We start from the raw sequence: 71,742 nt of genomic DNA on the forward strand, positions 1-71,742 counted from the left end.
TATACAGATGAAATGTATTTCCATTTTTGTTACGACAAAATCACATTGCATCCAAATATATATTATTACATACGCGGGTCCCACTTCGTAGCCAACCAAACAACCAAAAGTCCAATAATTTATCATCACTAAATATTCTCCATGAACATGGATGCTTATGGTTTTGTATTCTCTGAATCCACAAAATCTGGTTGCAGAGAATTAAAAGAACACCATGATTGTCAATTTGTACATCTGTATAAATTCATAAATTAAAAACCTATCTGAAACATTGAAAAGCTACTTATTTATGGCACAGCTTGTCATGGTCACAAAATAGTGCCAAGAAGCCATAGGTGCAATACAAGCCAATAAGCTATAAGCCCTAACCGTGCCCTTGGTCGGCGCATCAAGGCTTGACCACCCGAGACCCTGTTCACAAGCAATAAGTAGAACCGTTAAGAACTCAGATTTGAGGTGTCAATTTCGACCTAGTTACTTATAAATGGTTTTTTTGGGCCGTGTTTTATCTCAAACGAGTCTAATAAGAAAAATAGCTAAAATGGCAATCGGCTGAAAGTTTCCCTCCCAACTTGTTTTATTCGATGATTCAGATTATTAGCGTAATAATATTGTTTTTGTAAATGTAACAGGCTAAAGTGTTTGTGGGTTGACCCATCACCCAAGGGGTGTGCATAAAACCGTCAAAACCGTCCAAAATAACCAACCCAAACAAAAACCGACGGTTTAGTTTTATTTTTCCGTAACAGAACTTTCGGTCTCAGTTATGCATGTAATAAAAACCGAACCGAATATATGGATTTTCATTTTTAATTTAGTGTTAAGCAATTTAATAGAATTTAATAAATAGTGTAATCTAAGTATTTTAGCCCAGACGTATTTTAACCATTTAATTATTAACTAACATTTATACTTAAGTCCAAATTCATTATTTTTGGCCATTTTTTTCTGCTCAAAATTTTCAAGCCCAAATGGTAAAACTGCACCCAGCCCAAACTGTAAACAGAATGTTTTTAAAAACTCAAAAACCGACTTCATTTTTTTATTCAATTTTAGCCCAAAACGGACCCATGCACGCCACCACCTCTAGGAACTAACCCAATAATGAACAATCCAGCTGGTAAAACATTGTTTCATTCCAATTTTCATCTGACAAAAAGGTGTATAAATTAAACTCAGTTAAAGCACTTACCATATTCCATCAATTCGATCTGCAATCATCTTCCCTTGAACTGGTACAAGACCCGTTGTATGAAGTGACTTGAATATATGACCTAAAAACATAAAATTTAAATAATTGTTCCCAGATAATGCAGTTTAATATAGAGTAAATGATTTGTTAAAAAAAACTCTTTTAAAGCAAAACCTTTATCTTCAACGGTTTCAGCTTTGTTAAGCAAACGGTCAGACTCCGAGTCATTGGTAATTGCAAGCTGCTCATTTGATCCCTTTCTTAAAGACCTCATTTGAGCAGCAGGGGGCACCAAAGGCAAACCTGCTTTCCCAACTGTAACCTGTAAGAAAAACATTATATAATAATTTTAGTTACAAGTATGATTACGGATTCTATATTATTTTAATAGTGATCTAGCTTCTTGAATAAGATGATTAAGAAGCTCAATGTCTAAAAACACACTTTGGGAACCTTTCGACCCATTTGGGCCATTTCTAGGCTTGTAAACGAACAGAACAAATCATGTTTATGTTTTCTCATTTAACTTTGAGCAAACGATCGAACATGAACAATTAAGTTTTCTTGTTCTTATTCGTGTACTTTAAGAAAATGAACATGTTCATGTTTGTTCGTTAATAACGAAAATTTAAAAAAAAAACGAACATAGCTGAACATAGAAGAACGAGCATAACTACGCAAACACCAATTAAAAGTAAAAGTAAACCGAACATCAACCTATTGAAACTAAAAATTAATAAAACTTTACTAAATTGTAATGGGTGATATCTTAAATTCATAAACTAGACTTAGTTATAATGGACCTAAGAAACTAAGTGAATGTATAAACGAACGTAAATGAACGTTCATGAACATAAATGAACGATTGATATATGTGTTCATATTCATTAATTTAACAAAATGAAGAACAAACTTTGTTCATGCTCAGTTCTTTTACATGCCTACCCATTTCCTTTAGCTAACACTTGATGTCTTTACAGTCTGAACTGTTACAGATCAAACATAACCCAAATCAACCCATTTGTAAGTAAATGGGTCAAAAATCCACCTCTAACTTAAAGCCATGTCAGCAGAGCAAGAAAACAATGAAATTGGGTATAAAGAATTCTAAATACAAGAATGATACATGCCTGATCATCAATCTCTGATATTTCTGACCCGGGAGAAAAGGAAGGTGATCCTACGACACCTCTTTCCTGTATCATGTCAGGCCCACTCGTCCGATTTTGAATAAAATCTTCCATTAATTTAACCTTGTTTGATAATTCTTCTGCTGTTTTCTGGGTCTCCACCAATTTGGATCTTGAACTTTGACCATCCAGAATTATGCCGTGAACAAGCCTTTCTAGCACTAAAAGCAGTCCCGCCGCATCAGCAGGCTTCTTGACTCCAATAGATTCATCACCTCCTAACTTTTGAATAATATTCTGCAACACATCTCTAAACTCCCCCTTCAAATGGTCAACTTCAAGGGTTTGTTTAGAAAGAGTTGACTGCAGGTCTTCTTTGGTGTGAGTCAACAAGGTCAACTGATCTAGCAATTCATTTACACTATCAATTACATAAAAGAGTTTTTCAACAGGGATTAAATCTTGGGCCTGTTTGTCTCCAACTGCAAGGCTTGGGAAAGGAATTGTGATGTCATCAATTTTTTCGAACAGGGTTTTTATTTGTGAAACTGATAAAAGAGCTTTTTCAGCATCGTCCTCTGCAAAAAAATGAAATATTTGATTAAAGAGATATGAATCAGAACAAATTCAATGGTATAAGTGGAATAGTAACAAAAGTTTACCATGATCTTTAACAGATGAAATACTTTGAACTGACAACTCGCGTTCTCTTTCATTCCACTTGTCCTCTTTTGCCCGATAATCTTCTAATCTGGAGCTCATTTCATTACAACTTTCTCTAGATGCTTCTAGTTCAGTCTCCAGTTTGAAAACTCTTTTTTGGAATGCATCGTTTTCGTCTTTGATTTTTTCATACATTGATTCGATTTTCTCCAATTCACCCTGTAATTCTTCGATTACTCCTTTTGACTTATCATGCATCGAACTGGTTTTCTCTAATTTAACCTGTAGTTCTTCGATTACTCCGTTTGACTTATACATCGAACTGGTTTTCTCCAATTCACCCTGTAATTCTTGAATTACTCCTTGTGACTTATCATACATTGAACTGGTTTTCTCTAATTCACCTTGTAATTCTTCAATAACTTCTTTTGATTTGTGATACATTGAATTCATTTTCTTTAATTCATTCTGTAAAGATTCAATTGTGCTGGACATGTTCTCCTTTACACTAACAAGTTGTTCCATTACAGTTTGAACGTTTCTAGCAGCAGATAAGAGCTCATCAGCAGCAACCTTAGCATCTGTTGCTGCCACATCATCAACTACTGACAACCCAGGAGACGATTTTTCCAGCCCAATGGTGGGGTCCGCTTGCAGCATATTCAAATCTTTGGTGACATCAGTACATGCGGACAATAGAACTTTAATGGCATTTTCCAGTGTTACCACTTTATTATCTTGCATTTCTTTGTCCGTCTGCATATTTCCACTTTTTGTTGCAAGGATGTCGCTTGTTGAACCACAAATGGAATAGTATTCCTTATTGCTTCTAGTTTTTTCAACAAAGACGCAATTATGTCATCGGTGAGTGCTGAGAAATTGCCAAATTGATTAGCAAGAATTTGGTTTTTAGTATTTAAGTTATCAAACGTTTTGCCAACATATGCACCAATACCCTCAGTATCTTCTGCAATAAAGTCATCATCAACCATCCCAGCGGTCCAATCATAGTTTAAGTCATCAGGGAAGAAAGTTGGTGATTGAAATTTTTCCTGTAAATTATAAGTTAGGTAAGGAGGAAAATATGAAATTAAATTCAATATATCATAAAAAATGAAAAGGGGGTTATGCTTTATTTTACCTCAATAGCAGGATGATATTGCAGCTGCTCTTTATCAAAACTATCCTTCATGTCTTTTAAAAGATGATCTATTTCTTTTAAGTTTTCGATTTTTGTCTCAAAACTTTGCTTGAACAATGAGAATAAAGATTCATCTTTCAACAACACCTGAAACTTTCCAAGGAAACCCAAGAGCTGTGGGCCCCATTTATCATTCACGACTGCCAATTCATGCCTACATGTACTCAGCTCTGTTTTTAGGGTTGAAATCTCATGTTCGGCTTCTTCTTTGAGTTTCTTCATCTCACTCTCTAATACAGTTCTGTTATCTACAGCCTTCTCATTTTCCTGTGAAAACTGAGATACATTTGTATTTAACTGAAAGATTGCATCTTCAAGGGACTTTATAGTCTTTTTAGCATCACCAAGATCACTAGCATGAAAAGAAACTTCCTCCTTAACCTTCTGTACCTCCATTTGAGCTGCTTCCTTTTCAGCTGTGAGCATAGAAATGTTATTTTCTGCATTTGACAATGCCTCCTGAAACTTGCTAGTTTCAGAAGTAATTTCATCCCTTGCTTTATGTAATTCCTCTTCAACATGACACTTGGCACTCTCTAATTCACTCTTCTCTTCAGTTAGTAAACTGATAGTTTTCTCTGAACTGGCAAGTTTATCTTCTAGTGATTTCAAGGTTTTTAGGGTTTCCACCAATTTGTTATTCAATGTATCGATTTCCATTTTCAGAGTTTCCACTTCTTGTTCTGCTTGAACCTTTGAATCTTCTAGTTCTCTTTTCGTTTCAGATAATTGATGTACATTTTTCTCTGAAACAGATAACGCATCTTCAAGGGATTTCATGTTGACCAGAACTTCAGTCAACTTGCTGGCGAGTTGGCTGGCTTCATCTTTTACATCTCCTAGCTCATGCTCTGCTTGAGCCTTGGCAAGTTGGCATTCACTTAAATATGTTGCAAGCCACTTCAACTTCTCAACTGGTTCTTTCAATTCCAAAGGAAAAGTAATATCAATGCCATTGATTATCTCAACTATATTCTGTAGCATCATATTGCTTTGAGCCAAAAACTGCCCAATTTGATTCCTTTCAGAGTCCAACTTAGCAACTTGATCCTTGTACTCACTCAATGCTGACTCTTGTTTCTGAAAATCAACCGTTAATGCCTCGATCTGAGTATTCTTTTCAGCCATTTGTTGTTTCATGTTCTCACGTTCTTGAACAAGACCCTTTCCTTTCTTGACTGCCATTGACAACTTCTCCCTCAATAAAGTTGATTTCTCCTCGGATCGTTGAAGATTTATCTGCAAAGAGTTCAGCTCATCTTTTGATGCATGAAGTTCTTCAGAAACCTTCACTAACTCATGCTCATATATCTTGGATTCCAGATTACTTACATATAACAAACTTTGAATCTTTTCAAATACTTCAATGTCCATTGGTGATAACTCAGGAGTAGCAGCCATCTGCTTCTTTTCCTCAACAATTTCTTCATACTTGCTTGCAATTTCTTGACGCCCTGCTTGCGGTGCGCGCATATAATGTATATATGTGTGAACCCACGGGTGGGCAAAAGTGAAATTGCACTAATTTTTGACGTTATTTTACTAATCTCGTGAAAATAACGTTAAAAGTGACGGAAGGTTAATCAGGCATCATGTGGTGGCGTTGATAGCCGAAAGACAAGGGTACCTGCACCAATCAGCCGGTGTCCCGATGATTGAGTGTTATGTGCCTTATATCCAAGGCTTGATGCAAAACTACTATCGAGCCGGGGGTCTCACCGGAAGCAGCCTCTCTATCCCTATGGGGTAGAGGTAAGGCTGTCTACATCTTACCCTCCTCAGACCCTACCATAGCTTTGTTATTGGCGGGATATACTGAGTACGATGATGATGATGATGATGATGATGATGATGATTGCTTGCAATTTCTTCTAACTGCTCTTTAAGATTGTATTTCTCTTGTGTTTCTGCTAACAATGATGCAGTTAAATGATCAATTTGTGCACTAGCAGCCTCTTTCATCGCATTAATTTCTTCATGTAGCTTAATAGACTGATCTTTTGCAAGATTATATGATTCCAATAGCCAGTTAAGTTGATATTCCAAGTTGGGAAATTGTGCAACTTCTGGTAACCCTTGAGAAAGAAGTTGTGAACATTTTTCAAGGACCACATCCCGTTGTGTAAGAGCTTCTTGCAGCGAGTTACTCAAAATTTCAGTTTGAGTCAACTCGCCTATCCTCAACTCAGCAGCCTCTAGAGCAGTTGACTTTTCTTGTAATTCAACTAAACATCTTTCTAATTCACTGGTTTTCTCGGCAACCAACTGCTTCAGTGAGTCACGCTGTTGGACCAATGCTTTCCCTTTTGTTACAGCCATGCTAAGCTTTTCTTTTGTATTACTATACCTTGTTCTCCTGTTCAACTTCACCTTTAAGTTTCTCGATATCTGCGTTTAGCAACTCGATTATTTCTCTGTTTTTGTCAAGTTGTTCCATTAACTGTCCATGTTTATATTCTAAAGCGGTATTCTTTTCATTAAACTCAAGTTCCTTCCTTTTTAGCTCAACCAACTCTTCCCTTACAGTAGGAAAAACCGTCTGCATGTAATTCTCCATCTGGAAATCTGGCTTAACATGTACCAAACATTGGGCAAGCATTTGAACTTCACAAAGAAAAAAATTGTAGTTCTTGAGTAAATAATCTGTGTTTTCTTCAAGATAAGATAATTTCCCACTAACAGATGTATCAGGCAATTCTGTACCACCAAAAGCAATTACAATAGAAGATAAAATTCTATCTACAACGACCTCAAAAGATGATAAATCTTGCAACTTTGACTGGTCATTGGCCCTAATCATAAGATCCTCAATCTCTTTATCCTTCATATTCAAGGTTGCATAGAGTTCTCTGATCGCGCCCTCAGACTGTAACCGCTCGTTTGCAGAAAACTCTACAAACTTGGAGCACTCATTTACCATCTCGCGCAAGGGCATACTGGACTTTTCACCATCCTCTGCTGTTCCTAATGTAGAATCACCAGCATTGTTTCCATCAACCAATGACTGTTGATTGCTTAGAGCCTTAAGTTGATGATGAAGATTGCTAACCTCTTTCATCAACACCCTTCTTTCTTCCTGCAAGAAAAGCTTAATTAGCATAACTGCAGCATATTAATGGTACAGAAAATGTGACAACCGACAACCCACCTCATAGTCAAGTGGAATAATTTCCTTTTCATTATCAAACACTTTATTTATAATATCTACTGAGTCATTCCTAAATGGTTGTTGGTGGGGCATAATTGCAGAACCAGGGGACCTTGCTTCATTAGAAACCAAGTCATCTGGACAATCTACAAACTCATCATGACCTGCATCTTCATGTGTTCTTACATCATGTGGCTCATCTTGTACAGCATCTACTCCTGTTATCACTACCCCCGTCATCCTGCTCAAGATGCTCAACCTGAAAACAGCTTGCTAATATTAACTTATCATCACAAATAGTAAAAGTGCATTACAGATATAAGTAAAGGATCCAATACAAAGTCTCCTTATCATACAAAGTGTAAGAACAATTTTGCACCCTTAGTTTAAGAAATCAATGGAAGAGATAAATGAAGAATGCCACAACACCATTTTTCAAACGTGAAAAGGCCTGGAGGGCAAAATTGGTATAGCCAACCATTGTTAACTTTTTTCAAGTCACCCCAATTTTTTTAAACATCTATAACTTTTCTATATGGCATTAGCATAAAAATTTTAAAAAAGATGATAACAATAAAAAAAACTACACCTTAAATCAAGCATTTTATTCTCTTCAACTTGAGTACCGTCTTACAACTCTTTTTTTTAATCTAATGTATTTAAAAACTCATATTTGATGCGCGTATGACATGCATGATTATGCACATCCGTTATTATGAAAAAAGGTTGCTTAATTATCATGTAAGTTGTGTAACTATATATATACAAGTCGCACAATTATGCATGCACACGTGTAATTTTCATACAGATTACAAAGCGGACGAAACTACCCTTGCCTCCTGACAACTCACAGATACAATAACCTAACAAATTTCACCCTAATTTCACTTTGCAACTAATTCAACCATTTACCTACCCTAATTTAACTTCCTAAACTAATCTAAAACTATGAATTAATTATTAATACAACTAATTGCTAATTAAAACCCTAGGTAAACACTAAACTACTACCTGATTTTTACAATAGTTTTTTAGCTTTGCGCATAACTATAAAGCGTAAAAAGTTAAGTTACCCCTTGCCCAGGGACACGTGTCGCCTCCTAACAACTCCGCTATGCACACTATATACACCATAACCAAACAACATTTACCCTAATTCCACTTCGCAACCAATTCAACAAACAAACTTTCAATCATCTACCATAATTCAGCTTCCTAAATTAATCATCACCACTATACAACCTAAACTTATCAATTAACACAACTAACAGCTAATTAGATGAGTAACTACCTGATGAATGGAAGTAGCATCATCGGTTGGAGCAGAATCAACTGACTCCACATGAACAAACTCGTTCTCTCCAGCTGTCGGACTACCCGTCACCTGCTCCATATCGTTATCCTCTTCCATTTCTGTGAAATCAAATCAATATCATATTATAATATATTAACTATCAGATCTGCAAATTGTTAACCTAATGCGTTGAATTAGACGAAGCTGAAGCAATTAGGTTAAGAGGTTACCTGATGAAGCATACGATTATTATTAGGATCTAAAAATGGTGTGAGATTTGGGGGTTTGTTGTTGGTGATCTGTTTAAAGAATGAGACGGTGACGTTTTGTAGTGTGCGTGTAACGCTTAGTTTGTTTGTTTACCTGCAAGTGATGATAACTTGATTGACACGACGTCGTTCCGACTTTATTATTATGTTATGGAAATGGGGAAATCGTTGTTAACTATTTGTTATTTAATCAAGTCTAAAAGCATTTAATGAACTCAGTATCAAAGTCAAATGTGGAAGCATGTGTAGTGGTTGGAAGCTAATGTGAGTAAGTAAATCGGTTAATTGAACCGACTCGAAAATCGAATTAAAACCGGTTTGTAATTTTCTTCATTAAAATCGGTTTATGTAACCGATTATCTGACCAATCATACATAGCATTTTTTACTTTGTCAGAAAAAATTCTCTTAGGACCCATTTTAACAAATAAATTAATTAAATCCAAATTTTGAAAAGATGAATAAACAGGTTTATATAAAAATAATGCTAGAAATATTTTGAAAGAGACTATACTGACTGAAAAACACTGCATATTTACAAAATTCGTATCAATCTATTGGCACATTGGGACGAAAAGCGGGGGATACTATCAACTTGTTCCGACCTGAGATAATAAGTTTATGAGCTTTGTCTTACTTCATTGTCGAGAAACGAAAGAAGACTTTCATCTACAAGTTTAACTCAGACGTAGCTACATTCTTTTTTTGGTGTGAAGCAGTGTCAAACCAAAATACCCAATAGGCCAATAAGCATTAGCTCTCCCTGAAAAAGAGGTGATCCAGCCACACCTTCCAGTACGGTTACCGGTTAAAACTGAAAATGACACAATATCTAAACCTAAATGGCTAAATTACAACCTTTTTTTTATAATCAAGAGATTATAGCTCTTATCATTTGAAAAGTTTTGAAACTAAGACTCATACTAGTCCTACCAATGTCTAGGTTACGATATTATTTCATCCTCTAAGGCTATGGGGTATACTCTAGCCCTCTTAACTCTACATAAGCATCACATCACTCATTTTTCTCTCTTTCACTTCATCTCACCCAAAGAAAATGGTTTAATCTTTTTAACTCCATCTCACTCATATTAATTGTTAATTTAATTTATCGTTTTTTGCCTTTTAACTCGTGAAAAGCATAATTCATTGCCTCTTTTTAACAAATATAACACAAGTGATGAGTAGTTTAATCCATTGTAAAAGTGTCATGTTATTTTAATTTATGTCGAGGTTAGAGTACATCCGATGGTCTAAGAACAAAAAAGATTTTGGTCAAAATGGTATTTTTGTGATTTATCTTTTTTATTCATTTTATGCATGTATTTGTTATTTATTTTTTTCATTCAATTTAGATAAATTGAATTTAATTAGTTAGTGCTAGGAGCATTCCTAACTCATTCCTTATTTCTATTATCATTCGTTCATTCACAGGTCTTCATTTTGTTCGTCTCCACCATGTCGATCGGTGACTTCAATAAGAGTCTTCAAGGTACCTTCTAACAACAATCGTTCGGGTCTTATTTGTATCTATGTTATTTTATAATTCATATAAACCCTAAACCTATTTTACTCTTCTCTACTAATGAAACCCCTGTGTATGCAAAAATTAAGTATTCTTCGTCAGTGCAGGCGGTGGCTTTGTTGATGGAATTGATAAGATCAGGAGGTTTCCTGCAAAAAATACTTACTCCAAGTTTTAAAGGTAATTCGTTTTACCCTAATAAATTTTGTAACTATGTTTATTTAAAGCTTCATTTTTTTTCTTTTATTGAAAACACTAAATAGTTTTTTAGTTACTTTTTCTTGATTCGATGATTTCATATTAGACTTTGGTTTGTTTATATGATGTATCTGATTCATTAAATTGCTTATCATATTGCAGCTTAGTATATATAAAAAAAATATTTAAACAATTTACTTAATATCATCAACTCAGGCTTCTAATTGTTTTTGCATCTGCATTTTGAATTTATAATTGGATTACATTTTAACTAACAAACATATCATATATCATAATACATAAACCTCTAAAAAAATGTGTAGAAGGGCATAAAAACTGCACAATTCGGTAGCTGCAAAGAGGATTGAGCTCAGTCAGTTGAGATTGATGTTAAAGGTTTACTCGGATTTAAACCAACAAGTAAGACATTTTATTTTAACTTATTTTTGTTCTTTCAGTTAAAATATTTAATTGTGACTTATTTGGTTCATATAGGCTATCTTAATGAATGGGCTAAAGTTGAATTTTGGTTAATTTTCAGGTGGATAATCAATCTGTGAAGTCGTCACTTCGATCAGCACTCTTAAGTAATGCAAATGACGGGGTCCACTATTGTCACACCCCGAATTAGGGTCTGGATGCGACGCCCGTTAGTTGGTATCTGTTTTGAAAATATATCAGAGTTGCGGGTTATTAGCGGAAGTCTTTGATTATAATAAAATATTAATTTATTTTGAAAATCTCTTGGATATAAATATCCAAGTATTTGGTTTACAAATCTTTGTTTATTCTTATTTACCATATTTTATTTATTTAAAACTGAGCCATCTCTACCTGCGAGCATCTAATTTCAAGAGTGACTCCTATGCCCTTGCTACCTATGCTATTCTTGTTTTCCTGTAATGAGGGGGGAAATACGTCAGCGATATGATGGTGAATCGTTGGCTCTGAAAACGTTTAACTGAAAAGATAGTTTTGGAACAAACTCAGCAGAAACGTCTCTTATTTCTGGGAACTTGTGCCACTGCCATAGACACAATTATGGTTCTCCAAGAACTTGACGTAGGCTGTCGCGGTCTACTAAAAAACAATTAATTTTAAAACTTAAATACCTATAATAAGTACGGGTAAGTAAGGTCGTCTCCTCAGGGACTCAAGGAAAGTGCAAGTTTATTTAATTTATAACTAATTATTTAATCTAAGCGGACAGACGATGTCAAACGGTTTTTAGAAAAAGATTTAATTAAAACTAATGATTACTTAAAAAGATTTGTAAACAATATTAATAAAAGCATTCATTCTAGGTTTGGTTAATGTGACATTCAACTTAATCCCAGATTCGATCATATTGATTACGCAGTAATTACTAAACCTAGTAGTTGGATTGTGATGTCAAACGATACCCTAACCGAATTGATGACACAATGAAACTCGATTTACCTAATCACCAACGTATGTTTGTTAAAACCAATTAAGAGATAATATTTGATGATAACTAATCAATGACACAAGAGCTTAAACCCTAAATGTTGATGAACACAACCAAATAAATAATGCATTAATTAATAATCCCAAACACAAATTGTTTAAATAATCAATCATAAATTAAGCAAGACTAAGGCAATAACTCAATCAAGCTCATAAACATTAAGCATACGAATCTGGTCAGAAGTTAAAATACACAAAAACCTACCCTAGAATGAACAAGAAACTTAGCCAAGCATCGACATATCGATTATATCACTAATCTTGATGAACATGCAATCCCGAGATGAACCGGAAGCCTTGGAATGATGGAAGATCGTCCTAAGCAGCCTCTTTTGCCTCTGGAAGTCGTAATTAACCGAATGGGGAGGTTAAGGGGTTTATATAAGGCAAACCCTAAATTTTGGCCGACTTAAGCATCTTCGTGTATCGCTAAGATGTAAGGGATGCTTCTTCGCGTATCGCGAAGGACAAAATAGTCGCGGCCTGATTTCTGCAACTTCGCGTATCGCGAAGTTGCCCTTCTTTGCATCTTCGCGTATCGCGAAGATGTAAAACTTCATATTTTTTATTGGCACGTACTCTATATAGTGTGACAGGGCTTACACCGTCAGAGCTTCGGGGCTTGGCACGTACTACAAGATTGGCACGCTTCTCGAGATCGGCACGCAAAACGATGCAAACGTGTGAAAAGTGAAGTGGTTGGTGTGAGTTGAAATGTGCCGAACACCCCTCTATTTATAGCCGTAATTCTGCAACTTCGCGTATCGCGGAGTTGCTTCGCATATCGCGAAGATGCATTAGCTTCGCTGAGTCAGCAGTAAGGTTTCCACGTGTCACCAGGTGCTGCCACGTGTCTCCACGTGTCACGCATGCAGAAGTGCAGCTTTGTGTATCGCGAAGATGTAAAATTAATTTCAGATTTTCATTTTAGTCCTTGCACTATCCAAAAATACTAAAGCGGCCCTTATGCGGCTCGCGGGCGAAGTGCCAAGTGCGCCATCAAAACGATGCAAACGTTTTGATTGGTCGGGCGGCACTTCTACTCTATATAGTGTGACAGGGCTTACACCGTCAGAACTTCGGGGCTTGGCACGTACTACAAGATTGGCACGCTTCTCGAGATCGGCACGCAAAACGATGCAAACGTGTGAAAAGTGAAGTGGTTGGTATGAGTTGAAATGTGCCGAACACCCCTCTATTTATAGCCGTAATTCTGCAACTTCGCGTATCACGAAGTTGCTTCGCATATATGCGTTAGCTTCGCTGAGTCAGCAGTAAGGTTTCCACGTGTCACCAGGTGCTGCCACGTGTCTCCACGTGTCACGCATGCAGAAGTGCAGCTTCGCGTATCGCGAAGATGTAAAATTAATTTCAGATTTTCATTTTAGTCCTTGCACTATCCAAAAATACTAAAGCGGCCCTTATGCGGCTCACGGGCGAAGTGCCAAGTGCGCCATCAAAACGATGCAAACGTTATGATTGGTCGGGCGGCACTTCTACTCTATATAGTGTGACAGGGCTTACCGTTAGAGCTTTGGGGCTTGGCACGTACTACAAGATTGGCATGCTTCTCGAGATCGGCACGGAAAACGATGCAAACGTGTGAAAAGTGAAGTGGTTGGTGTGAGTTGAAATGTGCCGAACACCCCTCTATTTATAGCCGTAATTCTGCAACTTCACGTATCGCGAAGTTGCTTCGCATATCGTGAAAATGCATTAGCTTCGCTGAGTCAGCAGTAAGGTTGCCACGTGTCACCAGGTGCTGCCACGTGTCTCCACGTGTCATGCATGCAGAAGTGCAGCTTCGCATATCGCGAAGATGTAAAATTAATTTCAGATTTTCATTTTAGTCCTTGCACTATCCAAAAATACTAAAGCGGCCCTTATGCGGCTCGCGGGGCGAAGTGCCAAGTGCGCCATCAAAACGATGCAAACGTTTTGATTGGTCGGGCGGTACTTCTACTCTATATAGTTTGACAAGGCTTACACCGTCAGAGCTTCGGGGATTGGCACGTACTACAAGATTGGCACGCTTCTCGAGATCGGCACGCAAAACGATGCAAACGTGTGAAAAGTGAAGTGGTTGGTGTGAGTTGAAATGTGCCGAACACCCCTCTATTTATAGCCGTAATTCTGCAACTTCGCGTATCGTGAAGTTGCTTCGCATATCGCGAAGATGCATTAGCTTCGCTGAGTCAACAGTAAGGTTTCCACGTGTCACCAGGTGCTGCCACGTGTCTCCACGTGTCACGCATGCAAAAGTGCAGCTTCGCGTATCGCGAAGATGTAAAATTAATTTCAGATTTTCATTTTAGTCCTTGCACTATTCAAAAATACTAAAGCGGCCCTTATGCGGCTCGCGGGCGAAGTGCCAAGTGCGCCATCAAAACGATGCAAACGTTTTGATTGGTCGGGGCGGCACTTCTACTCTATATAGTGTGACAGGGCTTATACCGTCAGAGCTTCGGGGCTTGGCACGTACTACAAGATTGGCACACTTCTCGAGATCGGCACGCAAAACGATGCAAAACATGTGAAAAGTGAAGTGGTTGGTGTGAGTTGAAATGTGCCGAACACCCCTCTATTTATAGCCGTAATTCTGCAACTTCACGTATCGCGAAGTTGCTTCGCATATCGTGAAGACGCATTAGCTTCGCTGAGTCAGCAGTAAGGTTGCCACGTGTCACCAGGTGCTGCCACGTGTCTCCAAGTGTCATGCATGCAGAAGTGCAGCTTCGCATATTGCGAAGATGTAAAATTAATTTCAGATTTTCATTTTAGTCCTTGTACTATCCAAAAATACTAAAGTGGCCCTTTTGCGGCTCGCGGGCGAAGTGCCAAGTGCGCCATCAAAACGCCCGTGTCCGTGCGCGTCGGGTGCTTCGCACCCCCCGCTAGGACTATAGAGAGTGATTAGCCACATTAAAACATTTATAGGGAAACTTGCTTCCTTATAAAGAGCTTTCATTTCTTTTTTGTTTCCATGTGGGATGAAAATTATCTTCGTTATTTATATCATGTAGAATCCTTCCATTTTCTTTCATCTTTCAATGTGGGATGGAATTTCCTTATTTTCTTAACATGAGATAACTTGATTTTTTTTCTTATCACATTTTTCCGTTACTTGACGTGTGAATATTTTTAATCTTTCAACTTTCAAGGTTGACATTTTAAGTTCAAAATAATTATGGAATTTTATAGGATGTTACAACTACGTAGTACTCTATCAAGGGTATACAAGTTTGTATGTGAATTTTGTTAACTGGTAGTGTAAAATAATATCAGTTAATAATTCTTCAGATCTGTGTTTTGTGTGTAACAGTTGAGTCACTCAAATTAGGGCTTCTTATCATCCGATCTTCACGACACCGACTCGATCCTGTCAATGCTAGGTACGCGTTCAATTCCTAGTTCTTTTGGTCGTCGTTTGGTCGGTTGTGGTTTAATATATATGTGGAATTTTTTCATTTACATGTTTAGTTTATGGTATAAATGATGGGGTTTTCTTGAATGTGATGAAAATTCGGTTAGTTTCAGAGTTATAATTTTCAATTCAGGCTAACAAGAAATGAAATTTACTGATTATTTGCATGATTTAAACATTAAAAAGTTAGAACAAAAAAGAAGTAGGTACATTTTTTGTGTTGTGTTCATATTAAAGGGTTTTGTTTTCATAGGTTTTCTTCCTTAAAAGTACAAAAAACAGAGAAACACATCAAGGAAGTTCACCTAGAGTTTTGTCATTAAAACAGACTAAACAATTAATATTTAATTAACATTTATGATAATTCTTGATTAGTACATTCTATTGTTGTTATTTCTTTATTTAGTGATTCACAAGTATTATTTCATCATTCAATAGTGTGATCTTGTATTCTAGAACAAATGGAAGTTATACTAATTCTTTATTTTATTGAATATATTCAATAAAATTGCATCTTTTGTTAAAAGAGAAAAACATATTAGAATACTCCTGCTGCAAATAATATTTGTTCATTTTTCATCCCATCTACAGTTATAAACTCAAACTGGTGAGATTTCATTTTGATCCTAATATGTTCGGTCCTCACCTCACAATTCTTTCACTCTTTATTGTTGTAGCTTGTTATTTTATTTGATGGTGTTTTTCTTTTTTGAAAGTGTAACTGATTGATTATATGTGTTTTGGGGATTTAGATGTTAAATATAGATGGTCTGGTGACTATTTTAATCATTTGCGGTACTTGGATGGGTCTGGCGGGTTTGCTATGGTGAGTCGTGTTTGGGTTAAAAAAAAATAATTTTTTGTACCAATCAAAACAAATTGGTGAGATCTGGACCGCCACCAAGTCGAATGAACCAATTCTGGAGTGTAATTCAAGCTTTAAATAGTAGGGGTAATCACAGTCCGGCTTTGATGGGTTTTAGGTCAAGCCATGAGACAAACCGTTAGTAACGGTTTTTGATACCGAAAACCGAAACCAAACCGTTGAAAATTAAAACCGATTTGAGCTTTATAAAATATACATGCTTTTGTATGTATATGTATCTGCCTGTTTGTGCACCTATGCATTATAAATTCTGAAATTAATTAAGCATGCGGTCAAAATATAAGTTTGTTATAATACTTTTAGATTATAAATGCTTAGACCTAATAATACACACTTCTATATTACTTAAAAGGAAAATCGTGTTGTATAGACGCAAGATGGTATGAATTAAAAAGCCAAATCGTGTATCACACTTGATTAATAAATAATAAGAACTGAAATCTGATCGAGAAGGTAAGTACACTAAATTTGTTTCAATAAAAAATAGGCCTGTTCAAAGGGTAAGACCCTACCCTTTTATCTAATACCTTACCCGGACCGTTTACCCTTTTATGAAGAAATGTGTACCCGAGACCCTACCCTGTAAACAATAAAAGGGTCGGGTATTAATAAGGGTTTCAAGGGTCCAACCCTTTACCCTTTAAAGCAGTAATCGCAGCTCATCTTCTGCATTTACTAGCTGCATATATCATATATGACTTTAATATATAAATCCTAGAACAATTATACTTTCATTTAATAACACAGTAAACTCTAACTTCAAAAGTTTATCAACCATTTAAACCGATGCAAATAATATTCACATTCACAAATTTCATGTAGAGAACAATTCAGTGATTTTCGGATATATATTATATGTTTCCAATTAGTAGTATGGCCTTTTATTTTTATTTTTATTTTTCTTAGTAGTTGGAAAATTTATGACGAATCATATATAAAATACAAACCTCTCATACATTTTAGATTAATCACGAAGCTGATGTATATCTAGAAACTAGTAAACGGGTAAAGGGTCTGAAAAAGGGTCGGACCCTTGAAATCCTTTTACCCTTTAAGGAGAAATTTAAATACCCTTTACCCGACCCTTACTATATATTCGGGTCTAATTAAGGGTTTTACAAGTCGGATAAAAGGGTTTCAAGGGTCTGACCCTTATCTTGCTCACCCCTAATAAAAAGAGAGTGACCTTCAAGCATGGATTCAACGAACATAGAAATATTCAAATATTAATTTATAATAAAATCTTATGGTCCCTTCCGGTTTTATACGGACGGTTTCTTGGTTTGAACAGTGAATTCACGGTTGGGGTTTGAGTCATAACCGACCGATTTAAAGCATGTAAATTTTGTTTGGGTTAAAATGAGTTTAACTAAGTAATAGTTTGTGCATGCTTCTGCTTTTATACTTGTAGATGAGGTTGATGCTATTGTTGGATAACAATGACAAGGCGATTAATATTTGATGCATTAATAGCCATGCCATACTTGATGCATTCTTATTTAGTCCAGCACATGGTCAATTTATCTTGTATTATCAAGAGTTACAAGACGAGATTACCCTAAAGTTGTTATTTTAGATAGTGATGGTAATCTTTTAAATACAACAAAATAAGTATTTAGAAATTTGTAATAAATTTTTAGTTATTTTTATCATCTTTTACTTAATATTTAAGTTACTTGGTTACAAATTTATTTGATTTTCAAAATTTCATAATTGTATTTATTAATACGTTTTAAGAATTATCTTTTCAACCCGTGTGTCACACAGACATATAGGCTAGTTATCTTATATAATAATTACCAAGCTTGGTGTTGCTAAGTCATAATTGGACAACTTGGAGGCATCTTATTGGTCATTGACATTTTTTTTAATTTTGGTACCGTAACTAACATAACAAAAACCGACCGAATTCGCGTGGACTCACAACCTCAACGCCTGATTTTACCCCATTGGTTCACCTTAATTTTTAGTATTTTTCAGTTTTCTTAGCTCCGATACCATAGCGAAAGTAACAAAAACCGAACAAACTCGTATGAGTTACCGTCTCAATGCCAGAAACCGACAACGCTTGGATTTTACCAATGTTCGGGCTTTACCTACTTGCTCTGACGCAATGCACCGGATGAAACTCTCGTTTTTAATAAACAATAAAATGTATACTTAACATTTTAGATAATTTTAAAATAGACAACAAACTATATATCCTTCCCTAATTACCTTAATAAAGAAAACTAAGTTGTAATATCAATAAACAACCAAGTTGAATTATTAATAAACCTCACAATTTCTACTCAAAATAGTGAGAATCACCCATTTTCATAAACAATAATCTAGGATTTTAGATTACCATATAATTGCACACCACCATTTTACACAAAAGCTTCATAATCAACCAATTTTGACCTTTTGTTGTTCCTATAATCAAGAAACTAAGTACTATAAAAAGGAATTGACTGTTAAAAAAATATACCAAAGATTTAGGTTCAATTTACACAAACTCAACAATGACGAGATTCAAATGTAGCTGTCTCCCTCTCATGGTTGTACTTTTGTTGTTAATCATATATCCCGCATTTTCACATCCACGTGAACCGAGAAAAGACTGTCCCCCACCAACACCAAAGGTCCCGAGAAAAGAATGTAAAGATTGTCGCCCACCAACACCAAAGGTCCCGAAAAAAGAATGTAAAGACTGTCGCCCACCAACACCAAAGGTCCCTAGAAAAGAATTATCACCACCGAAACAAGACCCACCGCCTCCAGAGGAACCGAAACAAGACCCTCCGCCACCAGAGGAGCCGAAACAAGACCCCCCTCCGCCAGAGGAACCGAAACAAGACCCTCCTCCGCCACAAGAGGAACCGAAGAAAGACCCTCCGCCACCAGAGGAACCGAAGAAAGACCCTCCGCCACCGAAAACGCCAAAACCGGAAATAGACCTACCACCAGAAGAACCACAAAAACCGACCCCATTCCATAACCGTTTCGAAGGCCATTTCTCCGCCGTCATAGCTTTCGGAGATTCATATACCGACACCGGAAACGCTCAAGAGTTAGGCAGTCTCACTTTAACATTTAAGGATACTCCGGAGTCGCCATACACCAACAGGTTAAGCAACGGGCGTCTAGTTATCGACTTCATAACCGACTCCCTAGGGTTACCGAACATACCACCCTACCAATCAACCAAGGCTAACTTCACCACCGGTGTAAACTTAGCCATAGCCGGAGCCACGACTGTAGCCAACGACATCTTTTCGAAGCTGGCTCGAGTCTTTCTATGGAAAGGCACGCCGTTAGGCATCATGACCGAGATGGATTGGTACAAAAAGTATCAAATAGAACACTTATGCAAAGGGCTGGATAAAAAGCAGTGTGAAGAGAAAATAAAAACCGTGTTATTTTGGGTCGGTGAGATCGGTCTCAATGACTTCACGCGTGCGGTCGGATCCAAGATTCCGCTTCAAACAATCGCAAGGTCATCGGTTACATACACATCCGAACTCATTCGGGTACGTATGTAATGCAATTGCAAATAACATTACATTCATATAATATGCTATTAGTCTGTTACCAACATAATATTATTATACAGACATTAATACGAAACGGTGCAAAGAACATAGTAGTTCAAGGTTTACCGCCCCTCGGTTGTCTTCCAATGGACATCTCGTTAACCCCGATAAGCCTACGGGACCGGTCGGGCTGTTCGCTGATTATAAACTCAGCAGTAATAATCCACAACCAAATCCTGCAAGCTAAACTAGAACTATACAGAAAACTGTACCCGGACGTTACAATCATATACGCGGATTCTTGGAAAGCGTACTACGAGATTGTCAACAACCCGCAAAAATACAAGATTCAAGAAGTACGTAAAACCTGTTGCGGGTCATCCATGAAACCGGAAGACATGAACTTTAATATGCAATCGTTCTGCGGGTCGTCGGGTGCTACCGTTTGCAGTGACCCGAGCCAGTATGTCAGTTGGGACGGGATTCATCCAACCGAAACTATGAACTATCACATGACCGAGCAATACATAGATCACGGGTGTTGTCAACCACCTTTTGATGAGCTCATGAAGAAGAAACCCGGACAGAAATCTGCTCCGAAACCCGATCAGAAACCTGCTCAGAAACCCGCTCCTAAGTGACCGACCCGGTCAACCGTATAGCTTAAAATAAAAACTGACAAGAATTGTACAGTTTACAAAGATATAGATTAAGATAGAAATAAACAAGTTTGTATTTTTTTCATGTTAACAAATTGAAGAAAGAATATTTATGGTTACAGATTACGATTACAAACAACCGACCGCTATTTACATTTCACGGGTCGGCTTTTTTGTTCGCTATACAACAGATTCTCTAGATTCTTGATATTATTATAAATTATAAAATTATTATATTAGATACTCATAAAACATGAAGAAAATGGCATCTGGAGAATCTTTAGGGAGATTATTGATGTATAAATAAAAACGAACCAAATCTTCTTGTGAAACGAGATCCGCGTCGATAACTTCGTCGTCGCAAGTGAGGACCCACAAATCACGTGACTGTACTCGCTTTATATTGCCCCGACAAAACGGGCATGATGCGGATCTTGAGTTCCTGTAAATTTGAAAACATACAAGATTAATGTCTAGATCATAAACAAATGTGTAATAATCAGTTAATCATTAACTAATAAAAAATTGAACCGAAATTTTAAGCCCGTATTCATTTTTGACCGAAAAACCAAAACCGAACTAAACACATTGTGAAAATTAAAAATTTTCAAAAACTTGAGCCAAAATTCGGTTTTTGATTCGGGTTGAGCCCAAAACCGACACATGCATGTAACTCATTGATGGATAATGTTATGTATATTACCAATCGCGGTAACAGTTGATGCACATTGCATGACAGCAATTAGGCAAGACTATCTTGGTGCAAGGTTCCAAGCAGATCCCACATTCGTCTCCTCGTTCCAAATCGATATTAGTAAGCTTTTTGTCCTTTTCTAGCTTCTTCGGGCCCGATATCTCCAAATCCGGGCTTTGTTCATTAGGGCGGTTACCGCACTCCACCAAGTCGTAATGTAGCCTTCTAAGAGATGGCAGTATGATGGCTGCATAGATTGGCATTAACCAATAAAGGATCAAAATACACTTTTAGCTACTTTTGGCCCAGTCAACCAATTCGACCCGCTTACCTTTAAGCTAATATTAATTACTTGATCTATTTGATTTTGTTAATAAATAAAGCACAACCAAAATAGACCCATTTTTGTAAGTCAACTGGTCAAAATCAGGTTTCCTGTTGACCTGTTCAACCATTTTCCTTTTATAGCTGATATTAATTACTTGATGACTTGATCCATTTGACTTGTCAGACGAAAACCATAACCCAAATTGACCCATATTTTTTTAAGCAAAACGGGTCAAAATCAGGGTTCCTTTTGACTTCGATCCGTTTTTTATAGCTAATGTTAGTCACTTGATCCATTTGACTCGTTAGAGAAAACTCACAACCCAAATTCACCGATTTTTGGAAGTAAACAAATCAAGATCAGGTTTCCTTTTGACCTGTTCAACCCATTTGACCCGTTCCCCTTTATCGCTATTTTCTATTAATTGATCCCTTTGACTGGTTAAAGAAACCACAACCCAAATACACCCATTTTTGTAAGTCAGCAGGCCAAACTCAGGTTCCCTTTTGACCCATTTGACCCGTCCCCTTTTATAGCTAACTTTAATCACACATTTGACTCATTATAGAAAACCCACAACCCAAATTGATCCATTTTGTTAAACGGGCCAAAACTTCAACATCTAACGCGTTAAAGAAAGCATGGCTAACCATAAAAGTCACTAACAGTTGCCTTCCTTCCATGTCTAGAAATCTTTGGTCTCCCATCAGTATAATTATAAACCTATAACAAAAAAAATTATTATTATAAACCCGTGACATATTATTTTTAATTTTTACTTTGTAGATACTATATTATTTTATTATCTATACGTGCGTATAATGAGCAAAATCAAAGAACTAAGTCAACTAACCTTATAGATGGTAATGTGAAAAAGATTCAAGTATCGAGGCAAGAGGCATGTGCAAGAAGAATCTATCCATTGTAACAAGAACATAATGAGAGGTGTTAATTGATCGTGCACTAATTTCATTTGAAATCGCGCTCCATCTTTGGCTCGAGGAATTGCAGCAGCCCTGCAAATTCAATGATTAAAATTTTTAAAAAAATCAGAATATGAAAAAAAAAAAAAAACTTGAACTATTGATTAGTCAACCCATCATATTAACCATTGTTCTCCAAGAAATGCAAAAAAAGAACGCTATACTTTGCAAAAAGAAAAAAAAGACTTTATGCTATATTTAGCAAACAGTAGTTTTTGACTGTTTTTAACTTCTTTCTGGATTTGCAGTCATTTTATAAAAATCCAAAAGTAAAAAGGAACAACATAAAGAATTTTACTGTTTGAATTCAAATCTAACTCTTTATAAAAAAAAACAAATATTTTCAGCAAGCAAAAATTCCCATCTTTAAATGTTTAAAACCAGGTTGATAAACCAGTCTTTAATAACCTAAAAGGCTAAAACACACCAAAAACCCTAAAAATCAAATTGCTTGCCTTTGATCATCTTATTCAGCAAGATTCATCAAAGACTCCACCATTAAGAAATAAATGTTACAACCCATGAAAGAATTGGTGCTTAAATTCAACTAAAACCTTCAAACCATCAATATTCTACATCTTTAATTGTTTAAAACCAAGTTGATAAACCAGCCTTTTAATAATCTAAAACACACCAAAAACCCCTAAAAATCAAATTACTTGATTTTGATCAGCCTTTCAAAAAGAATTTGATTTTGATCATCTTATTCAGCAAGATCCGTCAAAGACTCCACCTTTAAGAACAAAATGTTACAACCCATGAAAGATTGGTGCTTTTTAATCCCACTAAACCTTCAAACTATCAAAATTTCCAATCTTTAAATGTTTGAAACCAAATTGATAAACCAGCTTTTAATAACCTAAAACACACCCAAAAACCCTAAAAATCAAATTACTTGATTTTGATCATCTTATACATCCAGATTCATCAAAGACTTCACCTTTAAGAACAAAATGTTACAACCCATGAAAGATTGGTGCTTTTTAATCCCGCTAAACCTTCAAACCATCAAACCACTCTTCAATAACTTAAAAGTCATAGAAATCAAATTACATGATGTTGATCATCTTATTCATCAAAGACTCCACCTTTAATAACTACAAGTTAGAACCCATTAAACAATTGATACTTTAACTCAACAAAACCTTCAAACTACCAAAATTCTCCATCTTTAAATGCTTAATAACTTAAACCACACGCAAAAACCCTAAAACCAGAAAAAAAAAAAACAAATACCCATATGAAAAAAACAAGAAAATTAACTTACAAAGCATTAGCATGTTGTATATCAGCCTCAATAACCTTCAAAGAGTCTTCATAAGAAGAGCTTCCAAATGGGTAATACACCATATCCATTCTCTTTAATTTCTTTAAAATAAAAATCAAAACTTGGAATAATAATAATAATAATATGAAGAAGAAGAAGAAGAAGAAGAGAAATGAAGTTTGTGTTCTTGGTTTGATTGTTGAAAGATTGAAGAAATGAAGGGTGTGTGTGTCTGTGGATTATTGAGCATTTTATAATAAGATGCCTTTATGGAAAAAAGCTTGGAGGAAAAGGCAAAGAAGGGGTCTTATTCGTTAGGGGTGTTTGGTTGAGGGAATTGAGAGGTGAGAAATGGAATTGGAAAGAATTCTCATGTTTGTTTATGAAAGAAAGAGGTGAGAAATGGAAATAAACCATTTTCATTTCTCTGATTTTGTTTCTCTACAAAAAGTGGAGAATTGGATTTCTCTGATTTCATTTCTCAGCCTCACTCTCTCACGCATCTTCCTCACTCTCTCCAACGATCCTATTATTGTTCGGCTTTGTTGTTTTGTTCATCAATACATAACGTGATCAAACATCCTCCTCTATAAAGGTCCAAACAGATTATCGATTGCTATCCAAACCCTAGCTCAATCGAACCAGAGCTCACAGTCAATTGACCGATGGCGATGCGTGATTTAGTCACCGGCGGTGCGGCGTGTGCCGTACCTGGCTCTTCTTCGTCGTCAAATCCGCTCGGTGCTCTTGCGAACGTGCTAATTGGCTCTTCGTCTCAAAAGGTACGGCTTATTTGCCGTTAGTTTTGACCTAATTGGAGTTAATTATGTTGAATTGAATCGTGATGTTAGATAGAAATCATAGCAGATAGTTATTAGTTATTTACTTATTCAAGTTGTTGTAGTCAGGTAGTTGTTATTACTTATTATTGTTATTATTGGAATTGGATTATGTTTATGATGTTTAACTTGACTATACATGAGCTTGGCGAATTTTGACCTAATTGTGCTTAATTTGTTGATTTCAATCGTGAAGTTAGAAATGGTTAGGTAGATAGTTATTTACTTATTCAAACTTTTGTAATTAGGTTATTTAATTATTATTGTTGTTGTCAGAATTGAATTATATTAGTGATGTTTAACTTGATTGTACTCGAGCTTGAAGATGATTGCTGAAGCAGAATTGAGTTGTATTTATTGAGTTCTGTACTCGTCCAAAAGCTTATCGTTAGATTGTTTTATTATTTTGACCTGAGTGTACTTAATTATGTTGATTTTAATCATGAAGTTATTTAGTTGTTCTAGCTGTTATAGTTAGGTTATTCTAATATTATTAGAATTGAGTTATCTTTATGATGTTTAATTTGACTGTACATGAGCTTGGAGATCATTGATTAAGCAGAATTGAATTGTATTCGTTGATATTGTACTCATCCAAAAGCTTATCGTTAGGTTGTTCTATCTATTATTATTGTTTTATTATCGGATTTGAATTATGTTTATGATGCTTAATTTGATTGTACATGAGCTTGGAGATCATTTCTAAAGCAGAATTCAATTGTACTGTACATAATTTGTGGTTCTATTGCTGTTAATTTTGACCTAATTATACTTAATTATGTTGATTTCAATCGTGAAGTTAGAAATCGTAGGTAGATAGTTGTTTAGTATTCGAGCTGCTTTGAATAGTTAGTTTATTTGACACCAGAAAATCATAAACAAACGTAGGTTGCCCAAATACTCGAAACTGATTATTGCAACTTGTAGTTGAAGTAATCAGATAATTACTTCCATTCAAACACCTAGTATAAACTGTTGTTGATCTGGGCTTTATGTGTTTTAGCTTTCTTGATATGAAAGAAGGTCGCTACAATCCTAGGATGTCTTCTGTTATACCAATGGGGAAATGGCGAAAAGCCTCACAGGTTGAACCATATTTTTATCACATTTTGTCTTATGCAATTTTGCCTTAATTTGGCTCCTTTTAATTGAACTTTTCAGTGGATTGCTTTAATTAGAAGCCATGCAAAAGTTGTAGCATATGACGGCATCGTATTTCCAGTTTTTAAGAAGTTATGTAAGGTTTGTATTTCCATTTTTGTTATAACATCAGAAAAGGATAACATATGAACATATTGGTTTTTATTTGTTACTAACTTTATTTATTTAATGTTTTTCAGAGACGTCCACCCTTAGATTATAGTAAAGGAAAATAGAATTATGTAAGTTATTACATTTTCTTGAAATCATTTTAAGGTCAGCCTAAAACTCAATTGTGATTTTTTTTTTCAAAATATGCAGAAACTTCAGAAGCAGCGTAATTGCATTCCTGATGAGCATTATGTGCAGACATTACTTGCAGTAAGAAACATTTTTTAATTTCTTATGAAATCTTATTTCCCTTTATAATAAGGTTTAAATTGTGTGTCCTAAGATGAATGATCTCGAGGGAGAGCTTGAAAGGCGAACTGTGACATACACTTCATGGATCCAGTCCGCCACAAACATGGAAACGAGAAGCTGGCATCCTGTAACCTATAACTATGCAAGTGCCAACCCTCAACAAATCCAAAGAATCAAGGTTATATATTGTATGTTTTTCTATCATTATTCATTTTGCTTAAAATGGCGAAACCACTTATATATATTGCAATTGCAGGATATAAACCATGTGTATTATGAGACTGAACACCGAACAGAATGGTGTAAGACTAATGGAATATTGGTCCCCCGTTTTCTGTTTGCTCGTAAGTTCTCTAGAGACGGGGCCATGCGGCTTCTGGCTGAAGGGAATTTTGATGCATCTGCTCTGCAACATACGACTCCATGACTGGTAGGAAATATCTAGATTGAATAGCAATTTGTCATCATAGATACAGTGTATACACAGTAACTGTCTAAAAATAGATGTCATTAAAATGACTGGTTCTCCCATCTTCAGGCATGTTTCTTTGAAAACGAACACGTTGTTGTAAAATGAATAATAAGTGACTAAGCCCAAAAAAACGGGCTGGTGTTGCCATTGTGCAAAACCAACTAAGTTTTGTAAGTGGATGGTATCTTATGAAGTGTTTGTATTATTTCTTTCTTTTTACTGGATTCGGTTGGTAATCACCTCATCCGTGCATAGCGTTAACTGTTATAATTCTCAGTTTATTTCCTATGTACCAAACAAGAGAAATGATTCTCAGCTATATTTCTCTACTGAAATCTCTGTACTACCAAACAGAACAGTCAATTCTCATTCTCCAGACCAATTCCCTTTCTCTGTAATTCCATTTCTCTACAATTCCATTCTCTGTACCAAACACCCCCTTATTTTCTAGATAATGCAAATATTTGGGAGTCAAGACATTAATGACTGCAAATTGAGGTTAAGTTAGGATGGTGTTGTTGGCTACATGGGTTATCTTTAAGAAGATAAAGATGGTTTGGTGCTTCTTAATCTTTGCATTTTAGTTAAGTTAGAAACATCTTTAATATGGGTCCAATGTTGTAACTTTTGGTGGAAATGGAAAAGAGACGAGTGTTGAGGACGTAACATGTGAAATCAAGTAAAAAATTTATCGTTATAGATAAGAATGTGAGTACGGGTGGTCTAAATATAGGCGTTATTTATTTGAGACTATTTAACATATAGCCGGTTCAAATATAGAATGGTAAAAGCATATGATAAATATAGTTTTTTAGTGCTGAAAGAAGAATAAGGTAGAAAATATATGGTCTTCGTATTTCTTTAGATAAAATTAATTGTGTATTGATTAGTAAAAAAATGATGTGTTCAACAAGATTATATAATACAAAACTAAAACTTTTTGTAAATAAATTAATTTTACAATAAAATTATATAATAGAAATGAAAGAAAAATACTTCATTAAACTTAGGTGATTTTTAGGCTTAACTCAAATAATGTGATTAAATTAAGCTAGTGATTTTTACACTTTAACTTAGATTTGATTGAATATGTTATGGCACTTTTTGTGTTGTATTTAAAAAGTTAATATATAATAACCAATATACGTTTTTAATTTCTAGTAAATAAATCTTTCAGCTCAATTTTAATAATTTGTAATTGTATTGCCTAAAACGTATGTATGATGATGAAATCTTTACCAATCTATTGACCGGTTTAACAAATAACAATTTATTGTTTAAAAAAAAAGCCAAAAGGATATTATTTTAGACAAACATTAAAATTTTTATATATAAAAATTAGTTTTGATGACCCTATGGTGTACTTTTTACAAGTTGACAGATTTTGATATATTAAGATCAAGTTGGTTTACATATTAGTGAAAAGAGCAAATTATGTTGATTTTTATGATACTAATCCTATTTAAAATTTCTAAGTTTATAAATATAAGGTACTATTGATAAAGTTATATAAATAGTTAATCAGTTTTTTTATGTTATTCAAGAAAAATAGTAGTGCTTTAATAAACTTCAGGTGATTTTGAAACTTTAGATCTACTAGGCAAGTTTTTTTTATAGTTTATTTATTTAATATTTATACCACTCGTGTACTTCAACTTGGTGAGAAATACAACTTATTGACTTTAGAAATTATTATTTTTATTACGTTGATTACATTATTCTAATCCAACATTAATTAGACCAACTATTACAATAATAATGAAAGAAATCACAACATGAGATGTTAAAATCGCTATCTATTTATGTTATATAAAGAATGTAATTAATGTAGATTAATTCTTTTCATAGATATAACTATTTATATGAACTTTTACTATGGCATTTTTATCTACTCTACGTACGCAAATATACAATTTGTGTAATTTACTTTAATGTTTATACACTTATAAGTTGTAACTATTTGATTTAGTTAATTGATTAAGTAATCTTATCAGCATAATAACAAATCTTTTTAATAAAGAAATAGTTGTAAATAAAAATCACTTATTTTATTATTAAATTTTTTTTTTACATTTTAATAATATGTTTAATCATTCAACTTTAAATGTACAGGTCACCATATTATCCGAACGACCAAACTTCAAATAATGCAACCACATTTGGCATGCCATGAGCACAAATGGGACTATGAATGACAAATCTTTCTGGATTTCAATTATTTTATATATAATAAATTAGGGTTCATTTTTTACATTAAATGATTGGCACTAGTTTAGAAACATGCTGAAACATAAACCTCTGTTTGTTTTCTGAATCTATATATTTTTATTAGCGTGGCACGCCTTATACATAACTAATTTTACACAAGAGAATTGTACAAGCCGGGTGTGTGTATATATATATATATTTAATGCATAAAATAATTATATGTAAGATAATTACATATAATTAAGAACTATAAACTTCTAACTATTTTTCAAATCTTTACAAGTACATGATTAAATGGGATTATAAACATTAAAAAGGTTTAACTCAGGCCTGGCCATGGCATATGGCAGTGTGGCCGACAGCCATAGGCCCGACTACCTGTTACGCCCGAAATTTTTTTTAGAAAAAAATTATATGTATTTTTATGAAAAACTATATGTATACTTAATATTTAAACTCAATTACATAACAACTAATTTGGTCTAGTGGTAAAAGGTTAATGACTCCCAACCAAATGGTTTTGGGCTCTAATCTCATTTGAAACATGTTTAAGCTTGTTTTTATACATTAGTTTTTTACACAACCAAATCATAACCAAAGAAGCCAATTTAAATTAAATTGTTTAAATCCAACAAAATATTTTTTTACTTAAGGCCCAAAATATTTTTCGCCTTCGGCCCAAAATTTTTTTTCAATTCTCGGAGCCGGCCCTGGTTTAACTTGGTGGATATTTATCTTTGGATTTAAGATAGATATTTACCTCCTAATGAAGAATAACTACCCTTGAGGGATACGAAATTAACAATTGTGGTTATCCACTCTTCTTAATATTAGGTGTTGTTTGTTTTTTTTAGAGGTAAGATGTCTGAAGTCTGTGGACCACATCTGTAGCAGAAGAGGTGGACCAAACCTCTGCACTCTGTAAGAAGAAGACTGTTTGTTTTTTAACGTCTGCAGGCTGCTAAAACTTTCAATATAAGCTCTATATCAAAAACACAAATTAGCCAGTAACAATTAAAAATATATAAATCCAAATTTTATACCTCTGAACTAGCAAATTATAAAACTCACATTAACAATTTTCCACGTGAATGTTTTTTCCTCAAAAAGTTTCTTCAATTATTTTCGAAAGTAGATAGTTCATACATAATGAATGAAACGAACCAAAACTCGAGCTTAAAACAACTCACAAGCCGATGACATAAACCTAAACTTTCTACAAACCTTTTTCAACTAAAAACTTTCTATAGACTTTTTATAATCCGTAACTTTCTACAAATTTTTTTCAACTAAAAACTAATAATACTTAAAAATTATGCAAAAAAAAACAACAACTAATCAATTAACAACTCAATTGAACAATTCAATTAACAAAAACTTAATAACTTAATTGATATATGATGGAAATAATGAGTTTAGAAGAGGTTGGAAGACTATGGTCCAAGTCTACACCAAGAAGAGGGCGCGCGGACGTTTTTTAATGAAATGTCTTCAAAAAACAAACAATTTGCAGAGAGCAATGTCTGCGCGCTGCAGACAAAAGAGACCAGAAGATCTTCTGTAAAAAAACAAACACCACCTAAGTGTATTACTTCTTTATTCTCAACCATTAAAACAGAAACAAGGCCTTTTATAATTTATACTCGTTCGCTTTTTCTTTTTTGCGCTTTTTTATTCGTTAATACGTTTTCAAGTTGGGTACCCAACCGATCCATCCCGCAACTATAAATACTCAATTGTGAGTCAAAAACCAGTTCCAACTGTCCAAAAAATAAAGAAAATAGCTACGTAGCCAGTACTAACGGCTATAAATCGGTTTTGGGAATTCAAACGGTAATAACCGGTGTCTTATCATCGGGTTGGGTCCGGAACCGGTATGCATATAATATGCAAAACTGATGGAAAATAGCATAGCAAGAAAAGCCAGAAACTTGATGAAGATTGCATTTTCTTTAGCTAGTTTATGATACTAAATTTACAATAAATTTGTTATTTTTCCAAACAAGAAAACCTAAAGCTTGAATCTTTAAACACCTTCTGAACAAACCCGGGTCTTAATTCACAAGAACAGCTTCATTACTTGAAGCTTTATCTGCACCGATTTCTTCTAAATGTTTCCACGTGGACTCGCGTCTCGCTTGGATCTTTTCTTCCTTCGCCTCTTCTTCTTGAAAATTGAGTAGACATTCGTTGAAGAGTTCAGGGTCAAGGTCAAAGAAGAGTTTCCGAACATTTAGAGTCAAACTATGCACGGCTTGATTCCAATGGTATCTTCCGTTTCTTTCAAGTGCAGGAAAGATTATTGGTAATATTACTTTGCGGTTTTGTCTGATCAAACTCTCGATGTGATTGTTGTTCCAAAAGAAAAGAGCTCTTTCGGCCACCTGGAGAATTACAAGAAAAATGAAGCAATGACTAATTTTGCTTTTTTTTTTGTGGGGTGGATTCAAGAAATCTTAAATGAGTTATTTGTATAAGAATTTGCTAAAGAATTATGCATGATGATGAGGAAATACCTAAATTACCTAGGGGTGCAAACGGGCCCGAGCTACTAGAGCTCAGAAATGAGCCTTGCCTTTTGAGCTCGAGCAGAGCCCAAGCCTTAAATAAAGCTCGTTTAGTTATCAAGCCAAAGCTCGAGCCTTGTATAAGAAGCCCATTTAGGCCCATCGACTCTTAACGAGCCTTGTGTATTTTTAAGTTTGGCCTCTTTTGGACTTTGATGTATTAATTTTAGACTGCGCAACCGAGCTCGAGCCGGGCTTAGGTTCGTTTAAGGTTTTCTCAAAGTATATAAAACTAATTAAAAGACTAAAAACCTACATAGCTTAATACATAAATAATAAACGAGCCAAGCTCGAGCCGAGCCCGAGCTTAGAAAAACAATTCGCGAGCCAAGTTTGAGCTTTAAAAAAAAGGGCTCGAAACAAGCAGAGCTCGAGCTCTAATAAGTCAAAGTCAAAACGAGCCGAGCTAGAGCCTAGTCGAGCACTCGGGCTCAACTCGACTCGTTTACACCCCCCTCAAATAAAATTTCACACCTTCTAATTCCTAGTGCAATATAACTACAACTTTTATTATAATTAGCACAAGGAATATAGCAATCGTTTATAAGAATGAGAACCAAATATTGGATCTTAGCAATTAGACGTCGGTTTTAATAATGCAGAAAAATACTATTTCATCTCTGAAAATTCTTGTATGGATCTCTGTTATAGAAGGAACCAACTTTAAGATCTCTTGAAATCTTGAATATGCCAATGGAAACAAGTATTCACAAAAGAACTTAAAGGTGATGAAAATATCAAATCTAGATTTTAATTTCAACACAAAACAAAAGACTTGATCATCTTTTCCAAAAGAGAAGCTTAAACGGTTCGTTAAAAGTTAAAACCCCCGTAAGAGCCGAGGCGAGCTCAAGCCCGACTAAACTCAAGCTCGGCTCGTTTCGAGCTCTATGACTGAAGCTTGAGCACAGATTAGGCTCGTTTATTATTTGAACCAAATTTATATATATATATATATATGTATGTATGTATGTATGTATGTATGTATGTATGTATGTATGTATATATGTATGTATATAAGTACTTTTTTTATATATGTTTACAATTGAAATTATACATATAGTTAAATATGCAACTAACTTTTTTATTATAAATTTGTAATTATGTATACTAATATATATATATATATATATAATGTAATGATTAATTATACTATACTGATATTATTATGTACTTAAATAAGAGCTTAAATAAGTAATAGTCATGTTTAGTAAAAAAGAGCTTATATTGAGACCTGAACTCAGCTCGACATAAAAAATTTAAGCTCGGCTCAATACGAGCTTTTAGCCGGCCGGTTCTCAAGTAGCTCATAAGCAGCTCGACTTTTACAAACGTAATTTTCCATGTTTGTGTAACAGAACATAATTTAAAGCAAGGCATATTACTATATTAGCCTATTAGGTTTTAACTATATCCGCTCACGTTTGTTTTGGTCATTCAACATCTCATTTGCTAGGCCCGGTTTCCTTGACATGCAAAAAAGTTAATAATGGAACCCACAAAATGGGTTAGTAACTCGGTATAAATCCTACTTATGTGCTAATAAAGTGAATGTTGTAACTAGAATGAAGTGCGAACCCTCAATATCTACACGAAAGAAGCTAGAAACCCTAGAGAAACCTATCTTAGATTCTTAGGCATATGGACCATATACTCATAAACCCTAATGATAACACATTAATAACTATACCTAACACTTTGCATCATCAACTACCACGCATACAAAAAATAAGATAAAAGTTAAAAAACATGACAAGGTACCTGAAAGTGCAAACTGTTTAAGCAACGAGCAATTTGCTTAAATAAAGGCACCATACACCGATGAAACTGTGGTTGTTGCGTTGCCTCTAGAACTTCCTCCAACTCACCTAAAAACATAAGTTCTTTTGAACTATTTGTAACGGGCCAATACTTCAACAAACCTCTTATTACCATATCAGCCAATTTGCAATCTTTTTCAACATACTGTGTAATACAATATGATAATTGTTGATGATACATCGCCAAACATTTCGGTTTATGCAATGGGATTAAAGCCCTTGAAAGAAACAACTTGTGTTCTTCCTTCAAAGGCAAAGCAAACCCGTTAACTATACTTCCTAAAATCTCCAAAAGTTCAGCAATCCCGTTATGTTTTTCGGTCTCTAAAACAAATCTGTAAAAGATATTGTTTATAGATTTTCTAATAAAAGGACGATGAACCATGAATTTACCATAAACACGATGAAGAATCGTCTTTAAGTACTCGCGTTCTCTAGGATCTTCAGAGTCGAACAAATCTAATAACCTGAGAACAAAGTAAGGATCGATAAACTTTTTTGCAATCTTCGCATCGGCTTCGGGTGATGCAATAAACCTAAGTAAAAGTTCATAAACTATTTGCAAATGGGGCCATGATGGATCCATTGATGGTTCTTCTTCTTCTACATCATAAGAGTCCAAGATTTTGCAGTCGCGCGGTTGAGGCTTGAGCTCTCTGAACAAATTTGCAGATACCATTTTCACAAACTCTTTCATAACAGATTCTGTGAACTTAACATTACTAGAAGCAATATAATCGACTAAGTCTAATAACATCTGGCGCTTCATTTCTTTTTCTTTGAGGTGGTTTGTTGAGTCAGTGAAATCGAAAACTACAGAACACATAATTACTTTCTTTATGAACAACATCTGTTTTTCACTGCTTGGGACGTCTCTAAAACTCGGTAAAGATTCATAAGAAACACTTACACGCCCACCATTACGGGAATTTGTGTCGTTTGGATTACATCTGGGATTTAAAGGGGCTGAAATGTCGGAACTTGAGAGCTTTCTTGAATTCCCACTTACTAAATTATGGTTTTGGGTACCTAAAGATTCTTGATTTTTTGAATGTTTGGACTGTTTCCTGGAAACTTTACTGAGAATTTGCTTGATCATATCTTAGATTTCAAAGAACCAAATAAGAAAATGCGGAAACCCTAAATTCCCAACTCCAATTCTAATCCAAATCATCAATATCCTACAAACCCATAAAGAAAGCAAATGCCTTTACAATCCTATAATTAAAAAGAACACCTAAAGATTCTTGATTTTTTGAAAATTTGAACTTTTTCTTGAAAACTTTAGACGAAACTGTAGAATCCCAAAATCCCAACTCCAATTCTAATCAAAATCATCAAGATCCTACAAGCCCATCAAGAAAGCAAAAGCCTTTACTAAAGATTCTTGATTTTTCATAAATTTGGACTGTTTCTTGAAAACTTTACAAGAATCTTCGGAAACCCTAAAATCCCAACTCCAATTCTAGTCCAAAACATCAAGATCCTACAAACCCATCAAGAAAGCAAAAGCCTTTACCAAAGATTCTTGATTTTTTTTTTTTTTTTTGTAAATTTGGACTGTTTCTTGAAAACTTTACAAGAAACTGTGAAACCCTAAAATCTCACTTCCACTTCTAACAAAAATCATCAAGATCCTACAAATCCATCAACAAAGCAAAAACCTTTACAATCCTATGACAAAATAAACACCTAAAGATTCTTGATTTCTTAAAAATTTGGACTGTTTCCTGAAAACCTTCAACTCAAATTCTAATCAAGAAAGCAAGAGCCTTTACAACCCTATGATAAAACACACCAAATACACAAAAACAAAGCTGAACTATGCATCAAAAACCCACCAATCTGAATCAAGCCCAAACAAACTCCCCCAAATATTATCAATACCCCTTTTTTCAAAACCCCCACATCAATTTTCTTTAGATCAAAACCCTAAAAAGAAGCCAAGATTCTGATTCTTGATTTGAACCCAAAAAACCACTTGGGGTTGAACAATCTTGGGACTTGAAAGTGAAGATAAAGAACAAATCTTGAAAAAAGATGGGTTTTCTTTATGATAAAGGAAAGAGCTTTTTTGTGTGATGGATAAAAAAGTATGGTGCTTTACTTTTGTTCACACTTTGTTGTTGTAGTGAAGCCTTGAAAGGTGATAGTGAAGAACAAAAATGAGAAGAGAACAAATAGGGAATCTGAAACCAACCTAACAAGAAAGACCAAGCAAACCTTCAGATCATTCTTTGTTTATGTCATGTGTGTGGTGATACTGATGACTCCAATTTTTTTTATTTTTTTTATATATTTTTTTTAGTTTTGGAATTTATTGGGGATTTTTTTATATATATAATAAGTAGATTTTTTAGAACGATGATTTTTTTTTTAGATCATCGCACTCCCTAAATTGGAAAATCTTGTTGTTTTAATTTGGTCAGACTATGTTGTCTTAATTAGACCCACGTTGGCTTCAAAGTTTGGCATGGACGTTCCTCCGGAAAACTATAACGCCGGCTGTCACTTAACAGTCATTTTTCCGCCACAAGAGCGGAACTTCAAGTTGGGCTGCTTTAGTTTACCCGTATTGACTTTGGTTTACGGTTTTAACTACTTCGTGTTTATAGGTTTATGGATGCAACCTAGTTAAAATTTAAACACAAGTCACGTATAAGATGTCAAATCATGTCCGTGACTCCTTTTAACATAAACTTTATTATATTTACTACTTTAATATTAATAATAAAGGTATTAATTTATAATGATAATTATGTTTTAGCTTTAAAAGAAGACCGTAAACCGTTGCTCTGCTACGTTGTATTCCCTTAGGCTCTCTCCAAGACTCCAATGTACACCTGTGTGACCACCCTTGGATGCCTGACGTGCAGCGTTGTTGGCTATTCGCCCTTGATGCTTCATTCTTAGGCACGTACGCCATCCGTAGCTTTTCTTTTTTCTTTTTGCCTCACGGATTAATAAATTATATATTAAAAAGTAGGTTGTATGTAGGAATGATAGATTGTTGACTAGTCCTGCATGTATAGATAGCATTTTCTTTGAAGCACATTTTTTTATGTCATTTTCTTTGCTCATCAATGTTGCTGAGAAATCTTTTAAAAATTTTTAAAGTCTATATTTTGTTTCATTTAGTCACAACATTAGTTAAGTTAGAAACAAAGTGCGATTTTTATTTATACAAAGGCTACTTGAAAATTGCTAATTCAAAATTACTTATCTTTGATATTTTACATCTTTTAAAGACTTGAAATTTGAAAAGATAAAAATAGTGAGAAATGCATTTGATTGGGCATCACATTTTATATTCTAAAGTGTCATCAAGGACAAGGTACAAGTTCACTTGGCTGCATTGCATGCATGTATACAACTATTTAAGATCCAATAATCCCAACATGAATATATGCATTGCCTTTTAAGCTAAAGATACAACCCTTTAAAGACAAAAGGATATGCAAATCTCACCATTCACCAACATGCAATTATGCAAAGCATCTTATCTTCACAAGGTTAAAAATGTAATCATTATTAAAAAAAACTTCAATTTAATCTTGATAAACAAAAAAAATGCTAAATCCTTCTAACAGTGTAGAGCGGGCGAAAATCATATCTTCCTATATTTGGGATTAAATTTGAAAATATTTATTGGCTTATTGGCTACTTTTTGAAAAAGCCAGGATTTGGAAATTTTAAAAAACTGTTTTTTAATCCTTTCAAAAAACTAAAATAAAAAAAAATTTGTGATTGCCAAACACATTTTAACTTATTGGCATTTTGAAAACACCAATAAGCCAATAAGTGTTTAATGATATGATTTTCGCCTGCTCTAACTCCCGCACCAAGATTTTCTATTTATAATTTAACTCATTTCACACAAAATGCAACCAAAATCTACACAATATCAAGAAAACACGTCAATCAAACCGCCTCTAAACCAAACCCGCATTTCTCACCCACTACTATGCCAGCCTGCCCCCACGTAGAGATCCTAACGTATCCAAGATCCTTTTGTGCAAGTTGAATGAAGATGGCCCACAAAACAAATAATTGGCAAATCTTCAAGCAAAAACCAGAAAAAACTGGTGGAAGACACCATCATGACCAACCATGGGCAAAATCTACTCTGCTATAGGTCATAATCTTTTGTAACAACCTTACCATACATATACATATACATATACATATATAATAATTATTTTGTACTTATATATCAACTATATGAAATAATTATTACATTAGTATAATAAATAAACTCATTTAGGTACACAAATTCTAGTCAAGTTTGGCATGTTAAGCTGAGACTCATGTGTCTCACAAGAAGCTCAGCTCATTTACATCCCTAACGAAAAACAAGTGAAAAAAACTATATTACGAAGCATTGTGTTCACAGAAACATTTAACTAAAAATCTGTTGGTTGGAACTAAATTTGTCAGACCTGACAAGAGAAGAAGCCTGCACGTGACTAGCATGTGACGTTTTCATCTGAAAGATGAATTATCAAACGTTTGAGCTTTGCAGTCAACAAAAGCTTGGATTGAGGGTTCTCTTCCAAGGAAATCTGATAGGAGTTCGATAGGTTCCTTTGACCCTCCGGGTGCCAATACCTGTTGACCAATGCTCCATTTTTAATGAAGTCAACAGTTTTTTCTTAATAAAGATTAGGGGCTGTTTGGGGTTTTGCTTATCCAAGCAGTTCACATGATTATTCAAGAGTGAAATAAGTTGTTCCCCAAACACCCCCTTAGAAGTTCTATAGAGGCAAATGAGCCGAGCCATTAGCGAGCTACTCGAGATCGGCTTGTTAAAAAGCTCGAGCGGGCCGAGCTTAATCAAGCCAGAGCTCGAGCCTAAAACTAAGCTCGTTTAATAAACGAGTCTAAGACCAAGCTTCACTTATCGAGCTCGAGCCTAAATAAACCTGCCATTTATATAATTTTTTTTAATATATTTAATAACTATTAGTTAATATATTTAATGTTATGATAATATAAAATAAATAAAATAACTAAATAATATATATTATTTTATACATAAAATTATAATTGAAAATATATATATATATAAAAATATAATTATATACAAAATAATTAATAAATAGTAAACGAGCCGAGCTCGTGCTACGTGTAAGTTAACGAACCGAGCTCGAGCCTAGTCAAGCTCGGGATCGGCTCGTCTCGTTGGCACCCCAGAGGTGCATATGGTTAATGCTGCGGGAACAGTTTTCCCCAACCGCCCCTCATGGCCACTAGAACTGTAAAGTTTAACAGAATACTTTTACATCAACTTGCAAAGAATGTATTCTGAAATATTAAAGGACCATGAAGGCATAAATAAGTTATATTTATCTCATTGCATTTCTATTTTTTCTTTTAGTTTTTAATTAGGGAGTATAATCTGATTACCTTATTCCTGAACTGCATGCCTGCATGCTGGTTGAAAATATTATCACGAAACTTTGATGCATATATATCAGCTGCAAAAACCTGTAACAATATACTTTTATGTTACAAATGTTATAAATATAAAATGCCAGCATACTTGCAGCCTAGATTTTTTATTACACATAACCCATCACGTTTTAAGACATTAACCAAGTCAAAGCAACAGTAAAGCGTAACTGGTCACATAGTTGTATGCATTCAAACCAAAAAATAGACTTTCATGCCACAAAAAATAATATTATTAATTGCTAAATAAAATCATAAAATTAGTTAAATACCTGACTCCAAATATGACTATAGCAAGCAGCTTCACAGCCAATTGCACTACTTGGAAAAGAAGAAGCTGGATTAGTTCCTTCCAACATTGGTAAACCTAACATTACCTGAAAAGAAGAGAAAAGTTGAAAAAACGCGTGTTTACTCCAAATGTTATGATAACGCTTTTACCCTTTTAAACCACTAAAGTTCTCATATTTACCCATTCATAGTCGATACAAATAAAATCAGTTAACATGTTGGCTAGATCTCTAAAGAATTGCCTACTAAATAAATCACACTATTACCTTTGGATGAAGATGTTTAAATAAACCAACGATGTCAACGTTTTCAGTCGAATGAATAATCTGATCAAAAAGACCTGAAAGATAACTCTTATTAGTCTTTTTGGAATAGAAGATATTATTATTGTAAAAATTGTAATAAAGGTGAATCTATGCATCAGACAACACATGATCACATAAACTAAATAGCACCTAACATGATGATTCCCAAGAAGCATTGTTTACTTCTTCTATATTTACCTTATGTTAGACGAATAGAATCTTATGAAATTAAATAATTTATAGAAAAAAACTCTTAGCAAAATTAACTTACAGTATAAAATTTCTTGCTTCAATTTAAGCGCTGAAAAGGAACACCGCCATCTCTTAAGTGACTTGCACACATCATCACCTAGAGGCTTTGTGATGTCCTACAAGAAATTGAGTGATCTTAAGTTTAAATGATAGAAGTAAAACTTGACTTAAATAGTTAGTTGCTAATTAATAGTACACATGGCTATAATACAGAAATAGGTCACCTGATGAAAACCAGATATCAGCTTCATGGAAAGCGCTTCGTAACACCTATGAAAATGAATTAAATTTACTAAATGCATAGTTCACAGGTAAAACAATTTAGAGATAATATATGTAAAGGGCATTCAGTTATTCAACTTTCTTGGACCCTGAAGTAATTATCCACTTTCACTTATACCAAATCCAGCTAAAAATATTCAAGAATATTGTAACTTGAAAAAACACATTAGTCCTTTTTTAACATAGAATCGCTGTTTATTGATAGCTCGATACTATGGCATTATTGTCTTTCCAAAATAATAAAAGCATCTTCACCATTAGTCGTGTTTTTTGCCGGATTTGGTATAAAATAAGTAGAACACACGGGTGGCATCCACATACATTACCCCCCAAGAATTTATAAACACAAACATACCAATTCTCTAGAACCTGGGCAGGGATCTCCACAAAATCGGGATCAAGACGTAATCCACTAAATTTTGCATATGATGCACGATTGCACATGTAGTGGACCTAAACCATCATTAAGAAATGAAAAGGTTTATGCAGTGGAATAAAAATAGGACAAAAAAATCCATCAAAAGAAGGATATCAATTGTGATCAATTATGTATTCTCTGAAACCATTGCTCAAACTTCAAAGTTCAATAATCAATACCATGTAACGAATTATGTATTTTCTAAAATCATTGGTCAAAGTTCAAGAATGAAAGTTCACATACCACATGGCCAAACTCGTGAAAAAGTTTAAGGACTTCAGAGAACCGTAATAACACAGGAGCATCACCAACTTCCTTTTTAATTTGAGTTACCAGCAAGGCTACAGGAATCTGAAACAGAAATTACAGGTGGAATCTCATTAAGCATGCATTATCATATAAAATGGAAGTGGCTCAGCTATCCTGCTCAGCCAAGCCAGCATAATGTGACTCATCAATTAGCCCACTATGAGTTCACTTTAATGCATGTGCGTGCCACACACACATATGTAGGTAGATACAAATACATTCATATATATTCTCGTACTCCTTCCATCTCAAAATAGTTGTCCCCAAACAAAAAATACCAAAACTTCAAAATATATACAATTAATGTAGATTTTAGACTTTTACATAGCAAAATGTCAAATTTATCCTTAAATGCTTTTGTTTTTTGGGTAACAGTGAAAATCTCACCAGAGCCAACTATGTTGACCCGGGAGAATATAACAAATTGACTTGGAAATCTTGTTAATAATGATAAGGGTGATATAAGGGTAAAATTGGGATATTTGTATATTATGTTGTCGAGGAAACTTGAGAAATCAAAAATACTATGTTGTTATATGCTGATTATAGATTTAAAGTTTAAGCACATAACAATATATAGGCATGGAAACCCTATCCTAATTGGGGTCTAATCCCTGTTTTATTCTAAACTAACAATGTAATACTTAGTATTATCAACTAATACTAAGTATTACCTAAAAGACAAGATAATGATACACTCAAAACACTTGAAACCTAAAACTTAACAGTTACATATACCTGTATTGAACCATTGGTCAATGAACCGTTTTGAATAGGGACTACACAAGTGTGACCATACTTTCCTTCCCTGTCAAAGAAAAGAAACAGCCAATTAATATATTACGTGTCAGGTGCCATTTTATCTTATGTTAGCATTTGACTAATAAAATGATAAACAAGTATAACAGAAAAGTATTTGAAATATAAACCTGGTATACATATCAAGGTAGAAGTGACCAATTAAATCAGTAGAGTTCAAGTCAAAAACTGAATAAAGCTCAACATCAGTGTGCCAGACCTCAGCGTCAGAAACTTTTTCAAATCTTAAGCCTGCAGTAATTAAAGGTGCAAGTTGTTTATTATCTTGATCATTCAGACAAATAGAACAATTTACAGGTGGCACTTTTAGCCCATTTACTTCTGAATAGGGCATATGGGTTAATAAAGTTGTCCAAAGTGTAGGTTTTTTGGATAAAACCTCCAAAATCATATTATTCAAACAAATTAGACTATAATCGATATTATATAGCTTGTGTAATCATATTTGACTCATTTGACACATTAATTATCTAGAAAAACAAAAGTTAAGAGCAAAAGGTGCTTCATCAATATTGTTAATAGTATTTTTAGTTAGTAGTCCTTGCATGTAAACTAGTATTTACATGCAGGTCCTTGCATGTAAACTAGGCACCTACCTATGTAATTACAGTAGAAACTCGATAAATTAATACTCGATTATTTAATAAACTCTCTAAGATAATATTTTTTGCCGGTCCCGACTCGGGGATAGGGTGCGAAATTAATAATTCGCTAAAATTATAAGATAATACATTTTTGATAATTTCTTTAGACCCCATATAAAATATTAATTAATAATTCCTTATATATAGCATATTACATGAATGATTTATGAAGGTTTCTTGAAAAATGACTCAATTGTATTTTGTTTTTTGTTGAAATCAATTTCCCCTTGAATCTCGTCTCTAATTTTCCTTAGCATGGTAAGAACTTCTTGTGTTGTTTTCTCATAGCTCAACAAGAAATTGTTCAATGTGATTGCCGCTTTAATAGCTTCGTTTCGCGAAGGGGGCTCCATTGTAGAACTTTCATCATCTTCTTCATCGATATCATCTTTATTAATTCCAATAACGCTTTCAATAATTTCTTCATCAGTAAACAACTAACTGTGCAACTACATTTTCTTCTGGGTGAGTCAGAACATTCTACTATAAATTAATAAAATATTAATTAATATATAAATTAATAATTATTAATTTATCGATTAATTAATAACTGTTTTAATTAATAAATTTTGGTGGTCCCAAGTGTATTATTTTATAGAGTTTCTACTGTATTATTTATCAAAAGCCCCCTCTCCACCATTATAAATAGAGTGGATCTCTTCTTATATATTGATCAAGTTATCAATAACATACCAGTCACTTTTACATGGTATCAGAGCTAAGGCTCTCGGTACAAACCTGATTTCCAGCTACAAACTCACAATACCAGATCTGTTCCGAGTCCTGTTCTGGTGACTGTCAGAGCTCCGTTTTGCTGTTCAATAAATCTTTTTTCTGAAGACTTTTACAACTCACCACCACCACCATCGTGCTCGCCGGCCTCCGAATAGGTGGTCCTGCAAAAACACTGTCAAACCGCCGCCGCCTGACGCGCCACCACGCGCCGCCTTTTCTCCGCCGTCGGACTTCCACTCGCCGGCGCGTGAGAGCACGTCCGACCACTGCCGGTTGCCGGATTTCTTTTGGAACTATTGGAAAGTCATTCCGATTGATCTCTTGCTCTGCAGCTACCTTCCGACAGCCACCTGCCACCGTCTGCCACCGCCGAAATCGATTTCCGGCCACCATCTGTGTTAAGTGCTGTTCATTAAACATCTGAGGTATTGTCAAGTTCACCATCACTTGTGTTTGTTCCCAATTTCATCTTTTATAATGGAAGACCAACACACGTATACATTTACCAAAGAAGAGTATTGTTTGATTCAACGGTTTCTTGCCTCACAATTTTCTCATGCTCAAACCAACTCGGCACATTCAGGTAAGTTTTCATGCCTCGACTTTTCGTGGGTAATCGATTCTGGAGCCACACATCACATGACTAGGAATCGAGGTATTTTATCTAGCTTGCATCATGTTTCTCATGCACCGGTTCGTCTTGCCGATGGATCTTCAAGCCCCGTACATGGCACAGGATCCATCAGTAACTCGAAAAACTTAAACATGTCTTCTATCCTTTTCGTTCCTACATTTCCTACAAGCCTTTGTTCCGTTAGTCAAATTACCAAACAAAACAATTGTCCTATAACCTTTTACCCAACTCACTGTGTCTTTCGGGAACTAGGAACAAACCGGATAATTGGTACCGGTTTTGAATCAGGAGGCCTCTACTGTATGTCACCACTATCATACCCTACAGCAAACTTATGTGATTCCGCTATTAGGGAGACTCACTGTCGGTTAGGCCATCCTTCTGTAACAGTTCTAAGGCAAATGAGACCAGATATTTCTATTCCTAATGATTTTCATTGTGAGTCGTGTCAACTTGGTAAACACGCCAGGCGTCCCTATCCCCCTAGAGTGTCTAATCAAGTCAGTTGTTTTGAACTTTTGCATTCTGATGTATGGGGTCCTTGCCCTACTAAATCTACATTGGGTTTTGAATATTTTGTTACATTTATTGATGACTATTCTCGTGCTACTTGGGTTTATTTATTGAAATCTCGTAGTGAGGTGTTTTCCACCTTTCGTGAATTTCATGCTTATGTTCAAAACCAGTTTAACACATCAATTAAGACTCTACGATCTGATAATGCAAAAGAATATTTTTCCGCCAAATTCTCTTCATACTTAAATGCCCATGGCATTATTCATGAATCCTCGTGTGCGTATACATCCCAACAAAATGGTGTCTCTGAACGCAAGAATCGTCACCTATTGGATGTTGCTCGCACAATTATGATCCAATCTCGTGTTCCACATCGCTTCTGGGGGGACGCCGTTCTTACTGCCACATATCTGATAAACCGCATGCCCACACCCGTTCTTCATGGTAAAACACCATTCTCTATCCTTTTTCCTACAAGCACTCCATTTCCTCTCGCTCCTAAAGTCTTTGGTTGTGTGGCCTATGTTCATGATCATCGTCCGAAGACCACTAAACTTGACCCCCGAGCTATCCGTTGTGTCTTTCTTGGTTACGGGTTCAAAAGGGGTATCGGTGCTATAGCCCATCCCTTCACCGGTACTTTGCTAGTGCCGATGTCACCTTTCATGAGTCATGTCCCTACTTTCTTGAGCCTTCCACTCCTGACCCTTTCCTAGACCTTGATTTACCCACCTCCACCTTCATCCCCACCTTTCCCATGCCCAGTGTACCAGATCCCCCGGTCTTCACTGCTTCTGATCCTGCTACCACGGGTCCACCGACACAACCTCCACCCTTACTTTTCACATATAGTCGTCAACATCGTAATCACTCGTCACAGCCTGCTAATTCCCATCCGGATCATGATATGTCGTCACATAACCTCGAAGTTGCACCCGTTACCCGATTCAGGATTATGTTGCCTATTCTCACCTGTCCCCTGAATCTCATGCCTACACCACAACCCTTGATTCCTACCCGATTCCCAGGAATGTGATGACAGCTCTTGCTCATCCAGGATGGAGGCAGGCTATGGAGGACGTAATTGGGGCTCGTAGATCCAATCATACATGGGATCTTGAAACGCTTCCTGTTGGGAAGCGTGTTGGTTGTCGTTGGGTATTCACAATCAAACTACACCCGGATGGCTCGTTACATCGCTTAAAGGCGCGGTTGGTCGCCAAAGGTTATTCTCAGGCATATGGCATTGATTATGATGAAAGGTTGCTAAAATGCCATCTATCCGTATTTGCATTGCCCTTGCTGCCATTAATCATTGACCACTCCACCAGCTTGATGTCAAGAACGCCTTAATGGTGTTCTTGAGGAGGAGGTATATATGGAGCAGCCACCCGAGTTTATTGTTGAGGAGAAGGCCTCGAAAGTTTGCAGACTACGTCGTTCTCTCTATGGTCTTAAACAGTCTCCCAGGGCATGGTTTGGTCGATTCTCTAGTGTTATGGGACAGTTTGGGATGACTCGTAGTGCATACGATCATTCTGTCTTCTTTAGACATCAAAAAGGGAAAAGAATTATTGTAGTTGTTTATGTGGATGACATCATAATCACAGGCGATGATAAGACCGGGATCACCGAACTCAAACAGTTTCTTCAGTCTCAGTTTCAGGTAAGCGACTTAGGTAGGTTGAGGTACTTCCTTGGCATAGAGGTATCTCGCTCTCCACAAGGAATACTTCTCTCTCAACGAAAGTATGTCCTTGATATGTTAACTGAATGTGGCTTGCTAGGTTGCAAGCCAGTTGATACCCCAATGCTTCCTACAAAGAAGCTCCTCCCGAAAGAAGGGGATCCGATGAAGGATCCTGAGCGATACAGACGATTGGTTGGTAAACTTAATTATTTAACTGTCACGCGACCGGATATTTCTTTTACTGTCAGTGTTCCGAGCCAATTCATGGTTGAACCATACACCAGTCACTGGGATGCTGCTCTTCGTGTCTTAAGATATCTCAAGGCCGCACCAGGCCTTGGCATCCTATCTTCTGATCAGGGTCATTGTCAAGTAGGAGCTTTCTCAGAAGAAGATGGTCGGATATCGGGTTTCTCAGACGCAGATTGGGCAGGTTGTCCGATTTCACGACGTTCTACTACCGGGTATTGTGTGTTCGTCGGAGGAAATCTTGTATCATGGAAAAGTAAGAAACAACACACGGTATCTAGATCGAGTGCTGAAGCGGAATATAGAGCCATGGCAGATGTAACATCGGAAATGACATGGATTTGTCTTCTCATGGAACTCGGGGTTGTTTCTAAAGACTTGATGCGGCTATACTGTGACAACCAATCAGCTATACATATAGCAAAGAATCAAGTCTTTCATGAAAGAACAAAGCATATTGAGGTAGATTGTCACCTCATCAGAGATCAGATAACTGGCACAAAAAAGGATCCTCCATCCATTCAGCTTATTCATATTAAGACAGAATTCCAGCTTGCAGATATCCTTACCAAACCGCTCCGGAAAGCCCAGATTGAGTTCATTTGTAACAAGTTGGGCATGATAAACATCTATGCTTCAACTTGAGGAGGAGTGTTAATACTATTTTTAGTTAGTAGTCCTTGCATGTAAACTAGTATTTACATGCAGGTCCTTGCATGTAAACTAGGCACCTACCTATGTAATTATTATTTATCAAGAGCCCCCTCTCCACCATTATAAATAGAGTGGCTCTCTTCTTGTATATTGATCAAGTTATCAATAACATACCAGTCACTTTTACAAATATAAACTTGAGGTGATTACCAAAAAGATCTTGGCATACTTTGAAAATCCCTGACTGAACTAAACTAACAGGAAAGTACTGCTTCACAGCTTCAAAGTCCAGATCAAACTGTTCTTCCTCAACTTTCTTTATATAATACGGTAGATCTTCAATCCCAAAAGAAATTTCTCCTTCCTTTTTCTTCTGAATGACAAAAAGCATCAGCAACAGTAAGTCTGACCATTTTAATTAAAAAAAATGATGATAGCATGTAAATCTATGAATAATATAACTTGCAAATAACCTTCTTTTCTTTTAGTAGGGTAAGCTCTCTAGTAGCCAAATCGTTCAAACCGGCAGAGATTTCCTCTAGAAACTCAAATACCTAAGAAGTTAGTTGTTGTCATCAATAACAATTAAAAAAAATAGATAAAACATAATGATATTAATATAAGCCTATGCAAACCTTTGAGGATGACATTGCCATTCTACGATCAGTAACAAAATCTGCATAGTTAGTATAGCCAAGTAATCTAGCAGATTTATGACGCAACTGAACCTAAAAAAGAACAAGGAGACGATCAATGCAATCAATTCAACAGAAAAACATAAATATTATTTAACCTCAGAAGAATTTTCACATAGCATTCAGTATTACCAGTTTCTCTAATATAGGAAGATTGGCTTCACATCTTCTTCCATAAGCGCCTGCGACAACCCTTCTGGTTGGCCCCACCTTCAACAGATTGGAACGGATTAAGTGAAACAAGTGCTGAAACTTACAGATAAAGAACATGGCAAAAAGATAAAAATAGAAAACCTAAAACTGAAAATGAAAAAAAGAAAGCTGATGAAGTGAAACAAAAGCCTGGAGGTATATCAATAGATTTACCAAGCAAAAAGAAGAGTACATGATCGTGATCATCTTACAATTTCAAAAAAAAAAAATACCTTGCATAGGTCAAGAAGTGCTGAAACATGATGGCTTCTCAAACTGATCTTGTATTTGCTATTCTCAGACTTGTCTAAGGTCTAAGGAAGAATAAACAATAAGTTAGTACAGTAAAACATAGTGTCGGCAAATAAACTCCTTGTTTAAACATTAATCACCATAATAACTAATGAAGATCAAATTGCTACTCAAAAGGTGAGAGCAAAACATCAGTTTTTTAAACCTCATTAGCACATTAAACCATGATTGATTTAGTATTTATTACAGGAGAAATATATGCCTAACCTTAAGGAACTCTAGTGGCAGACCAAGCAACTCTGAGTGATCAAACAGAAGAAATGAGCTATCATCATTCAAATTCTGGATATATCGCCTACTTAGGTCATCAATTTGAGCCCTCAACCGCTGTAATTCCTCTCTTTTTGTCAATGTAAGATTCATTCCATTACGCTCAAAGTCTTTAACCTGTCACTGAATATATGGCAATAAGTATTTGACTAAGGAAATTGAAAACATAAAAATAAAAAAGATCTCCAATTCATACCATGAATTGTGCATAATGTTTTAATTCCATGTTTGTCCATTCCCCCTTTGCTGCAAAGGCTTTAATGACAAGATACACGTCTTCACGTTGACTGAACAGTTTAAATTATAATAGTGTTAGAAAGGATACAATATGATATATCAAATGTAAAAACGTCTCAATTTCTTATCTAAATATAGAAAAGAAATGTACAATTTGTATGCACTACAAGTACATGGTAATTCTTGTCTAAGAATGCCATAAATTGTAATAAAGTAAGACCTGCAAGCCGACACATGTGCATCTATTCTCCTTTCGGCTTCCACGCTTGCCTTTCTTACTTCTTCTGAAGTAGACACAAATTTGGGGAAGATACAAGATTGTATCAGCGGGAATTGGTATGCTTCAAGTTCTTCAAGTGGCAATATAACATTTGCATATGTAACCTGCAGTTTCAAAAATAAAAACTGATGATCAATAATTGAATACTAGCTAGTAAGTAATAATTATTTGTAGTCATATGTATCACTCCATACAAGCAAACACATAAGCCTAATGTACTTAACTTGAATTTCAATTTGAAATTCCTTTCAGTGATACATACCTTATCAAGAGGAACTGAAGCTACTGCGTTATGAACTGCCTTTGAATGAGCAATTACACGATCAGCCAGTTTAAGTATATCAGATGGTGATAGATTAACCCTAGCATTGGAGCCTCGAAGACCTATAAACATAAATTAACAATTAATTCAACCGAATTTCAACATAATAACAGCGCCAAAAGTGAACTACAGATACAGATAACACATTGAATATTTGAATATATAACCAACCCTAACATTTGATCCTTGAGGACCTAAAAGCATGAACTAACCAAAAACATAGCCTAACTACAACATAATAACAACGCAATAAGTGAACTACGGATACCAATAACACACTGAATAGAAACTAACCCTAACATTGGAGCCTCGATGACCTAAAAACGTGAATTGACCAAAAATTCAACTGAATTTCAAACAACGCAATAAGTGAACTACAGATAACACATTAACACATTTGAGTAGATAAATAACCCTAACATTGGAACCTCGAAGACCTAAAAACACGAATTAACCAAAAATTCAACCAAATTTTAATATACTAAGTTAATAGGTGAACTATCAATACATGTGACACATTGAAAAGATAGAAAGAAACTAAACCTGACGTTGGAGCCTCGAAGACCTAAAATATGAATTAACTAAAAATTCAACAGAATTTCTACATAATAACAAACTACATATAACGCACTGAATGTGCCTTGAAGGCCTAAAGACATGAATCAACTAAAAATTAAACCGAACTTCAACACGATAACAAACTACATATACAGAATTACAGATAACACAATGTGTAGCTAACTAGCCCTAACGTTGGAGCCTCGAAGACCTAAAATATGAATTAACTAAAGATTCAACAGAATTTCAATATAATAACAACCTACAAACACAGATAACACACACTGAGTAGATAACTAACCATAGCATTGACCTATAAACATTAATTAACCAAAATTCAGCATAATAACAAACTACAGATACAAATAACACACTGAGTAGATAACTAGATACCTTTCTTCCTGAGATCGTTACGCTTGGAGTTAATCGCATCTATAGCGAACTTAACGGCGACGGCGATAAACGCGGCAGCTCCGGCGATAGCTAACACACTCCTTCTGCTTCCTTTTTGTGACGTCATGATGTATCTACGCCGGTAGGTAGCCGTCGGTGCGGCGGTAGAATAAAGTTAAGTGCGCTCTTTGTTATTGTCGCTGAACAAAGTGGAAACAGGAGGGAAATTTGGGCGGAATCAAAATGACTCTTTTGACGGGTTGAAAATGATTCGGTCCGGTAAATAAAAGTCAAGACCGAATTATAGTCCGTTTTGGTTTGAATCAAAACCGGTTTTTAGAAAAGGTTGTGGTTGGATTCGGTTTGGTTTTGATTCGTTACGGTTTGGTCAATAAAAGTCAAAACCGAATTATAGTTGGTTTCGGTTTGAATCAAAACCGGTTTTTAGAAAAGGCTGTGGTTGGATTCGGTTTGGTTTTTGATACATTACGGTTTGGTTTTTGCCCGGTTTTGACTGGTTTCGGTTCGGTTAACCGGTTTGGAACCAATTTTTGTGGAGAAAATTATAAACCGGTTCCGAACCTACAATTTCAATCGGTTCCAAACCGGTTTCTAGACAAGCTACAGTCGGATTCGGTTTGGGTTTTGATCGGTTACGGTTCGGTTTTTGCCCGGTTTTGACTGGTTTCGGTTCGGTTAACCGGTTTGGAACCAATTTTTTTGGAGAAAATTATAAACCGGTTCCGAACCTACAATTTCAATTGTTCCAAACCGGTTTTAGACAAGGCTACGGTCGGATTCGGTTTGGGTTTTGATCGGTTATGGTTCGGTTTTTGCCCGGATTTAACTGGTTTCGGTTCGGTTAACCGATTTGGAACCAATTTTTGTGGAGAAAATTATAAACCGGTTCCGAACCTACAGTTTCAAGCAGTTCCAAACCGGTTTCTACATAATCGATTTCAAACCGGTTAGGTTTCGATTGATTTTCAGGACGGTTCAGTTAACCGGTTTATTTGCCCAGGTCTGCTTTTGACGACGCCTGACTAACGAAATATCCCCTCAACGTTTATTTTATTGCACTCATGGTCCATTGTTTTATACAAAATGTGGTATCAACCATTATTGTGACTTCCATGGTTCCGCTTTTGTTCATGCATATGTACTTTATTATACTTTAGGTCATGTTTGGTATGAAGTAATGATAGCCGGAATGAAATGGATAACTCAGAGAAACCAGTCCCGGAAGTACATGCTTTATTCCATTTACCCTGTCACATGCATGTGTATATTATTAAAAGTTAAAACTATTATGTATGCAAACTAAAACAAGTAGGAACTGATTATTTATTTAATTAGTTAATTACCAAAGTATCTTGAGTGATGTCTCTTCCAACAACAGCTCCAACATTATCCTTTACATGAAACAGTTTTGTAGTAAACAAGATTTCAGGTTGCAATAAAAACGCGAGTCCGATGATTACGATACTCAGAACGAATGTGACCGCAACTGCTGAGTAATTAGTAGCCTACAATATTCAATACGCACTTAATCAATCAATCTAACTATTTACATTTAATTAACATGACAGTTAATCAAAAAAGATGCTGAAGATATTAGCTAATTACCATGATCGTTGAGTACGAAAAGATGTTAATGAACGATGATTAGAAGCTAGAGAATTATGATTTGAGTTGATAAAATATTGAAAGCATTTATAGAGAAATGTAAAAATGGTAATTAAACTTATTTATGTCAATAAAAATCATTTTCTTATTGTAATATGGACAGGTAAAATTAAGAAATAAATACATAAAGATTATTAAGAGAGAACTATGTATTTTTTTGATAACTTAAACACTTGCTGATATTAACACATTATTTGATCTCTTTGCATCCGATAAATGCTTTAACTATATCCTATCGAATATTAATACATTTACTTAATTATTTTATCAAAATCAATCCACACATGGGTAAAAAAAATCCACAGAAGCTAGGGTCATTTTTCCATCTATTTAATTTTATTACAACTTTGACTAAGTTGACCTTCAATTTTATTAAAACTGAACTATGATTGAATGGTCTCGTTATAACAACCTTTAGCATCCAAAGAAATGCCAAATGATAGTCTTAACATCTCAAAGAGTCAAGACAATCCATGCCCACCATGCTTTGTGGACGTCTTCAAGAATCGTTAATAGTTTTTGGAACCAAGGCGAAAAAACTTTTGGGCTTTAGGTAAAATAGTTTTTTATTGGCTTTAAACAATTAAATTTTTAAATAAGTTTACTTGGTTATGATTTAGCCGTTGTGCAACTTTTTTTTTTATTTTTATTTTTTATATCAATGAGCTTAAATCCTATGTTCTGTTCAGTTTTAAATTCATCATATACTGAACAAAATGAGCCAATTATTATAGAGATGTGGGTAAGTGGGTAACAAACTGTGCTGCCACAAATAATTTGGGCCTTACTCGAAAATACCAGTACCAATTTTCCCAAATTCTTACCAGTACCGAGATATTAGGTTCGGTACTAGGACGGTACGTGCATTAAAAACCAAATTCAGGAAATACCGGTACGTCATACCGAACTGAAAACTCAAAAGTTGATACCGATTTAATATTGATACCAAATCAGTACCGGTAGTCGTGTTGATACTCTAGAATACAAAAGTTATATTCGATTACGCATTCTTGATTTCCTCTTGTTATTGGTGATAGAATGAACCTAGTAAGAGTCTACATGTTTCAAGAAAAGGCACGTAAATACCCCAAGACAACTAGTCACACTCTTGATGATAATTGTAAATTATAATCAACAATGTCATAGCTTCAAAGAGCGTATCTATCGACAATAAAAGGCTTGTTGTTTGAATCTATGAAGGCAAGAAAAACAAAAAACTATTTTTCAACACATATTACACTTTGTTACATCCCCTCACCTTTTTTTTTCCTGCCTTTATTTTCTATTAATTATATATATTTTACTATTTGCATGCTCCCCGCCCCCGGTCTATTTCTCCTGTTAAACAATACTGATTTTTAAAAATATTTTTATATAATGTATTTTTATTTTAAGATAATTAGGTTTGTTAACAAAATATTTTTATGTATTGAATAATTATTTCATTATTTAACCCGTGTAATGTGAATTATATTTTTATAAAAATAATTTACAGATTTATAAACTATATCGTTTATATATGCAAATTCTATATAAATAAATCATACCAAAATGTTCCTTACTTTCATTTTTATTTATTTGATTGGCCACGTGAACTTTGTAAGCACACCACAGTAAATTATCTATGGCCGTAAACGAACCGAACGAACGCGAACAAGGCCTTGTTCATGTTCGTTCATTAAGAAAATAATGTGTTTACGAACGGTTCACGAACACTTACCGAATGAGATTTTATGTTCGTGTTCGTTCATTAAGGAAATTAATGTGTTCACGAACGGTTTACGAACACAAACGAACACAAATAAATTCGGCAGAGCCTAGATATTGAAACCGATGTATTCATCAATGTGAATAATGAATACCTGTAAACGAATCGCATGAACACAAAATTAAGGGCATGCTCGTGTTCGTGTTTATTCATTTAACTTTAAAAGAACATGGACACTTAATCGAACAAATATTTATGTTCATTTTTGTTTATTTAAAAATGGACGTTTGTGTTCGTTTGTTTAAAATCTAAACGAACATAACTGAACAAAGATAAACGAACATGTATGAACAAATGTAAATGAACACAAATATAAACAAACTTAAATGAAAACACTTAAATGAACACAAATTAAGAAATATAAAACCTTTAAGCAGATGACTCTATCCAGATAATATTTATTTATTTTCTATTAATACATAAACGAACATAAATAAGCAGACATAAACAAACATGAACAAACGTTCATGAACATAAATAAACAAATGAAACATGTGTTCATGTGTGTTCGTTTAATTAAACGAACACATATTTTTTGTTCATGTTCGTTCATTTATTAAATAAACGAACATAAACGAACTTTCCGCCAAACAGTTCAAGAATAGTTTACTGAACATTCGGTTCGTTTACACGCATAAAATTATCAATAAACTTTTTCGTTGTTAGTTATGTACATAGACATAGTAAAAACAAATGTGTGGTAGGTGTATATACCATTTAGTAAAGATAAATGGTCATGAACTAATGATCAAGTATCACTTGCTAGATCTAACGTCAACATATCATTTAGTCCAAAGCAATATTAAATTCACACATTATTAATGGATATGTGAACATTCACTGTATTATATATATAGATATCGATTAAATGGTGGTGCCACAACTAAACCCATTATTTTATATTTATGAATTTAGTTTCATCACCTAAACAAGTTTGTTAGTGGTGGTGTGTTTGCTGAAGTGTGTTCTACTAACTTCTTTGTGTTTAATTGTTCATATCGATCATTATTTTTTTAAATCTAGACTTTTTTAAAGGTTCTTTTTAAAGTATAATAATTTAAGGAAATTGAGTTTTAGATTTAATTCCGATATGGTAATGAATTTAAGCGACACCAATTAAAAACGCAATGCATCGTCATGCAACACCCATGTTATTGTTTATTTAGTTTCGGTTTGGTACCGTAACAAACCTAGCTAATAACGAAATTATTTTTTATGTTTATTTCTAGTACGATAGCGAACCTAATCATTACCGACCGAATGCATGTCGACTCGCCGCTGCAATGTCCTTGTTTATTTTGTTTTTTGTTTTCTTTAAATATGTCAAATTTTCGAAATTATTTTTGGGTTTAGTTCCAGCGTTGTGGCGAACCTATAGATACCGACCGAATTTTCGTCACAACGCATGTAATTTGCTAACCGAATAAACGTTGTTTTGCTTATATTATTTGTTGTATCATAAGCTATACGTTTACTAATTTATTTTTCTATCAGATACCGACCATATATGTTCCACTTTCATCATAGGTTGTGCGTGTGCTAATACTATTTTGGACGTTCACATATAATTTTTTGATATAGTGCAGGTATCGTGACGAACTTAACCGATACTAACCGAATTTGGCCGCCGCACCGCGGCGGGTTTAAACCTAGTTTCAATGATTTGAAAATTTTGTTTTTCAGTCGTAACGGATTAGGCTTTAATGGCTTGTACGGTTCAATCGGGTTTGACTAGTTACCATTATAATTTCATATAAATATAACTTAAACCAAACAAATAATTCAAAAATACACGATTACGTAATAAAAAATCAAGTTTACAGCAATGTTTTTGAATAAAAGTCTACAATAGATTTATTTAAATAAAAGTTTTTTTAATCGAAGGCCGCTAGGTTAAAAATTTTTATTTGGAGGTAAATCGCTATTGTTTGGACTGCTAAAACAATTTAAAAGATTGGCCAAAACAAAACTTTTTACTTTGGAATCAAAACGATACCCCGTCATGAACCATATTACCTAAGGGCGAGCAAATGGGTCTTACGCCCAATACCCGACCCGTACTTGGTTAATGGTATTCTCAAGACTGTGAACCAACCTTATTGTAAGTAACCGAATCTGATTGGTTCAGGTCTCGCAGGGCGGACCCAGAGGGGGTCGAGGAGGTCGATGGACCCAAACTCATTTTCCCAATAAGTCCGTAATCGTTAAAAAAAATTATATATATACATACATACATATATTTTATATATATTTTTGTTTTAAAACATAAGTTTACAAAATGACTTCTTGATGCAATGAAAGAGTGGTACTCTGTGTAATCAAAGCTCATACTTTCAATCCCTATTGATAGTAATTTTATTTTTATATAAAAAACTTTCATTTTGTGTTTCAAATGGCTCTTTTAGTAACTTATTATTATCATTATTGTTATTGTTACCATCATTTTGCTTTGGTCCGTATTAGCTTTTAAAAATAAAACCTAACCGGTAAAGTTAAATTATTTATCAAATAATTAAAAGCATGATTTCAGCTGCTTTTTTTTAATACTCGTCACGAACCCCAAAACTTTCATAATCACTCCTATATGAGCAAACAGGTCTTACCCGTCATATCCAACCTATACCCAAACCCGATTAACGATATTCTCAGGACTTGAAAAATGACCCTATTATCTACCTATATTATTAAAGCAATAAGGTTTTTGAACATGTGTCTTCTTTCTATTTGTCAGTTCTCATAAATTCCATATATACCATGCATTCTTATAATTTATTGGAATTTAAATAATTCAAAACTAAAATGTATTGTTAGAATTTACTGGAAATTAATATTTCCAACCACCAAAATTGTTCTACAATAATAACTATGTTTATTTAATTCATATAATAATGCAACTGCATTGGATATTCTTAAATTAGTAGTAAATGTATTTTGTGGTGTTTGAAGTCAATTCAACCATTCTCTATCAAAAATTAAGCCACGAAAATGGCATGGAATAAAACTAACAAATGTATTTACTTTTTTTAGTAAATTAGCACAACCATAAATATGCAAATAATTATCAAAATGCAATTTTTGGATTATTTGAGCATGAATAGGTGAATACTATTTAAGTTTACACCTTTTATTAATTCATCTGCAATACACAATATTGATGGCTCATACACTTTTACATAAATGAATTTCTAATCGTCTATGCCGATCAAGTACTGATAGTTTTGATATCCGATATAGTAAGTTATGCTATTGTTGTTTTCGGTGTAATATTTTTAATTTTCATGTATTTAATATTTATATGAACACCCGATGTAAATAACCTACAATTGTTACTAAAGTTAATACTATTTGTTGTCCTGGTTTTCTAATTTTTCTGTTTTGTGTACTAAAATCCATATTTAACTCAACAAAATTGAAACATCATGCTCTATAAGTTTCGATTTTTATATTTATGTTGTTCATCCTTTTCATATGCTAAGCATATTATATTCTATTACAGATGTCTTCACAATCAAAGAAACGTAATTTTGGTCAATTAACGTCTTTCAATAAGAGGAGTAATTTAAATGTTATTTAAGAGTGTATTTTTGTAAACGTGAAGTTTCAACGCCAAGAGAACCACTGACTAGCATTTCGAATGTTAAAAGTTTACTTTAACCGCATTAATACATTATAGTTTATTTAAATTTATTTTGTTATGTTATTATTTTCAAGTTAAACCTTACATCAACAAATACAGTCTACTGACGTCAAAATAAAGTAAATAAAATTAATTTGTTATTAACTATAAATTAGGCACTTGTAACAGACGAATTTAAAAGATTTTTAATATAGTTATTTTAAAATGCATTATACCTTTTAGATAATCAGATTTTTAATAATATTGAATGTATGTTTACACAAATTTTGTTTGTATTTTTTATTTTTGAAATGATACGAAACATAATTTTCATGTATCCAATACTGTTTTATTTTCTTAAAACCTAAATACATGTTCTAATTAACATGTATATTCGAATCAATTATGTTAATTAAAGCAGCAAAGATATTTCTCCATAATTTATTTACTTATATTTAATTTACTCAATTTATATTGTTTCAATAGTTGGCAACAAAATTCACAAATTTAAATGTAGTCCACATAAAAAACCAGTTATTTGGCTTTTTATACGGGATCATACCAATTCTTTTTTATATTTAAATTTGAACTAATATTTTCACAAATGCATTATGGTAAATAAAATCAACAGGACCAAAATTACTCAGACTCATACAAATTTAACTAAATAAAAAATAAACAATTAAATATTTGATTGTAGGGTTAAAAAAACCATATACATCATAAGCATATGTGTTTTTTTTTAATAATAATTGACTTAATTATTTATGTTTGGTATCAGTTTAAAGTTTTTAGATTATATTTACATAAACAATTCTTTTTATTTTATTAAACAGCTTAATGAATTTAACAATTATCATATTTTGTTCGGTAATTAATTTGCATCTATAAATCAGTACATTGCTTGTATGGATTTTCATTGTTTTTTTTATTACAGATAACTATGCTGTTACTTATCCAATTTCATCATTTAATAATAATCGATTATATGGTGGTAAAGAAAATCAAGCTGTAAATACTATACATAGTTGGTTGTCAACGACATCAAGTAATATAGGTGCATTGTCCGAAACAATTTTTTTACACCTACTACATGTAATTACAATTAATTTCCTTTATTATATCATATTTTATTCAACCATGTTTTTTGGAACAGATTAGGTATGTTGTCTTGAACCTTTAAATGAGGTGTTGCAAGACATTAATGACAGATTTTTGGCGTTATTTCCAGGAGAGAAAGTTGAACACCTCAGTTCTGATATTATAAATGAGTATGATACTGTTGGCCCTGGTTTTGATCCAACTTTACACTCATCGGATTTCCTATGCGGTTTAAAAATGTCTGGTTTGCCTAACCATGTATTGGTTCTAAGTCGGTGCGCTAATAATGTTACTAAGGAATGTTGATCAGAAGAACGATTTGTGCAACAAAACTAGATTGCAAGTAATTAATTTGGGTAGGCGCTTTATTGAAGTTAAAGTTACTTCAGGTACTAATATTGATTATCGCACTTATTAACTCGTAGTGGCCTAACCGATTCAGATAAGAAACTTCCGTTTCAACTGAAGAGAAGACAGTTTCCAGTTGCAGTTTGTTTTGTAATGACCGTTAACAAAAGTCAAAGGTCAGTCTCTGGCAAGAGTTGACATACATTTCAAAAACTCTGTGTTTATACATGGACAACTTTATGTAGCTTTATTAAGATTGAATAGTAGAGTCGGTATTAAAATGCTTATATTAGACAAGAAAGGTAAAGCTACAAATAAAATAAGAAATATGGTTTATAAGGAAGTCTTTATTAGCTTATGAATTTTACATTTTCAACTTTTGATTATGTTTCTAAAGATTATAATTTGAATGTTATTTTAGTTTATCTCTATGTTTTACAATCATTTGTTTCGTACCAATATTATTTACAACCTGAAGTATGTTGTCGTCCCAAAAAATATAAAACAACTTATGTTGTCATTTAAATTACATGTATTTATTAGACAATTTTAATATTTCCCCCGTGTTGTACACGAGTCAATAAACTAGTTATATAACAAAATACCCGGACAAGTATTACTGGCGAAGCGCAAAAATAGATGGTCTCGTACTCCCGCCACATGAACTAGTAAAACACTAATAACCGGACACGTGTCGGTTTCCACCTCTTCACATCATAAAAATAATAATATTATTTTTTTTTTATTTTTTTTTGAATGTTTAAGCTTGCCTCCTACTATTTACAATAAACCGCCATTGTCAGAGATCCAACCTACACCTCTCACCCAAAGGCCTAAGCCTTTACCATCCCACCAAAGTGGAGATGGCAATATTATTATTTTTACATTACATTTACATTCCACCACTTTCTCTTTCTAAAAATCACCCCAAATTGTTCGATTACGTCATCTGCATTCATGATTCGCCGGTCATTGAGTGGATTTTGGTTCTTTTGAAGGTTAATTTGACGTATTGTGTTAATAATTAGGTTATTATGATTCGTGATTCGGTAATTGATTGATTCACGTCACCGGAGATTTAGGTTATTTTGATTCGCCGGAATATTCTGTCCGATCCGTTTATTCGGATTGATTGATTTTTGTCCGTCAATTTGGTGATTTTAGGTTATATCAGGTTAATTAGGTTAAATGGTAAGGCGTTATGATTAGTTGATTTGTTATCTGTACAGTGTATCCGGTATACAAGAAACTTTTGTGAGATTTTTGGCGCGTTTTTTTTAGGTTTGCCCAAAAATTAGGGTTTTGATGTTGAAAACTCGGTGCGTATGCGGTTCGGTTATGTTTAGGGATAGGTGAATAAGGTAATCGTCGGAAAAGCGAATCGGAAAGTCGAAAAAAGTAAAAGAAGAAAAAATTAGGGTTTCGTTGAATTCGGTTTCGTTTCGAATTTGTTTTGGTTTTGTTTCGGTTTTGTTCGGTATTTCTATTAGGGTTATAGAGAATGACATTGAATTTTTCGCAACGTCCGACTTTCCTGGCGTGTACGTTTGAAGATAATATGGTCCATGAGGAAGCACATGATCGGTTTGGTAACCGGAGAGAGATAGGTGATAAGGGTGGTTCGGTGGATTCTGTTTCGAAAGATATTATTGATTTGTTGCCGTCAGATCCGTTTGGGATGGATATTGATATTAGCACGACGTTTACCGCCATCACGGGATGGCTTGGTGACTTGGAGCTTGAGTATGGGGATTATATGAGGAACACGATGGTGAATCATAAAGAGGATTACGGGTTGTTTGCGGGTTTTAGTTTCTTTTGGAACAGTGCTATGAAGTTTCAGTCGTTTCCGATGGCGTTTCATGATCAGCAAAATAAGGGTTTTGATAGTGTAGGTGAAGATGTTTTTGTTATGGAATCTGAAGAATATGTTAATGAGTTTGCTACTTGTCCTGATGTTAATGGAGGTGAGCCTCATGATGCTTTTGTTCTAGCTCTTGGTTATATGGGAACTAAGGATCTTCTTACGGTGGAGTGTGTTTGTAGATCTTTGTGTTATACTGTTCGTAACGATTCTCTTTTATGGAGAAATCTGTACATTGATCAGCCATTGAATGAGAGAATTTCTGATGATGTTCTTGTGCGGTTAACTAATCGTGCTGAAGGTAATCTTCAGTTTTTAAGCCTAATTAAATGCCCAAAGATCACGGATGATGGCTTGAGGCGTGTATTGGAAACAAATCCAAAATTGACAAAGGTACATAATTTCTGTATTGGTATATTTTTGTCGTATTTAAATATTTAATATTGTATGAAGACTATTCCTTTTAATTTAATTTGGCCTTTAAATAGAATGCCTACATTTAGTCATCTTGAAATATCTTCTTTCCATTATTTTGAATTCAATGTGTGAATAGCCTACTTGTTTCGGATAATATGCTATTTATTTAGAAGACAGAAGATGCTACATGCGTTTTCTTTGAAATATTTTCTTTCCTTTTTTTTAATTCAATGCGTGAATGGTATACTTGTTTTGGTTAACATGTTATTTATTTAGAAGACAAAAGACACTACATGTGTTTTTCTTTTCTTTTTTCAAAATGCAAACTGTTGGATTTATGTCAATTGAGTTAGGATAAATGAATAATATTTGATATTCCTTTGACCATCATAAGTACATCAACAAGTGCAACGCTATGTTGACAAGATTTTATGATTTTGATTAACCTTTTTTAGCTTAAATGATGTATTTTAACTGCGAGGCTCCGGTTTTGATTGCGTCAACATATTAATGTTAAAACTATTTTCGAAAAAAGGATTTGTTTATGGGACTGATCAACTTGCATACAATAGTTACTGTATAAGACTGCCATCCTATATATTTGTTTAATTTGTTGTAGTTTTTCTTATATTGCCATTATCTTTAAATGTAGTTATTCATTCCTGGATGCACGAGACTCAGTATAGACGGTATTTTGAACAATTTGAAGGCTTTCAACTCAAGCACAGAAACTGGTGGTATAAAACATATAAGAACAGGTGGATTTTACGGCATTACACTTGATCATTTTAAACAGTTGAATAACTTGTTGGGAGCTGATAAAAGCAAGAGCGTTCCACATCATTATCACTGTGCAAAATTGTACTCACAGTGTGATGATGATCGATCTATAGATGTTGAAATATGCCCTAGATGCCAGAATTTGAGACTTGTATATGACTGTCCAGCTGGCGGGTGCCAGCCGAAAGATCAATGCAGGGCTTGCATAATCTGCATTCCGAGGTGTGCTGAATGTGGGCGCTGTGTGCATAATAGTGAATATGAAGAAACGTTTTCGTTGGAGTATCTTTGTTCAGAATGTTTGAAACAGTTGCCTAGCTGCCAAGAGCCACATGGCTAGGTTGACCATGTCAACGCTAAATCCAAGGTGAAAAAAGCCCATGTCGGTTTGTTGATTGAAAGACGAAAAAGGCAACACAAATACACGAATGTTGGATAAAAAGAGAGTGATTGCTAATGGAGGTCATGGTTAGGGTTCCATGACCGTAGAATGGAGAAAAAAACCTCAAAAGCCCGCGTCGGTTTGTTGATTGACAGACGGAAAAGGCAACACAAATACATGAGTGTTGGATAAGAAGAGGAGTGATTGCTAATGGATGTCATGGTCAGGGTTCCATGACCATAGGATGCTCTAATGAGTCATGACGGTACAACCCGTCTTCTTAAATGGCCACAGCGACGCCGTTTGGTTTGAGGTCTGGCGCTAATGTGGGTCCAGAGATCCAGGATCGGGTCTACAACAAGATTGAGCTGGCCTGGTTCGCGATTATGGTCGGCTGACCGCATTTGAAGGTGTTTGGAGACTTATGCTGGTTCTCTATGTTCGGTTATTACATCGAGTCCACCGAGTTTATGTGCTTATGTTTTACAGAAGTGTTTGTATTTTGATAGTATATCTTCTTAGGCATTCTGGTTTGTGACAATAATGCATGTACGTGCAATGTTATTACATCATATTACATATGGTAGTTTTATAATTATTAAAGTGTGATCTTTGCCAAAAGATATGACATTGTATCATGTATTGAGAAGAGATGTGTGTATTTTAAACATGCAAATTTTAATAAATATCTAGGGTCTCATTCAAAGGTATTTATAACATGTAATAATTCTTTTAAATATATAATATTTTATTAAACTAAACCTATATAGAACAAAATTGTTGCAAAGTCAATAAACCATGATACATTCAAAATCTTTTTGTCAAATTGATATTGGTATCAACAAATTCACAAATGAAAACAAAATGAATCATCTTTGTTGGTCATTCAAGATCCTCACAACAAAGTTAACATATGAATGAATCAAGAAATACAATCTACAAACACCATAACTTAATTATTTATCAGATTTCTTTCCAATATTCTTCATCCAAGCAAGGGTGAAAATTGACTTCATTGTCGCACCTTTACCCTTCACAGACCCATCTTTCGCCTTCTTATTCTTGTTCGTGTTCTTCTCGTTAGCCGGGGGATCTTGCACCGGGTCCCACTGATCTGCCCATGATGTTTCCTTTGACCCGGAAAGATCCATTTTTCGTCTCTTTTTATTTATTTTTACCTAAAGATTGTGATTTGATGCAAAAGTTTTAGGCCTATAATCTAAACCTGAGGTTAAGAAAACTTTAAATGTAATCCAATCATTTAACTGTTGGCTTTTATTGTTCAACAGATTTTGACTTGTTCTTGATTAAAGTCAACACGGGTCAAAGTCAAACTTTGAAATCTAAATTCATGCTTTGCCTTACAATCCTATAACATAAAAATAAGTTGAAAATTCAAAACTAAAAATAATTTAAGACTTTGACCTGGTCTCAATAAAACTTCAAAGGCTAAAATCTTGCAGATCAAATGGGCTGGGCCAGGTCGGGTCAACGAACAGACCCTTTTTTATTCTAATTTTTCAAGTTTATAAATAATCAGCTTGATAGATACCGATTGCGAATTTATACTATTACAATAATGTATAAAGGAATTTATCAGTGACCCGTTTTCTTTTTGGTTAAATCTTTTAGTTCATCCCATTTGACCCGTTAGACATAAAACAAAATCGAAAACGGCCCGTTTCTATGAATTATTACCTGAAGTACTCAATATGGCCTGCAATATCTCTACATAACAGCTTTGACCTGTTCGCCAACTCCATACTTTTACGGATCACCAAGCCCGTTTGCTGATGTGTAGACGTCGGTTCATATTTCTTAGCTTCCACCTCATTTCCCATAGCCAAAGCTTCTTTCGCAGGGACCACATTTTCCCACCAAAATTCGCGTAATATCCCGTGAATCAACGACCAATATTCTCGATCTCTACAAACACGAAATATAGTACTCCCGTTTAACGTCCAACAATACAAATCGACCCAATTTCTATCCAAAACTTCCATCTGACCCTGAACTTGAGGCATGTAGTAATAAGGCATTTTGGTCCAAGGCAAAGCTAATTCGGGCTTCCCTTTATTAAACGGGCATTTCACTTCAAGAATCCCTAGATTCGGAAAACACCCGAGAAGCCCGTCTGGTGATGCACCGATCCAATCAAACTTGCTTTGCGAATGCGTAGCAAATCCTAATAAACTCACTTCACGACCCGTTATGTTTTTATAACTTTCAATGGCTTTTAGCTCGTTATTCACGCCCCATTCCATGGCCCGTATTGCCTCTGGTATGATCATGGATTCCATATCTGTAACAAACACTTTCTCATGCCAAAGCTCATATCTTCTTTTCCCTTTCCAAAAACCGAGTGCGGTGCTAAACGCGCTAGTGGTTAACTTGTCCCTTCGAAGGGCAAACCATTCTTCTGACCGTTGGGCCGGTGTGTCTGACGGGGAGAGTTGACAAGTCAAAGTCAACGGTATAGAGCGTGAAACTAGTGAGGTCAATGCAGGATTATGCAGCTGTGTGAAACCGTTAAGCTGCGAAATCTTTCTTCCTGAGAAGTGAATTGGTGGTGGTTTATGGCAGATGCTGGTGATGCAGGCGTTGGTCATTTTGTATTCTGCAAGAAATGGATTCTATCAATTATATGGATCAATCAACAAGCAATTATGATTAGGGCTGTAAATGATCCGAACAAGACCTCATTCAAGTTCGTCCAATAAGCTTTTATCTGAAAAGCGAAACGCTTCACGAATAACTAACCGGACGAAGTTTTTGTCCGTGTTCGTTCATTAAAGAAATGAACTTATTCATGAAAGGTTCACAAACACAAATGAACGAACATAAACAACGACTTACTTGATTTGACTAACCGAGTGGCCAACGTAAAAGGTTTAAGTTAATTTTACATATAAATTATCACATAATACTCCCATATTTTCGCTTTATAGTCATAAATTTGCTTAAACCTATATGATGAGATTAAATAATCATTAAAAAATATTTAAGACCTTTAATGAACACAACTGAACGAACACAAATGAACACATTAAAAATCATCAATGTTTGTTTGTTTAATGAACACATAAGCAAACAAACATCGATGAACACATTATCAAATTTTCACGAACATGGCCTCTGTTCGAGTTCGTTCATTTATTAAACGAACTTCACGCCAAACAGTTTTCCGAACGTTCAGTTCGATTACAGTAGGAGTGCAAAGAGCTGAGCTGCTGCCGAGCTACTCAAGCTGAGGTCAGACTCGTCTAAAGTTCTTCTCAAAATATATAAAAATATTAAAAAACATATATAACTTAAGTAATAATTAATAAATAAGCCTGAGTTTGAAAAAACGAGTCTACAGCCCTAATAAATGATTCAGTGTGTGATTTCACAAACAGTTGTGAGAAAACCAAATGAAACCATCAATGCTTCAAATAATAATAATAATAATAATAAAAACAGATCTACAATACTCCTGAATTATAATGAATCAATTTACGAATAAGAGAAACCCTAAAAACATGAAATAATACAAAATCAAAGCGTAATTGAGGAGCTAACCTGTTAATTAATTAATAATAATAATAATACGTCATTGATGATTGCAATATTAATGTGTGAGCTGCTGCAAAATTTCGTTGGATAAAAAAGACGATGGGTGTTACATAGTCAATTTCTTCATTACGTACAACCACTAATGCACTACAAGTTTTTAAAGCATCAAATAATATGTTTATATTATATGTTTGAACTAATTAATTCACAAGAGGTCACGTGGCGCAATGGTAGCGCGTCTGACTCCAGATCACAAGGTTGCGTGTTCGATTCACGTCGGGCTCAAATCGCATAATAATGATCCTAATTTTTTATTACCCAGTAACGGGTCATCGAGTAGACGAATGGTTGATGTGGTTCTTAGGTTATGTTGGGCAAATAACTTGGTTTACTAAACCGTAACCAAATTAACTGAATCCATTAATTAATCGATGGTTCGGTTTAGTCACAAGTCACAACTAATTAACTGTTTGGTTATGTATTTACTACTTAGTTTAGTCACATTACGAATAACCGAACCACTTAAAGATATGTGAGTGTGTATATATGTACACATTGGATTCTTCCTGATTAGTTTTTTTATTTCTTTAACCGAATTAAGCAACCCTTAACTACATTAATTAAACCGAATAGTTAACCGATGGTTCAGTTAAGTCATAACTGATTAGCCCAAAATTATGGTTCGGTTGTGGCTATAGTGTATGGCATAACGATTAACCAAACCGCTTAATGCTTATAGATAGATATATGTGCGTGGCTGTGCATAGTTAGTATTCTTTTTCTTGTTGGAGTCTTGAGTCTTCATAGAGAAACCTAACTCATTTCTTTATGCTTTTTGCAAGTCATCTTTAATGTAATTATTATTATACATTTCTTGTTTTTAGGATATGTAGAATAAAGTGATTAGGAACACTTAATGTAACTTATTAACCTAAAACAAGTGCCTCCACATCATAGAAAAAGAACCACTGCCATTATGTTTAAAACATCAGTGTTGAAATTGTCCAAGTAAAAGTAATGCTTCATTATCAAATGGAGTTATCACCCAAATGTCTTTAGTGTATGGCATTGTCATTAACCGAATCGAGTGTCTATGTTTCTACACACTGAAATCTTCCCGACTAGTCAACCAAAGTGAATAATTAATCGATGGTTAAGTTAAGCCATAACTGATTAACCGAAAATTGTGGTTCAGTTATGGCTTTAGAGTATGGCATAACGATTAACCGAACTGCTTAATGCCTATACATATACGTTTGGTAGACATTGGATTCTTCCTGATTAGTGTTTTTTTTCTCTTTTGGAGTCTTCATAGAGAAATCTAACTCATTCTTTTATGCTTTTTTCAAGTCATCTTTAATTAGGTTATACATTTCTTGGTTATTAGGTTATGTAGAGAATAAAGTGATTATACTAATGTAATTTGAACCACTGGCATTTGGATCATTATACTAATCCAGGAAAGCTAGACAACTTAATTAAGGTTTGTAAGCATCATCATATGTTTAAAACATTAGTGTCAAAAATATCCAAGTAAAAGTTATATATACTTGACAGTTTCAACACTGATGTTTCATAATCAAAGGGAGTTAAACACCCTTTGATTATGAAGTTACTTGACTCATCAAAGTTTGTTTAAATGTATTATAACAATCTAACCTCAACTTACTTGAGTTAATCATTCAGCTTATTTGAATTTTATAATTTTAAAGTTTAAATTTACAGTTTAACCGCTCCTATTTTAATTTAGTTAAACAGCACACGACCTGATCCAAATAGCGGACGATCCAAAAATTCTAACGTTTGATGGTGAAAAGTCTTAACACCTAAAAAAGGGACCACATTGGAAAAAATCTTGAGTCCGCCACTAGCCGAGCTCGAGCTTTGTGTAAGTTAAACGAGTCAAGCTCGAGCCTACTCGAGCTCAGGCACGGCTTGGAAGTTGGATCATTTAATGTGTATACATTACTTTTAGTAATTGCAATAATATTTTTTGAACTTTTAGTCAATTGCATTGCATGAGACTTCCTTGTAGTTCACAAAAGTGAGTTACTGCTTTCCATTCAATTACTCCAAGTATCCCTTTTGAACCCAAATTCCTTTCGTGTAATTAACGATATTCTCAATCACCACTATTTATTCATGCATTCCGTTCTCGTCTTCATTCGCTAAACATCAATCTATCAGTCTCTTCTTTTTACAGTTTCCTAATCCAACTTGCTGAAGTCAATACTACTCTCCAGCAGGTATGTCTCTTGTTTATGGAGTTTTTGATTCATTCAGATGATTAATATTCTGAAGGAAATAAGTGAATATGAAATATAAGTACTAATAACAAAAAAATGCTTACATTATATTAAACCTTTTTAGTTCCAGCACAGGCACAGGGGTGTTTAGTAAATTTGATTTCTACTATTCGAATTCGGTTTTTAAAATTTGAATTCGAGTCTAACGAATTCACGATTTTCAGCTCAATTCGATTTGAATTCACGATTTTCAGCTCAATTCGATTCGAATTCAAATTATACACACACTTTTTATTTTTATACACACACACACATATTCTATTCGTTGAACGCCCCTATATTCCAACATGATTTAGACATAGTAAACATCCCTGCTTTTGGGAAATATATGGTGTTTCTTTTTACATGCATCATATCCTAAGTTTTAGAAAAGTGATCATATGACTAAGTAGGATATGCCCGGTGTAAAGCAGTATGACGTCTTTTGGTTAAGCTAAAACATCACATAATATGCTACAGAAGTTTATTTTCTGCATTATTCGTATTACTTATATTTTGGTTAAGCTAAAGCATCATAGAAAAGTTAGAAACGATATATTCCTTTCCTATCTTCATTGACCAAAGCGTTAATCCTTTTTATTGGAAGTTAATCCTAACTAGTCATTATGTGAAAGTCATAGGCCGGGGTGAACAGTACAAGAGTTTTGAGGTATGTTTAATTTATGAGTATGCTTGTCGGTTTAGTAGCAGCACAACTTGTTGCCCATTTGTCTTTGGTATTGATGTAAACACTACTTTGTATTAAAATATATCTCTAAAATTTACAGGTTTTCTAAAAAAAATGCATGTTTATGAAGTTGTTTGAATTATAAATATTACAAGTTAATTTGAGCAATAGTATATTTAAAACATTATTTAATATAAATAGATATGTTAGGGGTCATTGTAATTTCCAAGAATTATTAGAAACCAAAAGAGTCGATCTTGGTTGAGATCAAATTCTATGTTCGTGTTTTCTTGGGCCCGATTTCCAACATATGGTTTCTTTTTAGAAAAAAAAAGAAGAAAGCTTATTATTATATGAGGATATTTGTGGTTATGTGAGTTTTGTAACAAATGTATTTGTATATAATGTAGTTGCAATGGAACAGCTTAAGCATTTCCTTCACGAGCATATGCTACACCTTGTCCAATTACAGCCTGTCCACGACGATAAAAACTCAGACGAAGAAGATAATGATGATGAAGATGAATATAAAGATGAAGGTCGTATTGTGGTGGAAGAGGATTTTGGCATATGCAAGATGTGTAAGGAAGAGATCTATCCATTTCATCTATGCTACTACACCTGCAACGATTGCGACTACTCTCTACACAATTTCTGCGTAGAACTGCATAAAACCCAACAAAACCACCCACTACATCCCGGCCACAGAATTAGATTGAATTTGAACAAGAGCCGTCACACACGGACGTGTTTAATTTGTAAGCAAAAAAAGAACGACAGGTACTATTGTTTAGACTGCGAATTCACCATGGACATTATTTGTGCAACCATGTATGCACAGAACAGTGGCGGATCTAGAAAAAAATCTCAGGGGTAACCTAATTTTTTTTAACCGACGGGCGATAGCGGACCATAATTATTTTCATAGGGATTAGATATTTACTCTATGTGCATGTCTAATAAACTATTCGGTTTGGGTCGGGTCGAATCATATTTTCATTTGTATCATTGAGGGCGCACATACCACCGATCATATTTTGTTATTTTTTCGAACAGCTATTTGGATCATTGACCGACCACGGGTGGGTCGAATCATATTATTATCACATATAATCATTTGTTCATCTAGCTTTTTATTTCATAAAAAAATATGTTTATATATTATAAACCTTATTTCTATACATGGTAAGCGTTAGGAAAACGTCATTAAATATTCATAAATTATCAACTAAAAAATAAAGCAATAAAAACGAAAGTAAAAATAAATAAATTCAACCCATAAAGAAACCAAAATTTGGTTTATTAATCTGTATCTAATTTGACTAGTCAATTATCTCTAGTCCAAGTGATTAGGACAATTCATTCAAATATTTCGATTCTCATCTATAGACGGGTTTCTTCCTAAAGATGAAATGAAAACGATCTAGTGGATCAGTAGCCTATCAGTAATTCAAATTAGATGTTAAAAAAATTATTTTAACTAATATTAATAAGAAAATGTTAAATTAAAAAAACAAAAGGAAAAAACATAAAGTTGACCATTGATAATATAGGCTATATCAATTTTACTTTTAAAGCTACACTCCCTATACTTACCTTTTATTTATTTATTACTATATTTAATTTAATTCATACCTTTTAAATAGGATTCTTCAACCTCCAACCCTTCATTTTAAGTTCCTACATCTTCTACAAATACACAGGAAATTTTCAGAGCCCATCTTCATTTTAGATCTACTTTGTCTCTAAGGGTATTCTAATACTTACTCAGGGTAACCTACACATAAAACGGAGAAAAAAGGAAAAAAATTACACTAATTTTACACTTCTCCGACAAAGTTGAGGGGTAACCCGGGCTACCCTTAAGCCTTATATAGATCCGCCCCTGGCACAGAAGATGGACCATCCAGGTCACCCTCACCAACTAAAGCGTGCTTTCGGTCCGATGATATCTTGTTGTATTGCTTGTGGTGATGAACATAGTGGGCCCTTCTACCATTGTACCATATGTTCTTGCTTCAAGATCCATTTGAGTTGCGCTTTACTTCCCGCCAAGTTACTTATCCAACAATCTACAAATGAGAATTTCAGCCATTCTCATTTACTTACCCTTTCCTATTCCTTTCCTTATATTGACTTAAAGGCTAAGTGTGACATTTGTCAATTTCGGATTATTTTATACTTGTATTCTTAATGTAAACCCGACCCGTTTTGTATCCCGAACCTTTCGATATTATCAAAATGATGAATTTTATGTTACATATTTGTTTTATAGTTATTGGATCTAATATACACTCTTTAAAACTAATCTTTCATTTTAACTAACTTCTCAATACTTAAAGCTTGATGTTACAACATATATATAATATACACTCCTTGTTTACCTTCGGTCTTTCATTTCTCCGGTCTCGGCCGGTTGAAATGTCGGGCTAGTAAGGCAAGGTTACATGGAGGCCTTTGTAGTCCTTGTTTATATATTTAACAAATCTAACCATATAACTTGTTATATTTGCTTAACTTCTGCATATTTTAGTTTATTGTTCATATTTGTCAAGTTCCATGGTATTGGGTATGTGGTGACTAGCCTCGTTTTCATCCCGAGTTGAGAACCGAACCAAAAACCGAACTTTTGTTTAAAAGCTTTATTGTTAACTTTTTGAATGTAAAACTTGAGTATTATTATTTATAAGTTCCATGGTAATTGGGTATGTGGTAACCATCCTCGGTCTTATTCCGAGTCAAGGACCGAACCAAAAAAACCGAACTAAACCGAGTTCACTCGCTTAAGACACACAAGTGTGTTTTTAGCCACCAAAACTCATATTTTTCTTCAAGATTATATTTTAAATCAATTTTAGTTAATTTCTAAACATACTTGTCATATCGGTAACCAACTTGATCTTATAACAATTCGGACCGATAAAGTCGTATACTCGCTTAACGAACGTTAAGGTTCTTCACAATAGAACTACATACTTGGTTAAGTCTATTTTGATTTTATTGAGTTATATCATAACATTTATTATTTTGGGAAGTTAACTTTGAGCTTGGTCAATTATCAAGTCTCGAACCGACAAACCCGAACACTCGTTTAAACCTCGTTTTGGTATTCATATAACCAAGGGTTTTGCAATATTGCATTTTAACCCACATTATTACTTAACATAGGTTGAGTAAAAAAAAAAGAAAAAAAAAACTAATGAATAGAATACCGAGACCTGGTTTCGAGTAAACGTATTTTATAAAACTCGTTTCTTTAATTTCTCAAGTATTTACATTTTAAATCCTAAACTTTATTTATTTACTTTATTTGTCATGTATTTTATTTTAAACCCTTCCAAGACTACCTACTAACACAAGACCCTTTTAATATAGGTATTGCTCGGTAAACTGACCTCTCCGATTATTCACG

General features: G+C 34.5%; 6 protein-coding genes, 2 long non-coding RNA genes and 1 pseudogene across 9 annotated transcripts; 4 read left to right on the forward strand and 5 right to left on the reverse strand.

The window, feature by feature from the left end:
* Window positions 1–234: 234 nt before the first annotated feature.
* LOC143544293 (trans-Golgi network-localized SYP41-interacting protein 1-like) lies at window positions 235–8,745 on the reverse strand (annotated as a pseudogene). Its single transcript, XR_013137225.1, has 9 exons — window positions 8,626–8,745; window positions 7,335–7,593; window positions 6,042–7,262; window positions 4,127–5,567; window positions 2,985–4,037; window positions 2,323–2,900; window positions 1,367–1,514; window positions 1,193–1,274; window positions 235–411 (listed from the first exon to the last, which is right to left on the reverse strand). The product of XR_013137225.1 is annotated as a trans-Golgi network-localized SYP41-interacting protein 1-like (transcript).
* A 10,176-nt stretch (window positions 8,746–18,921) lies between these two features.
* LOC143544250 (GDSL esterase/lipase At3g48460-like) lies at window positions 18,922–20,573 on the forward strand. Its single transcript, XM_077036393.1, has 2 exons — window positions 18,922–19,929; window positions 20,013–20,573. The coding sequence occupies exons 1-2, from the start codon at window positions 18,922–18,924 to the stop codon at window positions 20,571–20,573; spliced, it is 1,569 nt and encodes a 522-aa protein (XP_076892508.1).
* Window positions 20,574–20,713: 140 nt separating this feature from the next.
* Window positions 20,714–24,077, reverse strand: LOC143544276 (E3 ubiquitin-protein ligase AIRP2-like). Its single transcript, XM_077036410.1, has 5 exons — window positions 23,864–24,077; window positions 22,467–22,629; window positions 22,264–22,336; window positions 21,295–21,532; window positions 20,714–21,033 (listed from the first exon to the last, which is right to left on the reverse strand). Exons 1-5 carry the CDS (start codon window positions 23,950–23,952, stop codon window positions 20,823–20,825), a joined length of 774 nt encoding a protein of 257 aa, XP_076892525.1. The 5' UTR covers window positions 23,953–24,077; the 3' UTR covers window positions 20,714–20,822.
* Window positions 24,078–25,664: 1,587 nt separating this feature from the next.
* Window positions 25,665–26,069, forward strand: LOC143544297 (uncharacterized). The gene is made up of 3 exons (XR_013137227.1): window positions 25,665–25,787; window positions 25,864–25,944; window positions 26,043–26,069. It is a non-coding gene; the product is annotated as an uncharacterized LOC143544297 (long non-coding RNA).
* Window positions 26,070–26,163: 94 nt separating this feature from the next.
* Window positions 26,164–26,590, forward strand: LOC143544296 (uncharacterized). The gene is made up of 3 exons (XR_013137226.1): window positions 26,164–26,223; window positions 26,297–26,443; window positions 26,522–26,590. It is a non-coding gene; the product is annotated as an uncharacterized LOC143544296 (long non-coding RNA).
* A 4,363-nt stretch (window positions 26,591–30,953) lies between these two features.
* LOC143544294 (serine/threonine protein phosphatase 2A 57 kDa regulatory subunit B' theta isoform-like) lies at window positions 30,954–34,612 on the reverse strand. The gene is made up of 2 exons (XM_077036428.1): window positions 33,274–34,612; window positions 30,954–31,329 (listed from the first exon to the last, which is right to left on the reverse strand). Exons 1-2 carry the CDS (start codon window positions 34,429–34,431, stop codon window positions 31,000–31,002), a joined length of 1,488 nt encoding a protein of 495 aa, XP_076892543.1. The 5' UTR covers window positions 34,432–34,612; the 3' UTR covers window positions 30,954–30,999.
* Window positions 34,613–37,764: 3,152 nt separating this feature from the next.
* LOC143544277 (putative thimet oligopeptidase) lies at window positions 37,765–49,976 on the reverse strand. Its single transcript, XM_077036411.1, has 20 exons — window positions 49,841–49,976; window positions 48,830–48,951; window positions 48,508–48,671; window positions 48,247–48,337; window positions 47,988–48,167; window positions 47,702–47,782; window positions 47,409–47,486; window positions 47,217–47,309; window positions 47,055–47,135; window positions 46,792–46,954; window positions 41,570–41,690; window positions 41,379–41,448; window positions 40,575–40,682; window positions 40,269–40,366; window positions 39,856–39,901; window positions 39,651–39,747; window positions 39,341–39,414; window positions 39,056–39,160; window positions 38,739–38,819; window positions 37,765–37,940 (listed from the first exon to the last, which is right to left on the reverse strand). The coding sequence occupies exons 1-20, from the start codon at window positions 49,965–49,967 to the stop codon at window positions 37,815–37,817; spliced, it is 2,106 nt and encodes a 701-aa protein (XP_076892526.1). The 5' UTR covers window positions 49,968–49,976; the 3' UTR covers window positions 37,765–37,814.
* Window positions 49,977–59,840: 9,864 nt separating this feature from the next.
* Window positions 59,841–61,967, forward strand: LOC143544278 (F-box protein SKIP14-like). Its single transcript, XM_077036412.1, has 2 exons — window positions 59,841–60,616; window positions 61,293–61,967. The coding sequence occupies exons 1-2, from the start codon at window positions 59,861–59,863 to the stop codon at window positions 61,758–61,760; spliced, it is 1,224 nt and encodes a 407-aa protein (XP_076892527.1). The 5' UTR covers window positions 59,841–59,860; the 3' UTR covers window positions 61,761–61,967.
* A 1,515-nt stretch (window positions 61,968–63,482) lies between these two features.
* Window positions 63,483–64,495, reverse strand: LOC143544279 (uncharacterized). The gene has a single exon (XM_077036413.1). The coding sequence runs from the start codon at window positions 64,409–64,411 to the stop codon at window positions 63,497–63,499; it is 915 nt and encodes a 304-aa protein (XP_076892528.1). The 5' UTR covers window positions 64,412–64,495; the 3' UTR covers window positions 63,483–63,496.
* Window positions 64,496–71,742: the final 7,247 nt, after the last annotated feature.

Source organism: Bidens hawaiensis, unplaced genomic scaffold (genome assembly GCF_021521415.1).
Source record: "Bidens hawaiensis isolate Kalapana, Puna unplaced genomic scaffold, B.hawaiensis_p1.1 tig00013505_1, whole genome shotgun sequence".
In the NCBI taxonomy this organism is placed as follows: Eukaryota; Viridiplantae; Streptophyta; class Magnoliopsida; order Asterales; family Asteraceae; genus Bidens; species Bidens hawaiensis.

What these genes read in the sequence shown, in the direction of transcription:
- LOC143544276 (XM_077036410.1), bottom strand. Translation starts at nt 23,952, where the DNA reads ATGGATATGGTGTATTACCCATTTGGAAGCTCTTCTTATGAAGACTCT. An exon ending in AACTGTTAGTGACTTTTATG is followed by an intron (nt 21,533 to 22,263) that starts GTTAGCCATGCT and finishes CAATCTATGCAG; the next exon opens with CCATCATACTGCCATCTCTT. An exon ending in ATCAACTGTTACCGCGATTG is followed by an intron (nt 21,034 to 21,294) that starts GTAATATACATA and finishes TCAAATTTACAG; the next exon opens with GAACTCAAGATCCGCATCAT.
- LOC143544279 (XM_077036413.1), bottom strand. Translation starts at nt 64,411, where the DNA reads ATGACCAACGCCTGCATCACCAGCATCTGCCATAAACCACCACCAATT.
- LOC143544277 (XM_077036411.1), bottom strand. Translation starts at nt 49,967, where the DNA reads ATGACGTCACAAAAAGGAAGCAGAAGGAGTGTGTTAGCTATCGCCGGA. An exon ending in CACTTCTTGACCTATGCAAG is followed by an intron (nt 47,487 to 47,701) that starts GTATTTTTTTTT and finishes AATCTGTTGAAG; the next exon opens with GTGGGGCCAACCAGAAGGGT. An exon ending in TTCCTATATTAGAGAAACTG is followed by an intron (nt 47,310 to 47,408) that starts GTAATACTGAAT and finishes GTTCTTTTTTAG; the next exon opens with GTTCAGTTGCGTCATAAATC.
- LOC143544294 (XM_077036428.1), bottom strand. Translation starts at nt 34,431, where the DNA reads ATGATCAAGCAAATTCTCAGTAAAGTTTCCAGGAAACAGTCCAAACAT. An exon ending in TAAACAGTTTGCACTTTCAG is followed by an intron (nt 31,330 to 33,273) that starts GTACCTTGTCAT and finishes GTAATTCTCCAG; the next exon opens with GTGGCCGAAAGAGCTCTTTT.
- LOC143544250 (XM_077036393.1), top strand. Translation starts at nt 18,922, where the DNA reads ATGACGAGATTCAAATGTAGCTGTCTCCCTCTCATGGTTGTACTTTTG. An exon ending in ACACATCCGAACTCATTCGG is followed by an intron (nt 19,930 to 20,012) that starts GTACGTATGTAA and finishes ATTATTATACAG; the next exon opens with ACATTAATACGAAACGGTGC.
- LOC143544278 (XM_077036412.1), top strand. Translation starts at nt 59,861, where the DNA reads ATGACATTGAATTTTTCGCAACGTCCGACTTTCCTGGCGTGTACGTTT. An exon ending in CAAATCCAAAATTGACAAAG is followed by an intron (nt 60,617 to 61,292) that starts GTACATAATTTC and finishes CTTTAAATGTAG; the next exon opens with TTATTCATTCCTGGATGCAC.